Below are 59,782 nucleotides of genomic sequence, written 5' to 3'. Positions count from 1 at the left end.
AGTTGAGAACATGAACAGGTGAGAAATACAAAATAAATGACAGACAGAGTAATGTATTATTGTAGTATTAGTATTCACGCTACTATGATATGTATTTATATGGGCGGGACAAACTCTTCACCCGAGGGCTTGCTGAGAAAGGTGAGTGCCCTAGTAGATATCAGATGTAGTAGTATACTGCATAAAATATTACGGTAGAGGGAAATTACTTGTATGGGCAGGTAAATTTCCTTACTTTCGGGAGCCTTTACTGGTAAACCATTGTATGAACTGTGTGAGTACAAGATTACTTTTTCACTTGAGGGCTTATTGAGTAAGGTAAGTACCCTGATATGCTTTAGTTGTGACCATGCGTTGCCTAAAGTATTAGAGTAGAGGGGTGCTACTTGTATAAATGGGTAATCACCCAAATCCTTAGGTATTATCGTGAGTAAAATACCTTGCATGTGTTTGATCAAGCTCAGGAAAGGATTTTAAAAATTATGATAATGATTTACAAATGATGAATACATATACATATATTATTTACAAACTTCATGTTGACCACACATTGATTTAATATATCGTTTCTTCCCTTACTAAGATGTGTCTTACCCGAATACAAATTTATTTTTTTTAGGACGTTCACATGATCGAGCTTAGAGAGCTCAGGGCTATTATAGCATTTTTTGATGTAAAAAAGAAAGGGTATAAACTTTGATGATACTTTTTAGATGTATAAGTTTTATGTTTTATGTTTTAACTCTTATGAATTGTGAATACTGGAAGTTGTAGATTATGTCTTTGGAGATATGTATATAAGTGGATACATGTGGATAAATGGTTTATTTTGGAATTTATATAGATGTAGAAAACTCTGGTATTATATTGGTTGATAATTGTAGTTATGTTTTTCGTTGCGTAATTGTTAATGGAATAACAGATACAAGAAAATGGATTACATGGCACCCGGATCCCACCAGACGAGTTTGAGACGTCACGAAGCACGGTTTATTCAGGTTTAATGCACCGCACTGGGTTTTCGGGTTTGGGATGTCACTTCTAAAAATTCACTTAACTAGTTCTAAAAAAAATGATTTTACAAAAACACTATTTACAATAAGTGTTTGTTGCAGTATTAATCAAACACGATTTTTTTTTCATAAATGTACTTATTTTAAGTGATAAGTACTATAAACATTTTTTAAGTGCTTCCAAGCCTTAACATTTCTCATGCCAATGCTATGATTAATAATTGTTTTTTCTCCTACTTTCCCTTTTTCCTTGTTTTATATCTTCTTTACCATGACTTGTAATATGCCACAATTTTTTATTCTTAAAAGTTATTTGTAACTCCCAACAAAAAAAAAATATCGAATCTTAATCAAAAATTTATATGAAGATCAAAATCATCATCGCTCGTATTCAAAGTATGTAATTGCATTGCATGTTTGGTTACAAACGCAACCACTTCCATCTCCAATTTTTGCACATGGTATTAATCATGAGCCAATCTTCTCAATCATCCCTTTCAACATTACAATCATACAACACAAAACATTTTGTTAGGAGTAGTGGTGAGCATCGAGTAAGTTTTGTAGAGGATTGTGAGTTCGAATCCTAGTTGATGTGTTTTGAAGGGCGACTTCTTTACACGGGTTTGCTAATGGTTGACCACAATGGCGAAAAAGCTGTAATCGCATCCAGCTTAATTATGAGGGGCGCATTGTTGGGGGTGAGGCATCATTTCAGGGGAGGGTTACTGTCATATTAGGGGGTCCGAAAGATTCGTGGGTGACCGCGTTATCCGAAAAAATAAAAGAATTTGGTAAAGTTAAGAATTTTTTACCTTAAAAAAAAAAAAAAAAACAAAAAGAAAATAAAGGACCCATCCCATATCATATCCAGGTATCCTCTTCCCGTCGAGCAATTTGCCGTGTTAAACCCTATAAACCCCTCGCGGAGCCGTCCGTCATTTGACTCATTTCCGTTGCTTCCGAGGGGCCATGTCTTCTTCCATTCTCATCTCTTCTTCTCCCCATCGATCCCTTCTTTTCTCTCCACTCCTCAACCCTAATCCTCTCTCCACTATTTCTTCTCACAATCACCTTGTACGCCTCTCTCACATCAATTTCACCCCTCTCAGAACCTGGACACACACCCGCTTAAACTCGCTCTCTACTCGGCGCCGTTTTCGAATCTCCATCGTCCGTAGCTCGGCCGCCGGTTCGGACCAACCCAGTACTTCGGTAGGTACCGACGTGTTCGGAGGCGCGAAGGAGCTCTCCGGGTTCCAGTTGCTTGTAAACGGCTTGTCACCGCCCCTCAGGTTAGCGACCTCGGTCCTTGTATTTGCTGGCGCTGTCGCCGCTGGATATGGATTGGGGTTTCGTCTCGGCGAGACTCGGAATGCGGCGGTGGCCGGTGCCGTCGTGCTCGGTGCCGCCGGCGGTGGTGTTGCTTATGCATTGAATTCTTGCGCCCCAGAGGTTGCTGCTGTGAATTTGCATAATTACGTGGCGAGTTGCGATGACCCAAATTTGTTGAAGAAGGAAGATGTCGAAGGAATTGCCAAAAAGTTAGTTCTGTTATGCCGAGATTCATATTCTTTGATAATAACTGGGATTAGATGCAGTTTTGGATTTAGGTTACAATTTGTGTTGCATTTGGTCCAAATTACCACAAATCTAAATTGAACATCTAAATTCTAATAAATTCTAAGCTCCCAGCAGAGGCTGACATTCTGTTTGGATTTGGAATTGTATGATTTAGCCAAAATGCAACGCGAAACTTAAATTGAATGAACTCAATGCTTCCAAGTGCAACATTGAGGAATTGTAGGTTGTTAACAAAACTTCAATTGTGCTTTCTCCACTTGAACATTACTAATTGGAGTGCTATAACTGTCTAGATGCACATACGATGATGCTTTTTTTTGCGTAAAATCACAAATTACTCCATATACTATTGAGCAGTCCCTTTACTTTTAATTAGATCAGTTCAGGACTTGTACTCACTGATTTTATGTTGTTGTTTTTGTCATTCTTTATATCTAAAAATATTATTGAATCCCCCTTTATAATATTTTGAATTGATATTATACATGAGCTTGGCATTAAAAAAAATCTCAAGAAGTTTTATTTGTGATGAAGTGATTATGGCTTCATGTTAAAGTGAGAAGAAAATGCAAGAAAGGTATATGATAAAAGAGCTAAAGAAGATACTGAACAACAAGTTCATCTCTATTATTCATCTCATATCTACATGATGTACACAGTGAAGGATCTGAATATATAGGCAATTACAGATAATGGCAGAGCAGAAAAATACAAAATTATCTTGCCGGCTTAGCCATTCTGGTTAGCTTGAGATTCCACTAGAATATGAGGCCGTTGGGTGGTTTCCTTACTGTGCGCTGAAAGCTTCATGTTGGTGTGCTGAGGTGGAGATGAAGCTGTATCTCCAACATCCCCCCGCGATCCAGAAGGTACTGGTGTTACAGTAAGATTGGATCAGAGCAAAGCAAAGCGGGCAGTGGTGAGAGGCTTGGTCAGAATGTCGGCAATCTGGTCTTTAGTAGAAATGAAAGAGACTTGGAGAGACTTGGCAACAACGCGCTCTCGGACAAAGTGATAATCCAAGTTTACATGCTTTGTTCGTGAATGCATTACTGGGTTTAGAGAAAGATATGTGGCGCCAATGTTATCACACCAGAGAGTTGGTGGGTGAGTGAGCGAGATACCAAGTTCAGATAGGAGAGACTACAACTAAAGGAGCTCACAGGTGGTGTTAGCAACAGATTTATATTCAGCTTTTGTGGATGATCGAGCAACGGTCGGTTGCTTCTTGGAGCCCCATGAGATGAGATGAGAACCAAAGTAGACACAGAAACCACCCGTGGATCAACGATCATCAGGACACCCAGCCCAGTCAACATCTGAAAAAGCAGATAGGATAGGAGAGGAGGAAGTAGAGAAGAACAAACCATGGTGACGGGTGTGATTGAGATAGTGAAGGATCCCCTTAACAGCAGTCTAGTGGGGAATGCGAGGAGAGTGCATGTACCGACAGACACGATTGACAGCAAACGAAATGTCTGGCCTAGTGAAAGGCTAAGTATTGAAGGCTTCCGACAACACTTCTATACCAATGAGGATCATCAAACATGCAGCCATCCACTGCAGTGAGTTTGTCAGAAGTGGACATTGGAGTGGACACAGGTTTGGATATGTGCATATTGGTACGTGAAAGCAAATCAGTGATATATTTTTGTTGAGACACACAGGTGCGGTGAACTTCAATGCCGAGGAAGTAACTTAGCGAACTGAGATCTTTGAGGGGAAATTGAGAGTTTAAAAACTGAATCAGATTGGAAATGAGGGAAGAATTGGAGCTCGTAATCACCAAACCATCAACATATACTAAAACAAATAAAGTGGCAGAAGCGGTTCGCATGGTAAAGAGAGAAGAGTCAAAACGAGGGCATGTGAAACCAAATGAAAGGAGTTTATCACACTGCTTTGCAAACCAGGCCCGAGGAGCCTGTTTAAGACCATAGAGAATTTTTTTAACTTACAAACATGTGAGGGAAAGTCAGAATTCATGAATCTTGGGGTTTGCTTCATGGACAGCTTCCTCAAGGTCCTCGTGCAGGAAGGCGTTCTGAATGTCAAGTTGACGCAACTCCCAATGTGAAGAGACTGCAAGGGAGAGAAGAAGGCGGATTGTAGCTGGCTTAACAACCGGACTGAAGGTTTCGTGGTAATCGAAGCTTGGCTGCTGATGAAATCCCTGAGCTACAAGGCGAGCCTTGCGCCATTCAACTGAGCCATCAACTCCGCGCTTAGTTTTGAAAATCCACTTTGAGCCAAGTAGATTGAAACTTGAAGAAAATGGAACAAGATCCCAGGTTTGATTGTGAAGAAGCGCAACAACTTTAGTGGACATAGCAGCACGCCAAGCAGAGTGTTTAGACGCCTCGGTGAAGGATTGGGGTTCTTCAAGAATGGAGGAGGAGGAGGAGGCCGACACAGTAAGGGAGGCAGAGGGTATAGATGGCCACGAAATGGTGCCATCAGTACAGCAAAGTGGTCGAAGAGACTGAGACTTAGATTTGGTCACCATGGAATGAGAAGGAACAACGGAAGTGCGTGAGGAAGGGGGCGATGGTATTGGGTTTGCAGGAGGTGACGATGCGAGAGAGGGAGAGATGGAAGTAGGGTTAGGGCAAGGTTGCACAGACATAGTGGGCGCGGAAGTGAGTAATGGGCCGGGAGAGGCAGGTGGAGTAGATGGGCCGAATACAGGGGCGGGAATGGGAATAGGGATATTGGGTTGAGAATGAACATTAGGTGAAGGTGAGACCGTGGGCTTGGAGAAAGGAAAGTCATGTTCATTGAAGATAACGTCCCGAGACAAATACAACCGACCTGATGGAATATGTAGGCATTTGTAGGCTTTATGATCCGGACTATATCCCAAGAAGACACAGTAAGTGGAACGAAAATCCATTTTGTGCTTATTGTAGGGCCGAAGATTGGGCCAACAAGCTAATCCAAAAACACGAAAGAAAGCATAATCTGGTATCTTGTGCAACAAAATTTCGTAGGGAGATCTATTGTGTAGGAGGGGTGTGGGCATGCAATTGATGAGAAGAGTTGCGGTTTGAAAAGCGTCAACCCAGTATGATTGAGGAACGGATGAATGGGATAATAAAGATAAGCCAGTTTTGACAATGTGACGGTGACGACATTCAACACTTCCATTTTGTTGGTGAGAGCCATGACATGTGACTCGGTGTGAAATGCCACAGGAATGAAAGATAGGATTTAAAGGGCGAAATTCACCACCCGAATCAGTTTGAATTGAAATAATATTGGCATTGAAAGTGTTACGAACAAATTGAAGGAAAGCTACCACAATGGGAGATACATTAGATTTTGATTGCATAGGGAAAAACCAAAGAAATTTAGAAAAATCATTAACAATGGACAAATAATAGCGAGCATTGTTTGTGGAAGGTGTTGGCGCAGGACCCCAGACATCCATGAATAGGAGCTGAAACGGTTGCTGTGATCGGGATGGCGAGGTTGGGTGTGGAAGTGCATGAGCTTTGGCGGAGGAGCAAACTGGACAGTGCCCAAAGTTGATGCTGGAAGAGAACGGGAGATTAAACTGACAAAGAACCAGGGACGTAATGCGAGGGGAGGGATGACCGAGGCGTGAGTGCCATAGATGAGCAGTGGAGCGGAGAGCAAGATGGGCTTGAGGTGGTGAGGGTGAAGGCGCTGCATCTACCGGCAAAACGTACAAGCCATCTTTAACGGGACCCTTGAGGAGCACCTCCTGGGAACGTGAGTCCTTCACCACAAAACAAGATGAGTGAAATTCAAAGAAAACATTATTATCAAAATTGACGAACAGAGAGGAGATTGCGAGTAATAGCTGGAACATGAAGTAAGTTGGTTAGGAGAAAATTGCCAGAGGAGGTGTTCAAGTGAGCAGAGCCAGTATGTTGAATTGGTAAGGAGGATCCATCGCCAATGCTGACTTGATCGGGCCCCTGATACGAAACTGAATCCAGATTGAGATTCCCAAAGTCTGAAGTGAAGTGATGCGAGGCAGCCGTATTGGGAAACCAGGTATTTGCCATAGGCGAAGGCGCAAGGAAAGTGGTATTGTTGGTCACAAGTGAAGGTGGAGGTGGTGACTGATAAGCCTGATCAAAACGGTAATAGCAGGTCCGGGCTGTATGTCCGTACTTGTGACACACCTGACATTGAGGACGAGAGGAATCTGAGGAACTGGGAGAAGAGCGAAAACCTCGTCCAGCGCCACGACCTTGCCGACCCGCACGGTATGAGCTGAAGTGACGACCACGGGAAGACCCCAGGGAGGGAGGTCGAACAGATGTGGAGTTGGCAGCCAACGGTGTGGAAGATAAGAGAGCTTGGGTTTGATGATTTAAGCGGGACTCATGATTTAAGAGGTAACTGTAGATCTGAGGGGGAGAAAGAGACTCTGGATGAGTAGTCAAGGTGGTGACAAGCGACTCATACTCGGTACCAAGCCTAGCGAGAAGGTATATAGAGAACTCAGAGTTGGTGAGGGGATGGCCAGCTGCAGACAGGGTCGAAGCCAAGTTTTTAGTACGACTGAAGTAGTCAGACACAGATTCAGGGCCCTTCTTGATAGTTGCTAACTGGTACCGAGTGTGAACAACATGAGTCGAGGAGTTGGCGGCAAACAGATGTTGCAGAGTCTTCCAAATATCATAGGAAGAGGTACAGTCAATTACCTGAGCCAGAACAGAGTCAGAAAGAGACGCAGTAAGTGTGGACGTCAGCAGCTGATCTTGCTGAACCCATCGCTGGTAATCGGCATTAGGTTTGCCGTGAAGCTGGGAAGGAGGTGGTGGGAAGGAGCCATCAACAAAACCAAAGAGTTGATGGCCCTTCAAGAAGGGAACCATCTGAGTTTTCTAGAGAAGGTAGTTGTCGATGGTAAGTTTAGTTGTAATGAAATGAGAGGAGGTAGGGAAGGATGAGGGGTTAGGGGACGATGGTGGAGGGGGTGGAGGAGGAGAAGGTGGAGCAGTGGAGGAGTCTGAATCGGAGTCAGAAGCCATGAAGACTACTGTATGTTGGATCGGGACGTGAGTCCAGTGAATGGCTCTGATACCATGTTAAAGTGAGAAGAAAATGCAAGAAAGGTATATGATAAAGGGGCTAAAGAAGATACTGAACAACAAGTTCATCTCTATTATTCATCTCTTATCTACATGATGTACACAGTGAAGGATCTGAATATATAGGCAATTACAGATAACGGCATAGCAGAAAAATACAAAATTATCTTGCCAGCTCAGCCATTCTGTTAGCTGGAGATTCCACTGGAATATGAGGCCGTTGGGTGGTTTCTTACTGTGCGCTGAGAGCTTCATGCTGGTGTGCTGAGGTGGAGATGAAGCTGTATCTCCAACACTTCAAGTGTATAATTATCATGAAATAATTAAAAAATAATTTATATATTTTCTGTAACTAATAATGTCAGGTCCTGGATGAGTTGGCTGGTCCAAACGTAGAAGTACCTTCCAATAATTTCAACTTTCCAATTCATAACCATTAAATTAGTTTAGATGGCAACTTTAATTGAATAACATCTTCTTAATTGTACAAATTAAAGGTATGAGGACTAGAATAGACATGGTGGAACTTAAGGTTTGGTTTTATTGTTGTTATTGTTAGGACTAGAATAGATTTTATCTAGTAGCATAAGGACTAACTTATTATTTCACTCCTTTATATTTCTTATGCCCTTCCCTTTGCATTCGGAAAAATGCATTTTGCATGAGAAGACTGTTTTCTTCTGTACAAATTTTCCCTTTCTTTAGGGAAACACTCTTTCATAGGTTTCTTTCCTATTTACTGCCATGTGGCTGATTATGTTTTCTGTTCATCTATTTCCAATGCTTAATCTTTTAGGTATGGTGTGAATAAACAAGATGAGGCATTCAATGCAGAGCTTTGTGATTTATATAGCCGGTGAGTTGATATTAAATGCTTATTTTCAATTTCTTTTTGCTTTTGTCTGGCATATGTTTTTTGTTGACAAAGAAAGTTGCAATGGTTTTCCTTGAAATCATCAGTGTATGTATGAAAGTATGCCTCTAGGCTTGATGGCTATTCCCCCCCCCCCCCCCTCCTTTCATTTTGCCATTTAGATTTGTATCTTCTGTCCTTCCTCCTGGAAATGAAGATCTTAAAGGCAATGAAGTTGAAACTATTATAAAATTCAAGAATGCTATTGGCATTGATGATCCTGATGCGGCTTCTATGCACATGGAGGTACTGTAATATAATTATTTTTTTCGATGCTGAAGGATGTAGTCCTATGATTGTATGTGAATAAAAACCCTGATGTAAAATATTATTTGGTTGCTCTTAGATTGGCCGGAGAATTTTCAGGCAGAGGCTTGAAACTGGAAACCGAGATGCTGACGCCGAGCAACGTCGGGTAGGTTACTTCTGATTATGCTATGTTGTTTATTAGTTTTGAAAATTTCCTGGACTTATTTAGGTGTTCTAAATGGAGAAATGGAGCTTGACCATTTTTAGTGAGTCTCCAGTGCAGGCATTTCAGAAGCTGATTTATGTTTCAAATCTTGTTTTTGGGAAGGCATCAACTTTTCTTTTACCTTGGAAACGCCTTTTCAAGGTTACTGATGCCCAGGTATTTCGGTAATCTCCTGGTTTTATGTTTAATTTGCATGCTATTGTCTCATAATCTTATTCCTGTATTAATAAATGATTTAATCGCTGCCCGTGACCATCCTATTATGCCATTTTATTTTGTTAGAAGTTAACACGGACCTGGTTTCACATCATCGCATGTTCTCCTTACTGTCTTCTTCTGCCATTTTATCTTCTTAGAAGTTAACATGGACCAGGTTTCACATCATCACATGTTCAAATGCAACAGTTGATTTTCCAACTTCCGTAATTTCTTATAAAGTTCAACTTCCAACCTTTTCTGTTTGCTAGATTGAGGTTGCTATCCGTGACAATGCTCGGCGGTTGTACACCCATAGGTTAAAGTCAATTGGCAGAGGTAAATATATGAAGCATTGATGCTTGCAGCATTAGTTGCTGATTTTTTTTAGATAGCTTTGCAATAAGCACATTAGATCCTGTATAAATGGTATTTGAATTGTTCCTTATATATAAATGTGATATGGATCTTATAATGCTTTTTAGCTATCAGCTTATCTGCCATGAGAGATTAAAATGGCCCATAGGTTTGTGTTCTTAGATACACCCTTATTAGCTAGCATTCCTATTTTTGTAAAATTTCTTTTTTCTATATATGATGTCAGCAGTCGCTTGGGAGGGCCTTGATACGGGCCTCAATTATCAGAAACCTTACTGCTGATAGTGTGCAATAGCTAAATTTCTATGCTTTAGTAGGGAACCTGTAGCCTACCTGAATATTGATGATGACAAGTATAACTTGGGTGGTAGGCTAGATTGGCTGAAAAGATACTGTCATTTGGGAAGTCTAGTTGGGGTGGCTAGTAGATGAATAAGTAATGTCGATGTCTGAAATTAATGTGCCAATAATTCACAATTATGATTTTGGGATGGCATATTGCTATATTAAACCCAAGGGTTGGACTGGCATTTAATGGGGCCTTTCTCCAAAAGCATGAAAAATCATGTTTGATCCTTTTCCTCTCCATGAGGGCCATCCTTTCCTATAAAAAAATGATGATAAGATGCTGTAAAGCATATAATTTATGCTTGAGACTTAGGAGTTTTTGTGACTCTTGGAACATAGCATTTGCTGCCAGTGGCAAAGCTAGAAATTTACTAAAATATTTTTTTGCAATTTATTGGGTCTGAGCGTCCCAATGAGTAGTTCATTGCCCATCCAAACCATTTCCTTCCATTCTCCAAGTTTGAACCTGGAATGTCTAATTTAAATATCCGTGATTAGACTGTTGCTTAGCTCCCTAGTGGCCAAGGTAAGAGTTAAATATGATCACAGATTTCATAACCAATTTTTTTTTTTGATAAAATAAGAAATTTATTAAGGTGAAAGAATATACACAGAGGATGATAAATCCTCTAGACAATTTTAAAGGAAAAATAAAATACAACAACAACAGCAACCAAGCCTTAAAAAAATAAAATACAACAAAAACAGGCTAACAAAGCCAATTAGTTGCGAATATCAGAAAATACCGCTGGCTGATCCTCTAGCCACTGTGCCCCAGCCATGTTCATTGCGGTATCTCTATTTCGGCTGGGGTAGCTACTATATTTGACTGTTTGGTGTATTTCTGCATTTGAGACGGCCTTTAGAACACTAATTGCTGGTCTAAGTGGTCTTTGAGCCTCCCAGACTTCTTCAATGCTATTGCAAGAATCATGATCTTTACAAATCTATTGCATGCCTCTCTCTCTGTTCGCCAGGTGTAGGCTTTTCAGGACACTCAGATATACTGAAGCCAAACTTCCATATTTTTAAATGTGACCACAATCTTGAAGCCTCTGCCTTGTCCAGAACTCTTACTGGAAAACTCCTCCCATTAGCTGAAATCTTTTTTTTTTTCCCAATCGAAATGAACTGTTTGACAGCAGCATCATGAGTGAGAGACCCTCAGAAATTGTGAGAATTTTTTCCCATGGTTGAATGGGTTCTGCAGACCAAAATATTTTCAGTTGTTCCCTTACCCAGTCTTGTATTCATGCTGTGATAGCATTAAAAAACAATTTTTTCTTAATAAATTCTGAGTGTCACACGATCAAATCCGGTTTTGCAAACCAAAATATTTTCAGTTGACCACCCAGTTGTATTCATGCTGTGATAATGTAAAAACGACTTTTAAAAAAAAAAAAAAATTAAATTCAACAAAAATAAGATCAAATTACTCATAAAATTTAGCATAAATAGGTTGAGATTTGTACCTGAAAAAAATATTTTTGGTTGAAAAATAAAATAAATATTATAAATGCTAAATAAAATGTCTAACCAGAACATTTTATAAAATTATTATGAAGTGTTTAACATCATTTAGATAAATAATAGCCTAACTTTTAGAAGATACATTATAGGGAAAAAAATTATAGACCTAAAAGTACCATTCAAATAATAAACTTCAAACTTATTTGAAATTAAAAATTAATTAATTGATCATTAAGTAAACTAAAAATAAAAGTTATAAAAAGTTTGGGTAGCAAATCATAATTTTGAAATTGCAACAAACTTGTAGATATTTTCATTGGAAGAAGTCATATATTAAAATTATTTACAAAATAAAAAAAATGAAAAATGTATACGTCATTATTAGATTTTTTACGTACAATGTTTTATAATATTAATATTTAGTATTTTGCATAACTTAGAGCATTCATGTCAAATCATATCCTATATTAAAATAATAAACTTCAAACTTATTTGAAATTAAAAATTAATTAATTAATCATTAAGTAAACTGAAAATAACAGTTATAAAAAATTTAGGTAGCAAATCATAATTTAGAAATTGCAACAAACTTGTAGATATTTTCTTTGGAAGTAGTCATATTAGAATTATTTACAAAATAAAAAAAATAAAAAATGTATACGTATTTATTAGATTTCTTACGTACATTGTTTTATAATGTTAATATTTAGTATTTTGCATAACTTAGAGCATTCATGTCAAGTCATATCCTATATTAAAATGTCTTCCTCTGTCCATGTGGTGTCACAATATTATCTCATCTCTATGTTTGTACTTTATAGTTTTAAACAGACTATAAATTTTTACAAATAACATTGGATATTCATGCTTTAATATTTTTGAAAATTCATGCTTTAATATTTCTAAACTTAATTATGGAAATATATTATTAATTTGCTTAAAAAATATAAATTTTATCAAGAATTATTTAAATATTTTACACAACATTATTCATGTGCATCACATACAATGTATGTGACACATTTACTAGTAATAAGTATGTGCATTAAATTCAAAAGATCAGTCAGTCTCATGATTATTTAAAAGACATGGTATATTTCAGCTATTCCAAATTCAAGGTTGAAATCTCACACAAAATAAAATGAGAATATTGATGATAAAAATAAAATATTCTAAAAGGAAAATCACCCTTTAAAAAACATTTTGCATGGATGCCAAATGCCTCAAAATGTCTAGTAGAGTTTGTGCCTTTGGCGTGCAAAGTTTTTAGATGCACCGTTAGTAGTATAGACTGTATGTCTGAAAAGTGCAAATAAATAAAAACGATGTGTTATGATTGGTTTTTGTCAAATAGTTAGATAATCCTAAATGAGTCTACAGTTTTCAAAAGTATTAATTTAGTTTTGCACCTATTAAAACTTTATCGTTAATATTTGGGAGGGAGAGGTGCTGCATGAGTCAAGTATACTTATAATAAAGAATTTTTCAAGCCTTTGGCCCTCCCTGTAAATGAGGCTCTGCTCCATTCTGCGGTCATGCCTCATGTGAAACGTGGTTTCATGCAGTAATTTTAAAGTACTGCTGGATTTAAATGTTGCCTGATGCTTATGATGTCTGGGCTAAGTAATATTCTTTGATTACACACACACAACTTGAATACTAATTGGCTTGGGACAGTGCTTTCTTTTGCTTTTAACACTTGTAAGACGTGTTAGAGTCTCCTAGTATAGAAAATGGGGATGCTGGTCTTTATATACTCGCAATGAACAAGTATCAAACGATTTTTTGATAACATTTCCTCTGCCTAAAAAATCTTCTCTCTTTGTGGGTTACAATCTCTTTTTTTTTTTCACATGTTTAGAATCCAACATTTTGGACTGTAATTCTATTTGAGTCTTTTGGAGTTTGATGTTTATTGTAATTAATTAATGGCAACTGAACTTGGTTGGCACCTTAGATATTAACTAGGAATTGTATTTTTAGATGTTGATGTTGAACAGCTTGTTGGCTTGAGAGAGGCACAACTTTTGTATCGACTTTCGGATGAGGTGCCTCCTTTAATATGAACAGTTGTTTATAAACTTTATGCATAATTGATGTTTTATAGTTGTTTCTTCATGTGTGAGTTCCTTCATTTTTGCAGCTTGCTGAAGACATGTTTAGGGAGCATACAAGAAAATTGGTTGAGAATAATATCGCAACAGCTCTCAGCATACTGAAGTCTAGGACAAGAACAGTGTATGATGACAATTACTGGATTTAAATACACCTTATGGTTATCTTCAAGGATCAAGACAAAAACTTATTGGATAGTTTTCAGTTAATCACTCGTAAAATTTTCTGTACGATGCATGTATATAATTACCTGCTTGTACTTTTCAGTTACAGTTGTCACTAAAAATAATTAATTGTTGGAAGATGTTCTCTTCCCTCCTTTGCTTTGTGCTGGAAGTTTTCATTCACATCATACATGGTTAATTTGTTATTCATGTTATCTTGTACTTTCTAATGCAATAAGGTGTACAGCAGGGGAGCCACGCAAGCTGTGGAAGAGCTTGATAAGATACTGGTGTTCAATAATATGCTTATCTCCTTGAGGAACCATCCAGATGCTAATAGGTTTGCCCGTGGTCTCGGTCCAGTTTCTTTGCTTGGTAAGATGATTCCTGGAGTTTTGCTGTCTTGTTCCTCATAGAGCTTGCAACTTATTACATCATACATTAATGCGTATCTTTTGCATAGGTGGTGAATATGATGGTGACAGAAAGATGGATGACTTGAAGCTTCTTTATAGAGCATACATTACAGATGCTTTATCAAGTAGTCGTATGGAAGAAAGTAAAGTGAGTATGCCTCAGTGTGCAGTTTCTAGGTTCTTTTTGCACGTACCCTGTCTTTACAACATTAATTTTGAATATGAAGAGATACACTAGGTGAGCTTTCGTTGTTATCTGATATACTGTTTGGATGTTTCCTCTGAAGTAGGCTCTACCTCCACATCACTTAGTGCTTGCATGATATAAACAATATAAAATAAATTGGCAAATCCACACACATTATACCTTCTCCTTTTTCTATCTAATATAACTTCTTTTATTATAAAAAAAAAGGTAAAATGGCAAACCATTTAGCCATTGTATGGAATCTACAATTTTTATGTTGACCATGGGCATGCATAGTTCAGTTAGTGTGCTTTCTTTGGGGACACCCTGTCACACTATGTTCCTGGTGCAGTAGGCTCGGTATTAAAATTTGCTTAGCCTACTATGCTAATGCTAGAAATGCTTATTAATAATTGCTCCATTTTTTTCCGCCTCACTCAACTTTCTCTTTTGTCTATCCATTCATCGATAAATCTATGTCTTTTCCAAAAATTAAGGTCCTGTACCAGTTAAGATAAAATATTCTAAACCTTACCTCGTGTTTTATTGATTAGTAGCTCTAAACCTTACCTCATGGTTTATTGATTAGTAGCTACGAATATAATTGTTTAAAAATTCGAGAAAAAATGACAACAGCTAGCGCAATCCACAAAATTAGACCAATATTAGTTAATTGATGCCTCATCATTTGTTTATTTTTTTATTTATTTGTTTATTTTTGGAGGAGGTGGGACAGTGTTAAGAGTCTCTTTAGCGTGGTTCAGTAAATTGGTTGTTATCTCTTTCAATATACAGCTGGTCCCAAGCGCAGGCAAGGGAGGAGTTGCATTTGGTGCCCATCAGCCAAGTAAAGCCTTTTGGATCTGTATTATGGGTGCCCCTTGTGAGTGACGCGTTGCACTTTCACCACCTAGATGTAGCGAAAAATAGGAAAGATGGGCTAGATTGTCACCTTAAAGTTATGTGGCATGGTGGTTACTAGGTATGGTGTCAAATATGTGGAGTTTGCATCATTTTGGAGGTTAATGGGTAAAAGAAGATGAAAAATACTTAGAAGGAACAGTTTCTTCATGTAGTATTTGAAACCCATCAATCACAAGTTGTTATATTAATGTTTGGGACCACTGAAACATTGTTGGACCCACATTATTGGGACCTCATCTAACAATATTTCTCACTTGTATGGGCCCAAGTGCTAATATGGCATTCTACACTTGGTGGTTCCAAATTCTAGGTGGAGGAACATATAAGAGATTGCGGTTAGATTAGTACCTTGGAACATTGTTTCTCTTTGTTGATTAATTAACATAATTGCCTTCAAGAAGCAAAGTCGGCAGGCCAAAAAGCTAGAGAACTTAAAAATTAGGATTTGAGTGTTGGTATATTGGGAAAGAAAAACATAAGAGTGTGCAAGAATCATTGTAGACCAAGATCTAAATATTGTGTTGAAAATGTTAAAAGAGTAGGGGATGGAACATTAAAATTTTATATGGTCTTTGGGTGAGAGATAATAAATGTCATTAATGCTTAAGCTTTTCAAGGTAGTTCAGCAGAATACCTTGGAACACAATTTCAGGAAGATGTGTATAATATTATAGCACAAATATTCGTACATCCAATAAATATGCATCCAATGAATATGGTACTTGACTTTGGTTAATGTACCTATTATAAATTCAAGACATAACTTAATTCTTAATTAATTAAAGTATATGTATCTATGTATGTATATACATATGCATACACACGCATCCATGTGATCATGAAGATCATATATATATTAGGGGTGTTCATGGGTTGTGTTGGGCCCAAAATTCCAACCAAATTGATGTTGTCAATTTGGAAAAAAATCAATCCTAAGCCAAACCATTGAGGTTAAGGTTTGATTTGATTATCGGGTGGATTTGTTTGGGTTGGCGGTTTAACTTGTTTAAAAATGAAGTAGAAAAGGGAAAAAAACACAAATGAATATATTAGAGAGCTTTTCGAAGCACAATAACATATGTTACTTTGAAAAGTGAAAACACTACTTTCATAGTCTCATTCAAGATAAATATATTAGATTAGAAGATTTCTCATTAACACTAGTATCAATCTAACAATATGATGTGACATAATAAGTACTTTACAATTTTTAATTTTGCATTGATGACATAATTTAAACAAGGTTCTGAAAGTAATCAAAGAAACATTATATTTGTTGCCTAACATACATGGCATCAAGCACATTAAATCATAAAATGCTATATATGTCCATTATCTTCCAAAAGGTCCAAATTGTCATATCCATAAACGACACTACAATAGAAATAAAACCAAAAATATAAAAATTAAAACACTCCAAAATGTGCCAATCCCACGGTCCATCCTATGCATTCTTTCATTGGTTGTAAGTCTATTAATTGTTTTTTTTTTTTAACATATATGCTTTAGAGGTGGTTCAGGTTGGGTCGGGTGGGTTAGACACTAAATCCCCAAACCGACCCATATAGTCGATTTATGCAAAATGGAAAATTGCCAATTGACTCATAAATCATTCAAAATCGATTTTTTGGGTTGGTTCAATTCGGGCTAGATGGATTGGGCGGGTTGTTGAGCACCCCTAATATATATATATATATATATATATGTATTAAAACCCAATAGTCACTCACTTGATTGGATGATCACATCATCAAGAATCGTACACCTTTTATTAGATTGGCATTCTTTGTAGTTTATACACTTAATTAAACATAACCAATGTGGATCATAGCGGTTTTTTTGTCAATTATTTGACATAATTCCTTCCATGTATCAGAAAGTTAGCATTTATTTAGATTAGTAATATTAAGGAATGAACTATTTACTTATGTTCATATTAAAAAATGGTCCCACAATAATGTCAAAAGATCATATATTTATATTATTTTCCATGATTTTTGTTTCAATAATACATGAATTTCAAAATATTAGTTAGGCCCATAAAATTTACATGCTCATTCTGCATTTTAGGGACCAATGCTTTAGTCAATGGGTTTGCTATCATCAAATTAGTACTAATATATTCTATCAGCACCTTTACATCTCGCACCCTTTCTCAAACAACAAGATACCTCATCTTTGAGTTTTAAGTTAAAACACTTGTTTTTAGAGAAGAAAACAACAATTGAATTGTGATGGAAAATTTGATGGGTTTGAAATAAAATCACTCTTCAAAGCCAGTAATGGAATTCCTCAACCAAATTGCTTGGGAGGTTGCATAATGACATTATAAGAATTCTGCTTCCATTGTAGAAAGGCACTGCAAAAGTTTATTTCATACTTTTCCATGAAATGGCACCTCTGCTCGACGTGAACAGTCAGTGAGTCAACACGTCCCTTGAAATTTGAATCTAAATATGCAGTTATTTCAAATGGATCACTGTACGAGCATATAATTTTTTGTTTCTTGAAGATATCACACCACCTTCTTTGCAGCCTTCCAGTGATCCATGACTGGATTAATTTGATGTTTGGTTAGCATTCCAACAACAAAAATATTTTGGCAAATACATATCTGAGCATAATTCATGCTTCCAATGGAAGATGCATATAGAATACTTTTCATTTGCTTTGGTAGGAACTTTGATTTTCACTTAATTTGCTACCTTTAAGGATAGACGGCCGACTTGGTGAATAACTTTGCATGTTAAACCTTGCAAGAATTTTTTAATATAGTTCTTCTAAGATAATTAGATCTATCACGACAAATTTCAACGCCTAACAAAAATGAGGCATTTATCATGTCTTTCATTTCAAAATCGTGTCCCAAACAAGTCTACGCGTTGTCCGGGAGTGTTCAGATGTGTCCATTTGTGCCCAAAAAATAAAAAATAACAAAGTTAATTTTGGACATGCATCAGACATGTATCCGACTGTTTTGGGAGCATATCTGTGTCCTACGTGGTGTTGGATAGCCCTTTTGGAATGTTTGTTTCCGACTATTGTACCATTTCTTATAGAAATCTATTGAAGGACTTAAATTAAAATTATTATTAGATCTCGTTGCTTTAATTTTCCAATCCTGTCACTTCTACTTTAAATATCAAAAAGCATAAAACGCTGGATTTTCCTTTAGTATGTATGTATACTCTTTACTTGGAAATCATCAATAAAGGCAATAGAGTATTTTTCACCACTTATGCAAGAAGGTGTTAGTGATCCACAAATAATTGTGTATGATAAGTAATTCTTGACTTCTTCTGGCACTTCTCTTCGTACTTTTAGTTGGCTTCCCTTCAATGCATTTATACATGTACCTAAAATCTATAAAATCAAGATTTTATAGTACAGTTTTTACTAGCCTTTTAACCCTTTGTTTAGAAATATGGCTCAACCGTTTATGTGACAACACAAAAGAGGCTTTATTATGATGGGAAAGTTTTGAGCAAATGTTACAATTCACATGCAACATAAGTAATGATTGAGAAAAGGAAATGCCAAGATTTATTTGTACAACCAGTCACACAAGACATCAAAACCAACGAAATCACCATTCTTATGTAATTCAATAGTTTGACTTGCAAAATGGAAAACATAACCTTCAACAATATGACAAGAAAGAAAAATTAAATTCAAGAAAAGGTGGGTACATAGAATGCACGAGGCAAGTTCTAGGAAAATTGAGAGGTGTAATACATAGAGTTAAAGTAGGTTAGGTAGAATGGATAATTGCTTCGGGCATCGTGTGTTGTTTTAATACCACTAAAATAAAAAGGAAGATCTATAAGACAACTACTAGACTAGCCATGCTATAGGAATTAGAATGTTAGGCAACTAAGAAGCAACATATCGAAAAAGTATAGTTGCAAAAATGAGAGATGGATCAGCTTTATAACTCTAAACAATGAATTGGGGAATGAAGACTTCCATGTTAAGCTAGTGTACCATGTGAATAAGGGAGGGTGGCTAAGATGGTTTGGACACTCACAAACCAAATAACTCATTTGAGAGGAAGGTTGAGTTGTTAGTGGGAGTAGTAGGACCTATAATTTCTTGGACCAAGAAACTGAGGACAATCCAACTTTTGGAGGATGTTGCCCTAAATTTTGTGGAGAGGTGGAGGAGATAACGTGTATCCAATCCCACCTAGTGGGACTTAAGGCTTGGTGGGAATGGTTGTTGTTATAGGGTGTCTAAATGCTTGTTTATGTGTTGTGGGACATTTAGAATGCTGCTTGAACCTTGAATCATAATTCCCTCGCTATTTTCTTTTGATGTTCAGCCGCTTTTGCTTTTCCCCTTCTCTTTTTCCTCTTTTATTTTCTCTTTCTTCTATCTTTTCTTTAATCTCCTGCTGTTCTACATCATCGTGATCTTTTTTTTTTTAAATAGCCATGCAATGATATCATGGATTGGTGTTGGTGAGCTTGCTCATGATCTTGCGCTGTGTTTATGTTTTAATCTGCTGCCTGAATGCTGTTGCTAGGTTTGCTTGTATGCTATATTTTTCTCTTTGTTTTATTTGACCTCAGCTTATTAATTCTTTTGTAGCTTGCTGCGTTGAACCAATTGAGGAATATATTTGGTTTAGGTAAAAGAGAGGCAGAAGCCATTATGATGGATGTAACATCTAAGGTATATCGTAGGCGGCTCGCACAGTCGTTTTCTGGAGGTGATCTGGAAGCTGCTGATAGCAAAGCAGCTTTCCTTCAAAATCTCTGTGATGAGTTGCACTTTGATCCACAGAAAGCCAGTGAGATCCATGAAGGTAGTCCATGGTGTAATACTTGTTGATATATTCTGTTGCATGATTAAGTAGACATAGTGATTAAGTAGACATAGTTCTGTGTCATTTGATTCTTATATTTAAATTGTTTCATATAATCTGCCACACCTATATATTTATAGATTAAAATGAAAATGGGCCAATTTTTTTTTATTTTAGGTGTTCCACCGGATAATTTTTTTCTCCTTTGCACTCTAATATTTCTGAAATGACCGAGTGAAATAGTGAAATTATGTCACTTCCTGTTGGTGATGATCAGCAGCATAAAACTAAAATGTTTCTTTATGCATTTTTTCCCCAAGAAATTTACCGGCAAAAACTTCAGCAATCTGTAACTGATGGAGAGTTGAGTGAGGAAGATGTTGCTGCTTTGCTGCGGTTACGGATCATGCTTTGTATTCCTCAGCAAACCGTTGAAGCAGCACATGCAGATATCTGTGGCAGCTTGTTTGAAAAGGTTCTCTTTTTTTTTTTTGTTTTTTTTGTTTTTTAATTTAAGATTCTTCCTTGTGATAGAATATAGCCCTTCTACTAAACTATCTTCTCTGTTGCTTAGTTTTTTGGCTTCTACATCAAATTAGGTTTCACCATACTATGAATTACATCAGTAAGCAATATGTCGTTGCTAGCGCAACTGGTTAAACTGGATGGTAATAATTTTAAAAATAAAAAGAGTAAAGTACCTCTAGTCATGTCTATATTTAAAATATGTGGATGGTCTGTGGATGGCCTATATTTTGCCACACGAAGAATCATATTGGTGAAAAATCTGTGTCCTCCTTGCTAGATCTAATTGGACGGTAATAGTTTTTGACATATGAGTAGGTGTGGTCAGGCTGTCAAAGAAGAAGGTGTTGTAGTTGGGCCCATATTTAAATGCTGTGGTGATTCCATTTCTATGTAAGAACAGATCTTGTAACATCTTGCTGGCCAATTTTGTATGTCATAATTCATCTATTGCAAAAATTTTAAAACATGACATGTGAATCAGGCTCAGGTTTTGGGCTGGCCTTGTGGAAGATAATCGAAGAGAAGGGTAGCTAAAGCGTTTTTCCTCATTTGCAATGTAGACCAAATAAGGTCCAGTGAGAGTGATTTAGTTGACGTTTCAGCTTGTAGGAGGTGGAGCTGGAGGCGTATGCCTGAAACTTGAACTGAAGTAGTAAAACTTGATAGGGCTCCGACTTTTGATGATATTGCCCTAGATAATGCAGATAATTGGAAATGGATTCATGTAGCCAACCCTACATAGTAGGACTTAATGCTTGATTGTTCAAATTAATGCCATTTGGTTGCGTTTTCTGGACTATAGTCTTTTGAACTGGGATTGTGTAGGGAGATTCATTTTTTTACTTTGAACTGGCTTGAACCTTGTCCACATCTACTTGAACTCCGAAACATCTTAAATATCAAGGAGCTTTTTCTTGGTTTAAGTGTCCTAAAGTTATTTTGATATGTGGATTTCTTTGTAATCTAGTTTGTTGCTGTTTAACACTTTAACCTTGGTATTTGACAGGAATTATGTTCTTATTAATGTGACAGTCATATTATCTTGGAACTTGCTTGTCGTAATGCTAACAGTTCTGTTCTACCTGGATGACTCTTCTAGGTTGTGAAGGATGCAATTGCTTCTGGCGTTGATGGATATGATGCTGATGTAAAGAAATCTGTAAGAAAGGCTGCACATGGTCTACGGTTGACAAGGGAGGCTGCCATGTCTATTGCTAGTAAGGCGGTGAGTATCCAGTCTGACTCATATCCTGTTCTGGTTGCTTTATTTATTTTGGGAATGGGAATTATCTGTTTTATTTTAATTGTTTTCTTATCAATGGACGCTTGGCTAGGATGAGCTCAGTCACTCAGCCTGAGGAAGAAGCTCAGCTTGGCCTGATTATTTGTTCAAAGCCTTGAGCTCAAAAATGATATCCTCTGTTTTGGGTTTTGGAATGTTCATATCTAGGAATAGGCCACCAATGTCCAATAAAATTTTTCCTACAATTGCAAAGAAGTTGAACTCAACGAACTCAACCTTACTAAATAGAGAATTGTTATTGGACCTTTTTACTCTTAGTTTGTATTCTAGTATGTGCCATAGCCTCGTGGTGGGGCAAAGGGGTGTAGACCTCACAACACTTAACAAGTAATTAGGCATAAAAATTTAATATATGTTTAAATCTTTGAACCGGATTAGGCTGGAGTTTATGCCTACTCCATCAGTCCAGTTCCTATTCGAATTTGACTTCTTGCTTGAAGTTGGAGCCAAACACTTGTAATTATGATGGCTTTCTTTCAAGAGATTTGGGAGATCTTGAAAGATGACCTCCTCAAGTTGTTTGAAAATTTTCATCACAATGGGGTGGTGAATACTAGTGCCAACACTACCTTTATCACCCTTGTCCCCAAGAAGGAGAGACCCTTGAGAGTGAGGGACTTAAGACCTATCAATCTTGTCATAGTCCTTATAAAATTCTCTCCTACGTCCTAGCTAAAAGATTTTGTGAAGTCTTGGGGGTCACAATTACGTTGTCACGATCCATGTTTATTTGTCACAGACAAATTTGATGCAATGCTTGTGTCCAAGAGGTGGTGGAGGATGTTGGGAGGGATTGGAGAGAGATATGTATATATATCAAAACTTGGACTTCAAGAAAGCATATGACATGGTGAATTGGGGTCTTGCATAAGGTGATGAGTAGGAAAGGTTTTGGAGAGGTGTGGAGGAAATGGATCAGAGGCTGTCTTCCTGTGCGTTAGTTATTGTTAATGGGCACCCGAGAGAGTGGTTCAGGCAGTCCCAGAGGCTGATTCAAGGGATTCATTGTCTCCTTTGACCTTTCTTGCTAATCTTGGTGCTGGATATCTTGAGTAAGTTGATCTCACATGCACAGGGTTTGGGGGTGATTAATAGCCTTCATGTGGGGAGGGAGGAAGTGGAGATATCTCATCTTCAGTTTGCTGATGATACCATGTTTTTTCTTAAAGACAATGTTGTGAAAATTCCTTTATGTCATTATCTTTCCTAAAATCTTTGAGAAGGTATTGAGATTAAAGATCAACTGATCAGGGAGTGGGGTAGCCAGCCTCAATGTGGGCATTAGGGACTTAGAGAGGTTGGGAACCTTGGCAGGCTGGTTGTGTATCATTTGAGTGGCCACCATCTTAACTTGGACTCCCATTTAGGGGCAACTCAAATTATGTAGCCATTTGGAACCCAACGATTGGTGAAGGTAGAGGTAGGAGGCTGGAGGGCTGGAAAAGGGCACACTTAACTTTGGGGTTGCATCACCCTTATTACTGCCTCCCTTTCCAAGCATACGTATTTACTTCCTCTCCCTCTATAGTGTGTTCCTTGAGAGTAGGTAGGACTTTGGAGAGGTGGATGCATGATTTCCTTTTGCTGGGCTTTGGGGAGTAGGAGAGGCCACTTAGTTGGGAGGTTGTTAGTAGGTCCAAATTTGAAAGGGTTTTAGGTCTTGACAATGTGGGTTTTCATAAACATCTCCCTAATTGGTAAATGGTTGTTGGAGGTTTCCTATAACCCCTATGGCACAAGGTGATTAAAAGTAAATATGGCCCCATTGTAATAGATGGGAGATGAGAGGTATTGGTATTGTTTCCCACGCATGCCCTTGAAAATTTGTTTCCAAGGTGCCGAGTTTGTACTTCCCTTAACTTCTCCTTAGTGGGAAGCAGGAATAGGGTTTGCTTCTAGAAGGGATGTTTGGGTGGGGGAATACTTCTTTTGAAGGGGGAGGGAGGGGGCTCTTGTTTGTGGGATTCCCGCTTTTCAGGAATCTTAATGAAGGAGAGGTCAATGAGCTTACCAATTTACTTTCCATTGTGGGCCACTTTGTTCCTTCTAATAGGTAGGGTGTGAGTGTGTGGGAGGGTGACCATTCGGGGCTGTTCACTTCAAAATCCTCCTTCATGCATACTTCACAATCTCCTTCTCCCATCCTTTTTCCCTTGGAGCCATATCATTTGGAAGGCCAAGGTTCCTTGGAAGACTCAAACCTTTGTTTGGAATGTGATTCTAAATAAAGCATTAACATGCATAACTTGCTTTTGAAAAGAAGACCCAACATGTCTCTTAATGCCAATATGTGTGCTTATGTGCTGTGAGCTTAATGGAATGAATGCTGACCTTTTTGTGCATTGTGAGGTGGCAGCACATCTATGGAATAGTCTCTTTTCTCAGTTGGTAAAGACTAGGTAGCATTGCTTATATGGGTGATCTTGTGCTAGTGAAGTTTAGGGGTTTTAGCCCAAGCTGAGATGGCAGCATTCTTTGGAGTGGAGTGGTATTCACTGTCTTGTGGATTCTTTCAATGGAGGGGAATGTGAGAAATTTTAAGAGCCGCATAAACTGTTCGAACTTCTCATGGTATATAGTGATGTTCTTGGCTTCTTTTTAGGTCCACTCTTTTGGTTTTTTCTAGTGTTTATCACTCTCTAACCTTCAAGGGATTGGAAGGTAGCTCTATTTTAATCTTTCTATTAATTGTTTTATGGTTGTACGGTTGTTGAGGATGTCTTGCTCTCTTCTCTTGTACTTTTTGAGTGTTTTAAAAGGCCTTGTTGAGGCGTGCCTTGTGGTGATTTGGGCCTAAAATGCCCTAAGGTGCAAGTAGAAATGTGTAATTCTAAAAAAGTGCACGCCTCAGGGGAGAGGGCGTATGCCTCAGGTGTAAAGGCTCGCCTTTTTATGCCTCAAATGTCAAGGCGTACGCCTTTGGGCTTCTTGGTTTAAAACATAAATTAAAAAAGACAGAACTCAGAATGCATCGAAAACCCTTTCCTCCCTCTCTCTTATGAAGCTTCTTCTCTTATGCTCTCTAGACGAAGCCTCTGGCTAGTCTTCTCCTCGAGGATAGCCTCTGCTCTCTCTCTGACAATTCCTCCAGCACCTCCTCTCTCCTCGACGACTTGACGGCCGCTTCCAACGATTCCTCCAAGCTTCTTGTCTCTCACCGACGAGTCAACGTTCCCTTCCAAACTCTGATCTGCCTCCAACGACTCCTTCTGACGCATCCTTTCCCTTCGAAGAACCCTTCGGAGCTCTCGCCTCTCTGCAGCGACCCTCTCAGCCTCTCGCTTCTCTTCGCGACCCTCTCGTACTCTATGCCACTGTTGGCTGCAGCTGGCATTTAGAAATTAGAATCTTGAGACATTTTTAATTTGGCTTTTTCTTTTGGCTCATGCTTATTTTTTTAACATATATTGTTTGTGTTTGTTAGTTAAAACTTAAAATTGGCCTATGTGATATTTTGAAAATTCTTTTTTTATATTTTCCTCCATTATTCTAAAATTTTTCACATTTTTTTATTATATATAAATTGATTTTATTTATTAATTATCTAGAAAAATACAATCCCAAAATGAATTTAAGGCTTACGCCTCGCCTCGTGGAGGGTAAAACGCCTCGCCTTACGCCTTCGCCTTTTAAAACATTGATACTAATAAAAGAATGAGAAGAGTGTTAACATAACACTAACACACTAACAATGCTAACAAATAATATTAGCACCCCAAGGATCTAGTAAATAATCAGCAAGCTGCAAATCCTTCAACATGAGCACCCCAAGGCTTTATTAAATAATCAGCAAGCTGCAAATCCATCTTCACATGAGTGGTGGTAATGAGCTTTTGCACAAGTTTCTCTCAGACAAAGTGGTAATCAACTATAATGTGTTTTATTTGCTTATGAAAGACTGGAAGAAGAAGAAGATGTTGACATAACACTAACACACTAACAATGCTAAATGACTAAGACAACCATTAAAATTTCCCCTTTAGCTAGAGCATTTATATCATATGCTCCTAGCTTTTTACAAATGAATTTAACATGAGCACCCCAATGCTTTATTAGATAATCAACGAGCTGAAAATCTTTCTTTGCATGAGTGGTGGTAATGAGCTTTTGCACAAGTTTCTCTCAAACAAAGTTGCAATCAACTTCAATGTGTTTTGTTTGCTTATGAAAGACTGGGTTGGAGGCAATATAGATGGTAGCTTGATACATTAGCTCCACAAACTGAGAATGTAGAAAACCCGGTTCTTCCAAAATGTTCTTCAGCTAAAAAAGCTCACATGTAGTGTGTGTCATGACCCTATACTCGGACTCAGCACTTGTTTTGGCCACCATAGTTTGTTTCTTACTCTAGAAAACCAAATTTACCAACAAAGATATAGTTCTGCGCCTCGCGCCTGAGGTGCGCTTTTAACAACTATGCATTGAATACAACGAAGTCATTCTAGAGTAGTCATTGACAAATGTAACAAAGTATTAAAACCCTAACTTTGATGTGACACAACTAGGATCCCAAACATCGGAATGGACTAACATAAAAGGGCTAACGACTCTTTTATTGACTTGGGAAGCAAAGGGAACACTATGATGCTTTCTTAATTGACAAGACTTCTAGTCAAGGTTAGATGTAGAACTCAAAGTAGGAACTAGCTTTTTTAATTTGTCCACTAATGGATGACCAGGCAACAATGGATTTGATGTGGTGTGGTAGCAGCGCTAAAGGCAATAGAAGAAGGAGCGATTCAAAGTATTAAAGTCCATCAGCCTCACGTCCTTTTTCAATCGTAGGGGTGAGCATAATTTAGTTAAAACTGAATTAACCGAATTAACCGAGTAAATTCAGTTGATTTGGTTTGGTTTAAAGTTTATTCAGTCCGGTTCGGTTTTCATTTTCATTGAATTTCAGTTTTCGATTTTCGTTCAATTTTTGAGTTCGGTTAATTTGGTTGACCGAATTAACCAAATAGTATAAATTAATAATAAATAATTATACATACTTTATATATTAAAATATTTTTTATATTATATATATTAAATTATATATTATATATATATTATATATATTATTTATATTTTATATTTCTTAAAATATTAAATCAGTTTAAATTGGTTAATCGATTTAACCAAAATTCAGTTTGATCGGTTTTGAGTTCGGTTAATATGGAATTTCGGTTCGATTCAGTTAATGAGACTTTTTAACTGAATTTTTTTGGTTAATTAACCGAATTATCTGAACCAACCGAATGCTCGCCCTTAGTCAATCATGTTCCTTGTCTTTAGATCTTGAATAAGAAAAGGATCAGGGGAGAAGGTTATAAAGCAATTTAGTGACTTTGTCATTTCACTAACAAACATGAGATTGAAGGGGGATTTCAGAATGTAGAGAACAGAAGAAAGGGTGATGGAGGGAGTAGGATTAATAGTTCCTATTCCCTTAATAGTAGTAGTGGACCTACTAGTAAGGGTAACTTGAGGTAAATTTGTAGAAAATTGAAGAGTAGAAAAGAAGTTGGTGACAACTGTCATATGGTCAGTAGCAGCAGAGTTGATAACCCAGGAACTAGTGGGAAAGATACCAGATGACATACAGGCGGTGTGTTACTTTTTTGAGTACTGCATGTGATGAGATGCTCGTTGGGATGTTTGATACTGCAGGAACCTTGAATACTCCTTTGAAACAGCTATAGTACGTTGTTCACTCAAACAAGAAGTCACGAGGGAGACAGACTTATGGGATTCCATCCCAACGCACATACAACCTCGATAGAGCACTAGATAAAAAATACACAGCAGATAACTTGTGTTTTAAATTAACCAAATTGATCCCAACATACATAACCTTTGATAACTGATGCAAACCACAAGCTCAGAACATACGAATAAAAAACACTGCAAATACCACTGTTTCAGGCCCAATAAACTTTATAAACATTGACAAACAGCTTCGAGAATCATCAAACAACTGTTCTTCTGATGTCATACATGAACAACTGAAATATGTGAGATCTTTGGACAAAAAACATCACAAAAAACTTCAATAAAATGTTTATAGAGGGTTTGAGCTTTGCTGGAAGAATTCAGGCCAGAAACATGCCTGAAATTGGCTTCAAGCGCCAGCACATGGGGTTGGGCTTGGCAGCCTTCGACTGGTGCGTGAGGGCGTGTGTGGAGGGTGTCTTGACATGGGATTTTAGTGGGGCAGATTTGCAGTCTCTGGGTGACCATGGTGTTGTTTTTGCAATATCTATAGTGGATTTTTTGTTCCTGGACTGGTAGTGTCACCCAGGAATTTTCTGGTGACTGCTCTGGCTTCTGGCAGCTGCTGGCTGTTTTTTTGGGGCTATAATGTTGCTGGAAATTCTTCTTTGATGGTAGAGATACAGCAGATTTAGCGATTTAGGGTTTTAGGCTTTGGTTTTGATGGTGGATATAACAATTTGGGTCTGGGTCTTAGAATCATGCTCTGATACCACTCCGAATGATTGGGTAAAATGGAAGACCTAATCACAATGAAAGGTCTCTCCATCTATTTATAACATATGTCAAAAGTACATGCCAATGGCCATAATACCCTTACTGTCTCTCACTTGTTAAAATAACACTAACACACTAACAATGCTAAATGACTAAGATAACCATCAACAATTATTATTATTATTATTATTATTATTATTATTATTATTATTATTATTATTATCCATTTTTGCCTGTATTTCTATTCATGTGGTTGGGAGGAGAGGTGGGTAGTGGGGGGTGACCTGGACTTGGATCATCGGGAATATTTTGCCCATGGCAACTACTGGTGGAAGCTTTACACAGATCATCAATGTGTGAGGGAGGACACCATAGATGTTAGGTGGTCAAACAATGGATGTAATTGTTAGAAAACGGCCGAGATGGCAGTGACAAAGGATGGTGGACTTCAACTGCCGGTAGGAGTTGGTGGAGAGTTGGGCGAGTAAACTTGCTGTGATTTTGAGGGCTGAGGTGGATAGATAGTGACGAACAGAGAGGGCAAGTAGAAGATTGTGCAAGGCAGATGGTTTATTGTGGAACTTTTTAGTCCATGATTTTTTGTGACACTGGCATCAGTGAATTGCACAACCAGCATGACCAAGGTCACCATTGGAGGGGTATTACTTTGTGGCTGGTGCTTCAGCTAATGGCCGTCAGCAAGAGGGAAAAGCTCACGTGCTGTGTTTTGTTTGAAGATCCCTTTACAGTAATGTTTTTTTGGGGTGTTTTGGATGACTTTTATCCACTTTCATAAGCCAACTGAGGGGTATTCCTGTAGTTTGATCTTTTTTACATGCAAATGCAATATTTGAGCATACCCTATGGGCCCAATGTATGTACATTATAGAGATGATTGTAGTCATTTTGTCATTATTATTATTATTTTTATTTGTTATTATTTCCCCCTTTTCCTTGCTCTCCCTCAGATTCCCCTTGGCCCCTTCCCCTCTTCTATCTATTCTTTTTCAAGTACAACAAATTTTCTGTTATACCTCAGATCTTGCAGCATGCATGCAGTAATGATATATGTGTAATATGCACCTGCTCAAAATGGTGGAACATCTCAAATGTCCTAAATAAAATAAAATTATTGATGATGCTTTTGACAAGTGTGTGTGGGTGTGATAATGTGCTTTTGCCATTTGTAGGCTTATAATCATTTCAATTTTTTGTTGCTATCTGGTACAAAATTATCTAGCATTTTATTCGCTATTCTATATTTGCATGGTCCTCTGCTATCTGAGACTGGAGGCACTATAAGATTTTTTTTTTCCAATCTACATTATTATGTTCTTCTTGTGTCTTATGCAATGCTATAATCTTTCAGGTTAGGAATATTTTCATGAACTATATAAAAAGATCACGTGCAGTTGGAGGCCGTACTGAGGCTGCCAAAGAACTGAAGAAGATGATAGCATTCAACACGTTGGTAGTGACTGAATTAGTAGCAGATATAAAAGGGGAATCGTCTGATACATCATCAAAAGTGCTTACAGAGGAGGAAAAACAAATTGAGGACAATGATGAATGGGAATCCCTTCAAACACTTCGAAAAATAAAACCAGGCAAGGAACTTGCTGCAAAGTTGGGAAAGCCAGGCCAGACAGAGATAACTCTCAAAGATGATCTGTCAGAGAGAGATAGGACAGACCTTTACAAGACATACCTGTTGTTTTGTCTAACTGGAGAAGTAACCAAAATGCCACTGGGTACAAGAATTCCCACAAAGAAGGATGATTCTGAGTTTGTTTTGCTAACTCAGCTTGGAGGAATCCTAGGTCTGACCAGTAAGGAGATTGTGGAAGTCCACAGGGGCTTGGCAGAGCAAGCTTTCAGGCAACAAGCCGAGGTGATTTTGGCTGATGGACAGTTGACAAAAGCCAGGATTGAGCAGCTCAATGAGGTACAGAAGCAAGTTGGCTTGCCTCAGGAGTATGCAAAAAAGGTAATAAAGAGCATAACAACCACAAAAATGGCAGCCGCAATTGAAACTGCTGTTAGTCAAGGCAAGCTTAATGTGAATCAGATAAGAGAACTTAAAGAAGCAGGCGTCGATTTGGACAGCATGATATCTGAGAGGTTACGAGAAAACCTCTTCAAGAAGACTGTGAATGACATTTTCTCTTCAGGAACTGGAGAGTTTGATGAAGAAGAAGTTTACCAGAAAATCCCGACTGATCTCCACATTGATGCTGAGAAGGCTAAAGGGGTTGTTCATGAGCTTGCACGAATTAGGTTGTCAAACTCACTGGTTCAGGCAGTGGCAGAGCTTAGGCGGAAGAACCGTTCAGGAGTGGTATATATAGTTTTTTTTGGCTTGGTTTAATTTTTAGATTTAGTAGAACAACTAGGTTTTAATTCTTAATATACTTTAATTTCTGCTCTTCCAGGTTTCTTCTCTCAATGACTTGCTATCATGTGACAAGGCTGTGCCTTCGGAGTCATTATCATGGGAGGTGCCAGAGGAGCTCTCTGATCTTTTCGCCATTTACCTAAGGAGTGATCCTGCACCGGAAAAACTGTCTCGCTTGCAGTATCTTCTGGGCATAAGTGATACAATGGTAGCTACTCTTCAAGAGATGGGAGATAGTGCATTGCCAGTTGGAGCCGAGGAGGAGAAGTTTGTATTTTGATGATCCAGTGTTAGGCACATTGATTCTGTGGTCTAATATCGAGGTAACCTGATGATCAAATTTTAGATTCAGTCACTTATCATGGCATGATAAAAATTATAAAATGTCGATTTTGCAACAATACACTGCTTTCAATGAACAGAAAATCCAAAGCCCAAAGGTTCGCGGTTCTGTCAAGTAGTCTAAACTTTGTACTATTGAGATTGCCTTGTCATGGCTTTTGTACTATTGTGATTGCCATTGTCGTAAATATTATCCGAGGAAAATAGCATTACTCTTTAGTTGGCAATAAGAGGAAGAGTTGAAACTGTAATTTCACCTTCCCTGGAAGGCCTTTTTGTTCCTGATTCCCATAGCATACATGTTCCAGGAGTACTTGATTGTAAGAATGCCTAGAGATCTTAAAACCCAAGAGGTCCAAATTGTGGAGAAAATATTTTTAACCTAAAGATAAGCAGTGCACCAACCTTTATACCTTATGCGGGCAATCTTCACAATGCCAGCGCAAACCTACGTGTAAGGCTGTAACTCGCTTTAGAGCTACTCACTTGATTAGTTCTATATCTCCTTCAAACTCTTTTAGTAGCTCGAGGGAGTGTTGTCTCGATTGAAAACTAGCCAAGTCACTTATATGTGGTTCAGAAGTTGGCTTGATAAGAGCTCGTTTAGGCTCATTTATTATATAAACGGGCAATTTTTCAGGTTCAATTTTGTGGATGGTTTAATAAATGAGTTAGGCTTGAACCTGAATGGACTTGACTTGTTTTGATTTGTGAACAGCTCGATATAGGCTCGGTTTGGATTCGTTCAATAGGCCTGCATTATAATTATTTATGGGCAAATTTAATAACGATGAGTTGGGCTTAATAGATTATAGTGAGCTTAAAAGTAAGGATTATTTGTGCATATGATTATTTAGCTCAAGACTCCATAATCTTAATTTATTGATAAGACTAATTCTCATGGCTAATAGGCTAGTTTCTTGGGGCAAAAAATACACTAAAGCGGTATCAGGAAGGACTCTTTTTCATCATTTTGCCTAACAAGGCCTCTCATCTCTCAAGATGAGAGGTTCCAAAAGAATTAAATTATTTGTGTGTATTTCGGTATCTCAACTCAGTAAAGAGCTTGTGAGGTCATTTATTTGCAAAATAAATAAGCTTGAGCTAGTATATATATTAAAGCTTGGTCTGAGCTTGGCCCAAGCTCTCAGACCAAGCTGGAGCGCAGTTGAAATTTTAAGTTTCGGTAAAGCAAAACTTGGTTCGGCTCGACTTGTTTATGGCCCAATGTCATCACATTATTCACAAATGTAATTCAACTTAAATTGATTTATTTTTTTCATTTTTTTAAAATTTTAATATTATATAAATTATGCATCAGGTTTAATCTAATCAGTTTGACTTTTGAGAACTAAGTTGAGTAGAGTTCAACAATTTTAAAATGAATCAAATTGATTTATTTTGAGTTGAATTTTGAACTTCAATATTTTTAATTGAGTAGACTTTCAGTATACTACAGCATTTATTTAATTAATTACAGCTCAATGACACATCCATCTTTTTCTTTTAAACTAAAATTTGGCTTGGTACACCCCTTGAGAGTTTGGCTGATGGTACAAGACATCTAGCCTGTGTATATATTTTTTTTAACTGGGTGTCTTCTATTTCAAACTCAAATCTAAAATTTCACTTGACCCCACCATGCAAAGACCTTTGTTTGCCATATGTGTAATTTTATTTTTAAATTTATGCTTTTAAATGCATGCGAGCACAAGCATGCAATTTTGACAGCTCAATTAGCTTTAAGACTATGCTATCTCTTTTGCTTTAATGTATTGAAAGGTGAAGGGTAGGTTTCATCGAATGTAGAAGGAGTTACATGTGGATGTATAAATATCAATGTAACAATAGACAAACACCTTTTTTTCTTTTTACCCTTTTGCTAGAGAATTCAAACACTAAGGAACACCCTTTAATTTGTTGACCTTGACGTATCCTCTATGGTTTATGTTTATTGCTCTTTGTTTCCCTTTAGCTAGCTTATCCCCATTTGTCAAACATCTTGTTGACATATCCAAAAAGAGAGAATTTCTTAATGAATACACCTCCATCCTCCCTCAAAGATTACTAGATTCACCTTTTATCATATCAATTCTAGAGACTTTCATCACATTAGTTTATTTTCAATGAAAATTTATAATATTTGACAGCCGACCCGATCCATTCACTAGCTACTTAACTTTTCTAAGTGAAAGTACAGTCTATATGAATGTAATGTCAAAATCTTGTTCATTAAATATTTACTTAATAGATGTCAATAATTTCTTTGAGAAGGTTAATTGGTTAAGTGCGTAACGGTAGAAGATATTTTCATTTTTCACTTTTATTTTTTTTTTTCAAAAATTTACGAAAATGTCATATTATTTTAATTTTCAATTTTGAGGATTTGTAAAAGAAACTAGAAAGATGTTGAAGATAAACACTACTAAAAAACTTTCTTAGCTGTTAGCTATGGAGAAACTATCTTGTTCTTAATTTCAAATTCTAACATCTGTAGTGTGTATATGCATGATTTAAAAGTGTAATGGAATAGGTGAGAGTAGTCCCTCCTTAAGCTCTGCTCATTCGCCTCATCAATTTGGTCCATCTGCAAGAACCTCTTTTCCCTGAATTGCATTCTGCTACAATGTGTTGAAAAATTTCACTACAACGAGATATGTCTTTTGCAACAATTATATTGCTGACCTCAATCGCCACAATATATTATACTTTTAACGGCAGTTATTTGTGCTTTACTGGCAATGGATATAGTTGCCGCTAAAACTTATACCGATGCAGGTGAGAGAATTTACAAGTAGTATAATCGTCACTAAAGAATAAAATAGTCACTGGACAAGACATGTTTTCTTGTCATGTTTTTGCTAGCCCTGGAGCTGCAGTAGGGCAATGTCAAGTGAATGCCCTAGTCCACTCTAGTAGCCTTTAGTGGGAAATTTGGCATGAAAGAAAATGTGGGTGATTTTCTGAGTTAGGATTTGAATTCGGTTAGTTTGGAAGAGATTTAATATAATTTTATGTTACACTTTACTTGAAACTCCATATTTCATGGTTCTAATCACAGGGAGAGTTCCAAAATACTTACTTGCAAGGACGCATCCTTCATCTCCTTCGCATCTTGAGCAAATTTAAAGCTACACTTTGAACAATTAAAATTTGCCTCCACAAGCTGGATTAACGATTTTCTTGCCTTCCTCCCCAATCTGGTTGCGTCCTTATATTTCTTTACATCTTGTTAGCTTTCACTTGTACATTTTTCCCTTTCCCATGCATTCTTTTTTCTTTAATAAAGTTCATCCTTTCGTTTAGGCTCCATTTGAAACTCAAAAAACATTGAGAAGAGGAAAGGAAAATATCAAGGAATTTATATTTTTATGTTTAGTTGTCAAAAAAAAAAAAAAAAAACACCAAATCTATAAATAATATTTAGATGCTATACATCATTAATATTTGACGTTTTCATATTTTTAATCATATTAAAATAAATTTTCATTTTAAGGAAAATACAATAGAAAATGAGTTTCCTCCTCTTCCTTTCCTTTCCTTTTTCCAAGTAAAATTTTTTGTCCAAAGACATCCTTAGGGTCCATTTGGATCAAAAATTTTGCATGGGTAAAGAAAAGGAAAGGAAAATAAGGAGGAAATTCATTTTCTGTTGTATTTTCCTTCCATATTAAATTCTATTAAAAATAAAAAAAAATGTTTGTTATATAATTAAAAATTAAGAAAAATTTAATATTAATAAAGTATAAAATCAAATTTTTGTTCATGAATTGACATGTTTTTCATTTTCTTTTTTACTTTCCTCGATAACTAAACATGAAAATGTGGATTCCTTAATATTTTCCTCTCATTTTCTTAATATTTTCTAAATTCCAAACAAGGCCTTAAAGAAAAAATAAAAAAACATTTCCTTTTTATAAGTTTTTTCCCACACAGTCCCTGTACATGTCTCTTTTTCTTGCAAATAAATAAACTTTATTTATGTCTTTCTCTTGCAAATAAACTTTATTTTTTACTTCTTATTAGCATTCACTTGTACATATTTTCTCCTTTTTTCTTTACTCTTCTTTCTCTTAATTAATAAGTCTCTCAGCCTTAGCTTTCAAGAAAAAGAAAAAAAGAAAAAAATTTCCTTTGCGCACACACACATATTAGCAAAAGAAGAAGATTTCATTAATAGATCAAGAATATTGTACAAAGAGGAGAACCTTTTGGTAGGTTTTTCCCACTCATTTTCTGTACATATCTTTATGTTGCAAATAAAATTGATTTAACTCTTTCTCTTGCAAATAAGTATTTGTCTTTTAAAAAATTTGTCTCTCTCCGTCTAAGCATTTGAAATGCAGGCCAAACAATGCATCTGTGAGGAAGAGCGAGTTGTTATTGTTTCTGGTATTAAAAGGAGTTGAGGTAAATCTAAAATAATTTGAAATGATTAGATAGTGAGAAAAAAACTTAATAAATCATAAAATAAAGTAAGAAAATGCTCTCGATTGGGTGAATTGGTAGAAAAAGATTTATATAATTGACCCTCTTAAAGCCTCTTCTTCTTGTTGTTCTCTCTCTCTCTCTCTCTCTCTCTCTCTAAATCCAAGCTTAAGATGTCCCCATTAATGTTGACTCTATGAGGTACCTGACATAACTAACTAGGTTATGAGTGACAAAAAAAAATAATTTAATTAGGAGCATTTTCCACAATAATATACTGAAATGTACACAATAAAATTCATGTAGAAATATAGAAAGCAACCAAGACTGCTACTATTATTATTTTTTTATGATAAACCACATGCACTTCATTAGTTTTACAAAAAAGTAGAAGCAAGCATAATATTAATGCTCCCCCCCACCAGCTGACATTGCGAGACACACCACCTAGAACAGTACCCCACAAAGCACAAACTTATAAGAAGTAGACAGGCCTTAGCTTAGCCTACTCCTACACAAACAACATATCCCTTTTGATCCAAACAACAAAAGCTAGCTACCTTATTATGTAGGTCAACAAGCTGGACCAACTTAAACTTCACGTACAGTCAATCATATCTCCTGTTACATGACTACTGATGCGTGAAACATCGACTTACTAGCACTGCTACGTACCTGCATGCATGCATACGTACATGCTCAGCTAATTAACTCTCCTGCAGTTCTTTCTGATTTCTCCTCGAGATCCAGTGAGAGGCTGGATTTTCCCCATCTTGATCATGGAGTCTGCAAAGTCTGCTCTAAATTGATCTGAGTTCATTCGGTAGAACATCACCAGGTGAGTCACAAAATTACTGAAGTTTCCGTCGTAGAGCTGCTGATCTGAAGTGAGGAGGCCCCTGTACTCCATCAAGTTCTCGAAGTACTTTGTGTCGAACTTGTCAGGAGTTTCATCCAGACCGTGAAGGTTGTTGTCTCCCGAGCCGTCTTTCGGGCAGTTTTGAGCCAATTGTGCCGCGAAGTCTGGGGCTATGTTGGTGTCGTTTTGAATGCGGTTCTTGAAAGAAACGCATCGGGCGAAACCGAGGGTGTGGGCGGCCGAGAGGACGACCAGGTCTTTGGAGTTCAGCCCCTTGGCTGCGAAGGATGAGAGAAGTCTTGAGAGGTTAAAAGTTGGGGCAGGGAGGTTGTTGTTTGCATCCTTGAAACTTGCAGTTTGGGCATCTCTTCTACCTAAAGGCACTGGGTAGTATAGACCTCCCAGCTGATTCAAAACACAAACAACCAAAAGCTTAATTGTATTATGTAGTAAGCTTTGATTTGGTAATCATATACAAAATTGCGTTGGTAGATATTTAGTTGTGCTACACAGTGTTTTGTTATGTTAGAACCAATTTGCTTTAACTGAAGGTAAGTGGTAACTTAATTTGTTAATTTTGTAAGAAAAAAATTAGTTGCTGTGGGAGGACCAGCGCGGTCCTCCTATCCGGCCTTTCTATTTAATAAAAACACTTTAAATAATGAATTGCACAGGATAGGCTCAACTACAATTTAGTGCGAGCCATTATTTGAGTGTTTTAAGGGGATGTGAAAGTCTGATGATCTCCAAGGACGAAATTTTTTCTCATTAGGCGAGGTCTTATCTCTCCAGTAGTGTGAAATTAATACTCACCATCTCGATGGAATCACGAGCTGCAACAGCCAAAATATCTGCACACGAAACAACACCTTTGCACTCTGATTCAACGGCTCCTTTTATCTCGTCCATCACCTCAAAACCTCTAGCAGATTTAGCATTAGGCCCAGCATTCTTCTCTCCCTTATTACCAGGGGTATCGTCCAACAAAATTGATCCATCACAACCCTAGCAATGCAAGCGTAAACATGTAAACACATATAAATAAATATATAAACAACCAAACAAACGACAAATAAACAAGCGACCAAAAAACCACACGCTCGTGCTCATGAACTTACGTTGACAAAGCAGTCATGGAAGTGCAATCGGACAAGGGAAGCTCCCATGCGATTTTCGATTCCAATTGCCTGCTGTACCTTGCTCTTTATGATTGTCAGGGCAGTAGGGCAAGTTTTTTCATAGAAACTAGGGTTGAGCTGCGCATATGTGCTAGGTATCACAATAGCTGTAACTATCACTAAACACATGAAGAAGAAGATTTGTGAAGCAGCCATGAGGGCCCTTAATTTTTTTGTTCTTCGATCCAAATTTTCTATCGGAATATGCCATGAATTAAATTTGCAAGAGTTTATATAGAGGAAAAATTAACATGAAGAATCTGCGTCCACACATACCAAAAAATTAAAGTTTCTTTTTCCTTCAAAAGAAATGAGGAGTGCGACAAGTTGATTTTTTTTTTTTTTTTGGGGGTCATCTTGCTATCATTTCATTTGTTGTGAAAAGGCTTTTTTATTACCTTATCGGTAGTTGTTCATTGAATTGTTTATCACTTGTTGATTTCTCGGTACTACTTTATATATTTGTACTGTGTACATAGCATAATATGTACAAAGTTGTGGGTAAATAAAATCTTGATAAGGGTGACTCGTGATTTTGGTGATTCCAAGATCACATATTTGTTTCTTCCTTAAGAGTTTATTCCGGTGAATTATCAGGGGTGCGCTAATGGGCAGACGACTTTCACCCCCGAGTTTGGCGCCGTATCATAGTGTCCAAAGTGGCGCGATGGTGATTGGAGTTTTCGGATTATTAAAAATAAAAAAATAAAATAAAAAATAAAATTGTGATGTTTAGAAGATAAGTGTAGCATTTCCGTTTTTGATTTTGGTGTATGCCTTTTATTTCCTAAAATATCATTGTAAAATTATTAGTTAAATAAAAAAAAATTAATGGGTACATGGGAAAATAGTATATATCGAACAACTAATTTATTACTACTATACTACAAATTAATTAACTTATATCTAATGCTAATGCATAAATTTTGCATAACTTAATAATAATAATAATAATAATAATAATAATAATAATAATAATAATAATTAAATCACAACTAACTATCACTCGATCTAATTTCTTTGTACCTATTTTTCACTGAAACACAACTTTTTCAAAATTCAAAAGAATAGAAAATGACAAAATTAATTAGTCACGGACAAATTAAACGAAAACACATTAAACACACTGATTACTAATTACTAGATAATAAAAAAAATTTGTAAAAATTAATGATGAGGTTGGTTTTTCAATATAATATTTAGACTTTTTTGACCCAAAGATCACAATGAAGTATCAGCATTTGGGAAGTGGTGTTTGGTCCAGCATTTTTAATTAGTTTATTAGCTATCCCGAAGAGGCTTGCCCCTTGATCAGGGAATGTTCTATATATGATAAAATATATTCTTGGACTTTCACTTAATGATTTTGTAGGTTGAGTGTTTTGCAATTATATTTTGCTTTAATTTTTCTTTTCAATAACGCTATTTTTTTTTTTGAAAATAAGATATTTTCTCTCTACTTTTCCACCGTAAAGTTCTATGATTTCGAAAAGCTTTGCATCTCATCCCTAATTAATTTGTGGCATAATTTTTTTTTTTTTCAAAAAATATGATTTTACTTTTTTTATACTTATCGGGTAGATATTAAAATCATTTGTGAGGTCTCTTCATTAACAAATTTAAGCTTTTAAATATACCAATAATCAATTTTTTTTGATAACTCAGGGACTCTAGCCACCATCACGCCACTTTAGACACTATGGTGCGACATCAAATTCAAAGGGTGAAAGCCGCCCGCCTATTGACGCACCCCTGATAATTCATCGGGGTGCGTTAGGATCTAAATCTCATCGTTCTCATTATTCTCGTTAACATTAAAATCATAGAATATTGTATAATACATGCTTTATATAAATTCATTTTTCAAGCGCAATGAGTGTCAAGTGAAAGAGCGTGTTGAAGAAATACTAAAAACATTTAGTGTCGAGGTTTCGCCTAACAGACTTAAACTTTTAGGTGAATAGGTTATTTGACATTATTTCATTTAAATTTTTAAAAATACATTGCATCATTGTTGCTCATATAACTCATAGTATCCAATTTTTTTTTTTTTTTTTTTTCACTCGTTTTCCTCGTAGAAAAGTTAAAATTGTCTTCCATTTCAATTCTGAAATATAAATACATTAAGTCAAGCACATAGGTAATTGATGATATCTTAATGGTCAAAGAACTAGGGGATGAATTTTTTTAGAGAAACAAAATTAGGTTGTTTAGATTATCCATCCGACCAAATTAAATGGAGAAAAGGATTTCAAGCATTAAGTAATGGATAAATAAATAATAAACCAATTCAACACCTATAAAACTTTATAATGACAGTCTATATATATATCCACAAGAACAATTTATGATACTATTGAGTTAATATCTTCCATTAAAGCTGAAGTTGAAAAAAAAAATTGCTATATAGCTGTATTAGCACCTAAAAGTAATGTGACAAAATTGATTGACTTCGTAGCTGACAAGGCATTTAAAAGCTATCTTAGAATTTTACATGAATTCATGCACTAAAAAATTAGATGGAAAGTAAATTAAGCAGTATGTTCTTGCTTTCGAATATTGATAATTAAGAAAAAAAAATGATGGAAAAATAAAAATCATTCTTTTTTTTTTTAGATGTGTCTTTCATAAATTAATTTTAGGGGAAAAGATACCGACCTTCTTCTAAGGTTTGAAAACAAAATTTCTTTGAGATTTTAAAAATCCCATGCATCTTTTTTTGGATTTGACGAAAAGGCGTTGATCTCTCCGATATTTCGAGAACTTTATAGACTTTTCCTAAAATTGGATATTTGAAAAACTTTTTCTTCCCTTTGGACTTGTCTTTTTACTGAATATAAAGCGAAGTTTGCATCTTGTTGACAAAATGGACTGGAGGTTGCGAAAATTTTATAACTTTAGAAAAAGTCCATGCCATTTTTGTTTTGTTTTGTTTTGTTTTGTTTTTTTTGTTTTTTTGTTTTTTTTTGTGAATTTCAAAGGAGGATTTTAAATTTTTAAAACTTAAGATGGGATACATGTGTTTTTCCCAAAGCTTAAGAAAAGTCAAAGGGTCTTTTATTATTGCGCTACATTTGGAAGTATGGATTAATTTCGAGTTTAGAATTTGAACAAAACTTGATCAACATGAATTTGGTAATACATTTTATTCAAATCGACACAAATTCAAATTGGAGGCCTCTTTTAAACATGGAGTTAATTTTATTGATATGCCTTCAATGTTAATTTTCCTCTTACTATATTCAAGAACGTCAACAATTTGATAAGATCATATAAGCATCCAAATATTATGTGCTGTAAATGTGAGACTTGATTTTAGTTCTCTTGCCTAGAATAGAGTTTGTAAACGTGTATATATGCTGATGCAATAAAGTGAAAAAGTGTGGAAGATTTCTCCATTGATAGCAATAAGAATCTTTGTTCATATTGATGGGTGGAGAGGAACACTCAGTCACTAATTGTGACTGAAACTCAGTAAAAATAAATACAACAACAATGTATTTCAATCTCAAAATGGATACAGAGAACTTCAAAAATAAAACTCTCTCACACGCTCACTGGTTTTTCACTCTCAACACACCACACAATACATTACATACACACACCTATTTATAGCAGATATAAAAACACAATAATCAACATAAGCTGCTGGCAGGTGAGGATGGTGACCGTCGTTCAACAGAAGCGGCTGGTCGACAGCCGTTGTCAACCATTGCTCCCACCGTCCACCGTCAAGTTTACTATTTCAACATCCCCCTTTAAACTTGACTCTCCTAACTTTGTCATTCCGAGTATTGTCTTTAGTCTCGAAAAAATATTATGCCTGAGTGGTTTCGAGAAAATGTCAGCAATCTGATCATATGTTCTGCAAGATATCAATTCCACATCTTTATTCTTTGCCATTTGAACTCGAGTAACAAGCTTTCCTTGAGCATCTATTATCACCATCTGTTTATCACTAAGGCTAATTCGGTAGCCTCTCTCTAGGAGCTGTCCGAGACTAAGTATATTAGTCTTTATGGCTGGCACATAGTAGATGTTGGAGATGTAAGCATGATCTCTGGACTTCTATTTGATCAGAACATCTCCTCTCCCTCGGACTGGGATTATAGAGTTATCGCCAAAAGAGATCTCCCACTGAACTTTCTCATCAAGTTCAAAGAATAGGTTGTCATATGGTTGCTGGCTCCAGAATCAAGGTACCAAACACTTTGGTCATGGGGATTTGAATTGTGTGCCATCAGCATCAACGACTCTCCATTTGCATGTTCAGTTTCAGCAAGGTTAGCCTCCTCGCTAACCTTTTCTTGTTGTCGCCCCCAACACTCATTGCTATAGTGTCCATACTTATGACAGTTGTAACATTGAATGTTTCTTTTGTCTACATTCAAGCGGTTATTGTATCCTCCTCTTCTTCCTTGTCCTCTGCCTCGTGGGATATAGTTCTGTTGATTTCTTCCTCCTCTAGTGGAACCTCTTCCGCCTCTACTACCTCATCTGAAGTCAAAGTTTCTAGAATTTCTTCCACGAGATCCTCGGCCTCGTCCTCTACCTTGATGTGACGTCCCCCCTTTGTCGTATCTATCTGCAGTGAGGGACTACTTCATTTGGAGAGCTTGCTCCAGTGCTTTATCATCACTCCTTCTGTTGACTTTCAGCTCATGGGCTTAAAGTGAGCCCACAAGTTCTTCTACGGACATTGTTTCCAAATCTTTTGTTTCTTCTAGGGTCACAACTATATAATCATATTTTGGATCTAAAGATCACAAAATTTTCTCACAAATTCTCTCGTCATTGAGAGTCTCTCCATTTCTTCTCAATTGATTTGATACTACCATTACTCGTGTATAGTAGTCAGCAATAGATTCAGTAGACTTCATTTTTAGAGATTCGAACTTACATTGCAATGTTTGAAGATGAATCTTTTTCACTTTATCTGCACCTTTGTGTGTTCGATGGAGAGAGTCCCAAAATTCTTTGGATGTCTTGGCGGAGGCGATGATTTCGAACGTGGTCTCATCAAGGCCTTGTTAGATTATGGATTTCGCCTTGTAATCTTTCTTTCGATCGGCTCGCAAGGTTGTTCTTTGAGCATCCGACATAGTTGCTTCAGCTTCTTTTGATGGGATTTCTCTGTACCCATCTTCAACGATGTCTATGACATCCTGAGCACCTAGAAGGGCTCTCATTTGAATCAACCAGTTATCATAATTCTCCCGAGTCAATTTTGGAATGACCGCTTGGGTAGTACCGTTAGCCATCGAATTTAATATATAAAAACAGAGAAATAGGGACTGATTTTGGCAAATCTGATGCCACCAATGTGTTTAAAAGGTCAAAAACCTTAGGAACTAGTTTTGGGTTGCAAAGAACCAGTTCAAAAGTCACTGAACCAGCTACAGGAATTTTCAAGTGGTTTTTAAACTAACCGGTTTAACTTAACGGCCGGTTAACGGCGTTAAGCTTACCGTTAGGACACGTGGTAGCGTCTGCGCGTGTTGGCGGCTGGGACGCGGGTTGGAAGTAGGTTAGGGCTCACATACGGATCCCGATTGCAGATCCGGGTGCGAGTTGCTGGCTGGGTCGCATCTCACCAACCGGACGAGGAAGCCGCGTGCGGAGCACGTGTCGCCGGCGGCCGGAGTCTTCATCGGTGCGTGCGGCGCGTGGGAAAGGTGCTGAAATCGTTTGAGGCGCGTGTGAGCGTGTGCGAAGCCTCCTGAAGTCCGTTTGCGATATGGTTTCCACCGTTGGAATCGTCTCGAGTCGAATTGCACAATGCTGGCGTACCTGAATGCTCTAATACCACTGATGGGTGGAGAGGAACGCTCAGTCACTGGTTGTGACTGAAACTTAGTGAAAATAAATACAACAACAATGTATTTCAATCTCAAAATGGATACAGAGAACTTCAAAAATAAAACTCTCTCATACGCTCACTGGTTTTTCACTCTCAACACACCACACAATACATTACATACACACACCTATTTATAGCAGATCTAAAAACACAATAATCAACATAAGCTGCTGGCAGGTGAGGTTGGTGACCGTCGTTCAACAAAAGCGGCTAGTCGGCAGCTGTCGTCAACCATTGCTGCCACCGTCCACCGTCAGTTTTACTATTTCAACACATATTTCTCAAAACTTCATCACCCCTCAAATCAAGAGATTTGACGAGCTTTGGAGGTCTCTCTCTCTCTCTCTCTCTCTCTCTCTCTCTCTCTCTCTCTCTCTCTCTCTCTCTCTCTCTCTCTCTCTCTCTCTTTCTCCTCATAGTTAGCACGTGTAAATTGCATAGTGTTAGCGCCAAAGAAGTCCATGGGTAGGCTTAATATACATGGGTGAGCACCAACTTAACCCAAAAGTTTAAGCCTTTTTAGTCTTGAGCCTAACAATGTATATAAGCACCCTTTGTCCACTCAAATTTTCCAATATGGAACAAACTTACAAGTGAAATTCTCAACAATATCCCCATTACTTGTGAGTTCCAACAACTCCCCCTTAAATGGAAATCGTGGTGTTAGCCTTAAATCAAGCCTAAAATTGGTTTCATTTGTTAGCTTAATTTCTTATTGACTGATCGTAATTTGGGTAATATGGGATTGCCAGCACTAGATAACTTCCCTAGGTTAAAACTTAGGTGTGTGTGTATATATATTTATTGATATATTGCTACCATAAATTTTGAATAGTGAGAATAGAAGGGCTGCTGAGCTTGTGTCTTCTCCTTGCACTTTTTATTCTTTGTTTTTTTTTTCTTTCTCTTTGATCTTGATTAAACAATATTTTATTGAGTTTTTTTTTTCTACAATTGGTATCAGAGCCTGCGATTCGAGATGGGAACTGTCCAATGAAGAATAAGAGGAGAGCAAGGTGCTAATGTTGAGCGAAGCGCATGTGGAACGGGCACGGAGAAAAATCAGTGTGGAGGGATTCAATCAACGATCCCATGGTTATGTGGTAAATCGAATTTTGAATATTGATAGATTCACGTATAGGTGTTCTCTGAGTTCCAAAATCTTTGGGATATTTGATCAAGGTTATGAAGAACCAAAAGACGAAGCAACTTTACTGGCAGCAGAGAAAGCGAAGTTAGTTACTTTTAGACATAAAAACATCAAGGCTCGACACTATATTTTTTACGCCATGGATGTGACGATTTTTAAGAAGGTTGTGCACATCAAAATAGTAAAGCAAGCATGAGATGTGTTGTATTTTTATGGTTCATATACTTGATGGATTGCATAAACAAGGAATAAGACATAGTGGAAAATCACATGTGTTGGGGAGTAGTAGGCAAACATTCGACTATTGGCCCTAACAGTCAACTATTTGACTCCAGAATTCAGACAAGTTACATTCTGTCTGAAACATTTGACTATTTGACTAAAATAATCAACTATTTGGCTGAAACAGTCAACTATTTGGTAGAAACAGCTAGGGATGCCCAACATAGATTTCAAATTTTAAATAAATGGACGTTAATGCGGTTGTGTTTCGGGGGAAACCTCTGAGGAGGCTTATATATACATGGTATATGTTGTATATGGTAAGCCAAGTGTGGTTGATAGAGAATTGAGATGATTCTTGTATTGCTATTGTAATTTATACAAGAATATAGTGAATCCTTGTCGTTTGCTCCCGTGGATGTAGGCATTGCCGAACCACGTAATTCTCTGTGTCTTTGTGATTGTTATTACTGAGAAGTAAGATGTACTCCCAAGAGGGGGGTGAATTGGGTTTAATTTTTTTTTTTTTGTAAACTCTTTAGTTAAGTATAACCCTTTTTAATTTTGATTTCATTTATACAATCCCTTTTTAATTTACCAACCAACATTCTAATGTAAATATTATATTATGAATTCCAAATACTTTACAAAACAAACAAAAACAAAACCAAGTCTTAGTCCCACTAAGTGGGGTCAACTATATGAATTCTTTTCCGCCAATTTATGCGATCATGAACCATTTCTTTTGATAGATTCAAGGATATTAAATCCTTACTCACTATCTCCTCCCAAGTTATTTTAGGTCTACCCCTACCCTTTCTATTGCCCCCCACAGTAACTAAGTCACTCTTCCTCACAGGTGCACTATAAGGCCTATGTTGCAAGTGTCCATACCATCTGAGTCGTCCCTCCCTTATCTTATCTTCTATAGGAGCTACACCTAACTTACCGCGAATATGTTCATTCCTTAATTTATCTTTCAATGTTATACCACTCATCCATCTAAGCATTCTCATCTCGACAACTTTTACTTTTTGGATATTATGTTTTTTGTCACCCAACATTCCGATCCATATAGCATAGCTGGTCTTATAGCTGTCCTATAAAACTTCCCTTTCAATTTTAAGGGTATTCTACAATCATATAGCACACTTGAAGCACTTCTCCAATTTACCCAACCTACTTTAACTCTATGCATTACATTATCTTCAATTTCTCCTTCAACTTGCATAATAGATCCAAGGTATCGAAATCTACAAGTACTATTTATTTTTTCATCATCAAGTTTAACTTTGTCTCCAATATTCCTCCTATTATTCCTAAAATTACATTTTGTAAATTCTATTTTATTTCTACTTATCCTAAAGCCTCTAGATTCCAAAGCTTCTCTCCATAATTTTAACTTAGCCTCTACTCCGTCCCTAGTTTCGTCAATTAATACAATATCATCTGCAAACAACATACATTATGGAACTTCCTTTTGAACACTCTTAGTCAATTGGTCTATCACTAAAGTAAAAAGATAAGGACTCAAAGCAGATCCTTGATGTACGCCTATGGTAATTGGAAATTCTCTAGTTTCTCCATCTATAGGCCTTACACTAGTCACTACTCCATCGTACATATCCTTAATGGCATCAGTATACCTACAACATACACCATTTTTTTTTAAAACCCACCGTAGAAGTTCCCTAGGTATCCTATCATATGCTTTCTCAAGGTCAATAAATATCATATGCAAGTCCCTATTCTTTTCCGTAAACTTTTCGATTAATCTTCTTAATTCAAAATACTTTAACAAATAATAATTCAAATCATATTTTCTTTTTAGAACATATCAAAGATAAAATTTCATAAGATTGATCTCAGCTATGTTTCCAAAAACTCAGTATTTAGAATTTTTTAAATCACACAATCAATTAGTTTCTTGATTTTTATATTGATAAAAATCAGTATTTTAAAGAGCTGCAATATTCAGTAGTTCAATGTTCAAGTGTAATATGATCAACCAATCAATATAGTTACTTTGATCAAAGTTTCAACAATTCCCAATAGCCAATCAGTTCTCAGCAATCAATTTAAACATACACGCAATTGATGTAAATTAAAAAGAGTAAGGAGGAAGAGCTGTAGACTAGACTTTTTACAAGGTTCGGCCAACCGCCTACGTCCTTGCTGCAAGCAACCGCTATGAGGATTATCCTTTCCAACATTTTACAAGGTAAAGTTACAACCTCTCTCCTTATCAGGTGGAGACCTCTCTCTAACAAGAATACTCCTTCTTGCTAGGCAACGATCCAATCAACCCTGAATCATCAAGAAAATAAGAAACAAGAACACTTTGGTTTGTACAAGAGAAACTCTTAGTTAGAGTAGATTTGTATAAGTGAAAATCAATATACTTCTGCAATTAATTAATATAAATGAGTGAAGCTTAAGTAAATATCATCAGGGTTTTGATTTGATTTGAAAATCTCAGTAGAAACAATCAGAAACCGCGAGTTGTATCAGCACAAGCACAATAAGAACTTTAGAAAATACTTCGGCAATAGAGCTTTGAGTTTGCAAGATGTGTATGCTTGATTGTTGTGATTGTTATATTTGATTTGTGAAAAATAACATGTATTTATAGAGTAATGAAGTATGTATTTGTGTTCCCCAAGTTTGTTGCAGTGTTTCACCCCACAACTAACATTTTGGCTAGTCTCGAGCAAATAATGTGAATGCATTCAACCCAAGGAAGAAGCAACCATAATTCCAATACCTTTGAAAATCACATGCCATGAAATATGCTTAATGAGTTTAGGAACACATGAAGCCGATTAACCCAAGTTAAGTATCAACTGAGAGATTTATACACCAATTAGTAAACCAACCAAGGTATTGGAATGTAACAAAGCTCACGTGTCATGAGAATAAGTGTAGGGACCCGAACCTGGAAAAGAAAAGAAAATAAATAAAATAATAGAGAAATAAGGGAAAAGAAAAGAAAAGAAAAGAGGAAATTGGTTTGGCAGGACCCCAAATCGTTGACGATTTCAGGAACCCTAAGAAAACCGTCAATGGTTTTCCTCTGGGCAAGCTTACTTAAATAGTAAGCAATGTATTTTTAATTCATTAATTTCATTTCTTTCTCTCTCTCTCTCTCTCTCTCTCTCTCTAAATTAGGTTTTTGAGACTCTCTCTCTACTCTCACTTTCTTATGTGGCTCTCTCTCTCTCTAAGTTCATTCAAAGTCCATCATCGGTCCTTGATCATTTTTCTCTCCTCTCTCGATTTTCCGGTTCATTTTTGGCAGCGAGTTCAAAAGGCTAGGGTTTTCGTTTCTAAAACATAATCAACTTATTTTTTAGGAACAGGTAAGGGGATTAAGTTACGTCAGGTTGTTATTGAAATTGAACCGATTAAACTACGTTATATGTATGTATATTCATGATTTTAGTTGAAGTTTCGAAATCCAACTGTTCAAAAATGGACTTTATAAATATGGGTATATCATACGGTATTTTGAATAGGATGAATGGTGGAAAACTTGGTTTTCATCATATGAACTAAATATGCTATGGGGTATTTTCTTGGTTGTTTATTTGATTAAGTTTTAATACTAAAATCATGTGGCATGAGAATAATCTATATGGTTTATTATATAACCGAACCTAAGTATGGTTGTGAGAATATATTGTGAAATTGTGATCTATACTAGTTTATGAAAAAATATGGGGTTTTGATATGACATCTTATGAGTTGACGGCTGCATGCCAGGGTGTTGATATGACGGTTATAAGCTGAGTTTTGATATGATGGTAGGTTTTATATGAAATGACAAGAATGAGTATATATTACAGTTTTTATTACTTAAATTGCATGATATAGTTTAAGAACCCCGAGGACTGGTTGTATTGAGAGCACGGTACCATTGCTAGTGAGTTGTTTGGCTAGGTGCAACTACACTGTAGTGGAAGTGTAGGGGGTCTTAGCCAATTAGCCTATGAAATGTTGTTGTACCTTCCCTGGGGTCCGAACCAGGAAATGGTAAGGCAATTGAACCTGCAGCTGAGCTTGCAAATGCCAGCAGACATACTTGCAAATGGTTACTTTGACTTTGTTTGGGTTGATCACCCAGACTAAGTCCAGCCTTTGGGCCGCACAACCTCTCATGGGGGTTAATCATGTCATTTGTCCCAAGGGGTGTCTTCTACGCATATATGTGAATTTATGTAAATGGGGTTAGCAATTCATCGATCTAGTTTATACTATGGAAATAAATGTGTATTTTCAACTATATAGGTGTGAATAAAATTTACAAATACTATTTTGGTTAAAGGGAGAATGGATGTTTTCTTACTTCTACTAAAACTCATGTGGGCCACACCCTGATAATAACTTAATCCGTCTTACTGAGAGGTGTCTCACCCCAATGATTCTTTGACTTTTTAGGAGGTGTCAGGGATCATGCTTAGCAGGCTAAAGAGGGCCGAGTTTAGATTATCTAGTAATAGCAAGTGGTTTGTATGGACTGAAATAGTTTTCTTTCATTTTCTGGTTTGTAATATGGATATTTAGGAAATCTCTGTGTATGATGGTAGTTTAGAACTCTTGTAATGTATTTGAGGATGTTTAAATTATTTTCACTGCTTTTATGTGAATATGGTATCAGGAATACATATATTATTAAAGTAGTACCCTGGGCCCCACGTGGCAAGTCAGGGCATTACAATAAGGCTAGAATTCTAAGATTGACTACCAATAGATCGACATTAACGGTTTCAATCACAACAATTACTCTGAGACAACCGCATAGTCTTACTTTAATTCAAAAACCTTTGTATTGGCAGCTTTCACACTATTACACTTTAAAAGACACCCACTTTCTTGTTTAGATAGGACCCCAGTAGCAGGTGGCCGTTTCCAATGCATAAATGTACAATGGTGGCTTTTACGCTATTACACTTTAAAAGGTACCCTCTTTTTTTGTTTAGTTAGGGCCCCAGTAATAGGTAGCCCTTTCCAATACACAATTGTTTCTCTCTTTTTGATTTTTTTTCTTTTCTCTCTTTTTCTTATTTTATTTTTGCAATTGATCCCTGGCTTGTTTCTTGTTTTCATTTGCTTCAAGCTTTTTCTTTTTCTTTCTTCTTCTCTTTTTCTAAGCCATTAGGACATGGTTCCTTCGAGTCGCAAACAATTGAAGTAAACATCAAACAAAATGACCTAAGGTAGTTTTTCTAAGTCTTCAGACCTGTGTAGTGCGTGTAGCAAGACTTTCAACATCATTCCCTTGGTTGAAACTAAGTGAAATGGATAAAATTCTCCTTTGATTTAAACTCTGATTGCATTACATCCTACATGTTCCATATCCTCAATTTTTTTTTAGCATGTAATGTTCCCAAATAAGGAATTTAGCATGCTCTAAGCTCAATAATAGTACTTTTCCAAGATAGACCAACACATGTTTAAAGTGTGCAAACAGCAAAGTAAATTCTCTTCCACCCCCTAATTAGAATGTAGCATTATCTTCAATGATGCAAGAGAAATGAAATAATTTACCCAAAGAGAGCAGTTAAAAGTAAAGCAAAACAACTATAAGACAAACAAAGAAGTAAAAGAAACATTACAAGAAAGAGGAAAAAGAAGTACCTGAATAGCTTTGAAAAGAGTGCAATCCTAGGAAGTAAAAAAAAAAAACAACTGAAGAACAAAAGAAAACAATGAGAGAAATAGAAAAGTACTTTGGTAAAGAAGTAAAGGAAAAAAAAAAATAAAGCTAAAATAAAATGTACCTACAAACAAAAGAAAACAAAATAATGCAAAATGAAATAAAAAAAGTGAAACATCACGGTATGTCTGGAGGCTCCGGAGGAATTTCATCCGATGGTTGCTGGTTTATGGCTTTAAGTGGCCGGTCTCCAAATTTGAGTCCCCACAACGAGTTTGTTTTGTTACCTGCAATAGGACTTTCTGAATTAGCATTAGATGAGTCAATATTCTCCAAGGTTTCAGACAAACCATGCTCCAATTGACTGTCTTGTTTAAACAAGAAAGGGTCTTTATCCAGTATGACTTTTAAAAAATTCATTTCGTAGAGTTCTTCTAGATTTCGGGGTTACCTGCAAGTGTTAAACACATTTAGGTCTAATGTCATATTCCCAAAACTCAACTTTAAAACACCACCCCTACAATTAATTATGGAATTAGAATTTGCTAAGAATGGTCTTCCCAAAATCACAGGTGGTGAAGAATTTGCGTGGGATGACACTTTCATATCCAATACTACAAAATCCACAGGGTAATAAAATTTATCTACTTGGACCAAGACGTCCTCAACAGTACCCTTAGGAAGTTTTATGGATCTATCAACAAGCTGCAAAGTGATTGAAGTGGCTTTTAAATTCCCCCAACCCTAATTGTTTATACACACTATAAGGTAGCAAATTGACCTCCGCACCTAAGTCTAGCAAGGCCTGCTCAATCTTAGAATTTCCAATGACACATGAAATAGTAGGTGACTCAGTGAGGAAAGCCCTTTTCTGCACATTTAATTTGCGTTTCACAGTGCATAAAATCCTTTAGAAACTTAGCATAAGTAGGAATTTGTTTTATAGCATCAAGAAGTGGAATGTTAATCATAACTTGCTTGAAACTTTCTAGGATTTTAGCATGCTATTTTTCATTGTGCAAAGAAAGCAAATGCTGTGGAAAAGGTGCAGGTATGGGACATGCATCATTATTTGAATTTAAAGTGCTTGACTCACCATTATCTAGAGGAGGGTTAGCCTTTTTACCTAAACTTCCTGCACTATGGGCAGGGTCACCCAAAACCTTACCATTCTTCAAAGTTGTAATAGCTTTCATTGATTTCACATTGCCCCCTTCACTAGTATTCTGAGATGATTGACTTTGCCCTTATGGATTGGGTTGGGATTGAGCTAGGAATTTCCCCTTCTCTTGGCTACTCAGAGTAGTGGTTATTCTAGTGAGGGTCCCTCTAATGTCATTGATGGCTTGGGAGTTTTGGTTGTTGATCGTGCTCTAACTCTGCATAAACTGCTGCAAGCTAACAGTTAGCAGCTATATGAGGCCTTCCATTCCCCTTCTTTGCATTGGAGGAGGCTAATTTGCAAAATGAGAGGGTCACAAACTTTGGCCAGTTGCTGCAGATCTTCATTGAAAAACCTACGTAATCATTATGTATTTTTATCCCAAGAAGAACCTAAGAACATTGAAGAAGCATTAAGTGATGATTCATGGATAGTAACAATGCAAGAAGAATTAAATCAGTTTGAAAAAAATAGAGTATGGAAATTAGTTTCTAGACCCGATAATCATTCAATAATTGGAACAAGATTGGTATTTAGGAATAAAAATGATGAAAATAGTATTGTAGTAAGAAATAAGGCAAGACTCGTCGTTCAAGGATATAATTAAGAAGAAGGAATAGATTATGATGGGACTTTTGCTCTCGTAGCTAGAATGGAAGCTATAAGAATGTTATTAGCCTATGCATCCCACAATGAATTTAAACTATACCAAATGGATGTAAAAAGTGCATTCTTAAATGGATTCATGAATGAAGAAGTCTATGTGGGACAACCTTCAGGATTTGAGGATATCCATAACCCTGATTATGTGTTTAGGTTAACAAAAGCTTTATATGGGTTAAAACAAGCTCTTAGAACTTGGTATGAGAGGTTGAGTGGATCCTCCTACTAGAAAATGGATTTTCAAGAGGAAAGGCGGACAACACTTTATTCATTAAATCTAAAAATAAAGATATACTTATCATACAAATTTATGTTGATGATATTATATTTGGTGCTATAAACGTTGATTTATGTAAGGAATTTGCAAAATGTATGCAAGATGAATTTGAAATGAGTATGATGGGAGAGTTAAATTACTTCCTAAGACTACAAATCAAGTAAGATAAAAATGGAACATTTATAAATCAATCAAAATATATAAGGGACATGCTTAAGAAGTTTGACATGGAAGGTAGCAAGCCTATAGGAACACCAATGAGTACTTCCATAAGTCTTGATAAGGATGAAAAAGGAAAACCAGTTGACATGAAATACTATCAACGTATGATAGGTGGTCTGTTATACTTGGCAGCCAGTAGACTTGATATAATGTTTAGTGTATGCATATGTGCCCTTTTTCAATCCACTCCTAAGGAATCTCACCAGATAGTGGTAAAAAGAATCTTAAGATATTTGATAGGTACCACTGACTTAGGTATATGGTATCCTAAGGACACTGGCTTTGAGATGATTAATTATTCAGATGCAGATTATGCGGGATGTAAAATTGATAGAAAAAGTACAAGTAGAACTTGTCATTTTATAGGACGATCTCTTGTGTCTTGGTTCTCCAAGAAACAACATTCCATAGCCTTATCTACTGCTAAGCTGAGTATGTGGCAGTTGTTGTGCACAAACACTCAATATGAAGCAAAAATTAAAAGACTTTAATTTAGAATACTCAACTATACCTATAAAGTGTGATAATACAAGTGTTCTAATCTTTGGAGGCTTTTGCAAAGTACCCCCTATAGAGGTTTTTTTTCCTTGTATTCTCAACTCCATTGAATCCTATACCTTCTTTATTCAAGGACATTCTTTGTGCGCCAATCATTTTATCAAGATTTTCTTTTCCTCTAGTGAAGTTGTAAATTATTTTATTTTGATCTTCAATTTTTCTCTTAAGATCATAGATTTTTGAGTTTTGTATATTTTTACCCTTTTCTTGCAGCTTTACTTGATCTTGAGACATCTTGCTGATTTTGTTTTCTAGTTCAGAAATATATAGATCTTTCTCATTATCAATGGAAGTTTGGGATCTTAGATCTTCTAATTATTTTATCACCTTTTCATTCTTACTTTCTAATTTCTTGATTTTTAAATCCTTTTCTCTTTTAGCAATATTTTTAGATTCTAATTCTTTCATAACAGTTTCATTCTTATTTTTCAATGAAGTGTATATTGTTTAGTTACTTTAACTAGAATCTTATGAGCTTTGAATAATTCACTTTGTAGTTCTTCATAAGATGACATACTTTCATCATTGGATTCATCAGATGAACAAGATTCATTGTATGTGTCATTTAATGATTTGGATGTGGAACTGTGTTCTTCATCATCGTTCCATGCCATAAAGCAAGTATAAGTAACTTCTTGGTCACTTGATTCACTTTTTGAACTACTTGTACTAATATTATCCAATGTAGTGGCTTTCATTGCCCTTTTCTTTTTCTTTTTGGAATCTTTCTTAAATTGTGGACAATCTGGTTTTATGTGTCCAACTTTCTTGCAATTATAGCATGTAGGAGTTTCTTTCTTTGTTTCTTTATTAGTTTCTTCTTCATCTGATTTTAAGTTCCAGATTTTTCTTTTAAATTTATCCTTCATTCTAAGTATTTTTGCAAGTTTCTTAGATATGAAGACTATTTCATTTACATCCATCTCTTCTTCATCTTCATCACTAGAGCTTTCACTTGAGGCTTTAAATGCAACGAATTCCTTGTTTTTAGATTTTCCACTTCTTTCATTTATTGCCATCTCATAAGTGAGTAGATAACCTATTAATTCATCTAAGGAGATTTTTTTCAAATTTCTTCCTTCAGTTATTGTAGTGGCCGTAGGTTCCCAAATCGGTGGAAGTCATGTAAGAATTTTTCGGATCATTTCATAAATTGAGTAATTCTTCCTAAGGCAATGAAGGAGTTTATTATATGGGTGAACCTAGTGTACATACTAGAGATGGTTTCATCCGGGTTCATCCTAAAGGCCTTATACTCACTTGTGAGCATGTCGATTCTATTATCTCTAAAATCAATTGTTCCTTCATAGGTTACCTCTAGTTTATCCCATATTTATTTAACTGATTTACATGCCGTGACCCTATTGAATTCATTTACATCAAGAGCACAATATAAAGCATTCATAATACTTGAATTTACTTGCAACTTCTTATGGTCATTGTCGGTCATCTCTTTTTCCTCTTTAGGTATTTCTTTGCTGTCGATGTTTTTGGTAGGGACAAGGTCACCATGTGTAACAACTTTCCAAGCTTTCCAATCCTTGGTTCGCATGTATATCCTCATTCTTTGTTTCCAAAAAGTATAGTTGACTCCGAAAAAGAGAGGAGGTGTATATGAGGATTGACCCTCAGCAAAGGGAGCTATGTCTAGGTGTGCCATAAAGATCTTTGTGTAGCTTCTAGGTTAAGATTTGCTACAACCTCGCTCTGATAGCAATTGAAAAGTAAGGTGTAGTCCCAAGAGGGGGGTGAATTAGGTTTTAAAAGTTTCTTTTAACTCCTTTTATAGATTCTCAACTTATTGTAAGTTTAGTACTCAAACAAGGATAATTTGAATTACAATATTAGTTAGAAATCAATATTCACTTTTAAAACTTTAAGAATGAGTAAATCAACTTGATCTTGTAGTAATGTCAATTAACACCCAACCAATAAATTGATTCAATTAACACAAACCAATGATTCACAATGTAAAGCTTTCAACTTTTGAATAATTCAATCCTCTCAACAAGATAACCAAAACAAGATTCACACTAAAGAAAGAATTCAGCAAAGCTTACAAAATTCAGAAATTGAGTAGCTCAAAGTAGAGTTTGATAAAAGCCCTATTTTAATGAAGCACAATTGAAAATTCCAACACTCTTCCAAAAATCAAGTTTTAAATAAACTTTCAATTAATGGGTCTTGGGTGTTAATCAATCAACATACTCCCTTACGGTTTCTGCAAAAAGTATTGATCAACCAATGTACTCCTATTTGGTTTTCGCAATCCCAAAGTCAAATTAATTTTTGGTTTATTTAATATCCAATACACAATTTATAGATTTGAAATTAACAACCACACAGTTATATATGTGCAGAAATTAAAGAGAGTTTAGGGAAAGAGAGTGAGAATGAGTTTTTTACGAGGTTCGGCTTATACCTAGCCTATGTCCTTGCCTTAGGCAAGACCACCTAAGGATTCCACTATAGCTGTAATGCCCCGGATCCGCCACGTGGGGCCCGGAGTGTTATGAGAACGACACGCGTCTCTAATACCATTCATGCAACAGAAAATAATAAAAATAACCTTGAACATAATATACCAGAGTTCTATATTTGTATATCAACAAACTTATATCATATAGCCATGTTTACCATATTACAAACATGGAAGAAATATAAAGAAACATAAAAACTAAAACTTATCTGTTCCAGTTTAACTCAAAAAACTACCCCGCCCTAAAGCTATCTAAGCTCGATCACCTGGATAACCTGAAAAGATTTAACAAATGATGGGGTGAGACACCTCTCAGTAAGGAAGAAATAGTTTATAATAGTGTGTGGTTGAGGTGTTTATTATACAATTAAATTACCCATCCAAAGTGTACCCACAATCCATAAGTAGCCCAAATATCGTGCCCATGATCACACAAGGTCAATGTCTTTATCATCCATTCACATACCCATAACCATCAATATTTTACTGTTAATTCGTGAGAATAAGGAAATCTACACGCCCATACAAGTAGGTTCCCTCTGCTCTAGTGCTAACACCAGGACACTCACCTTTCTCAGTAAGCCCTCAAGTTATGTATACAGGTAAAGTCACCGAGAATGGAGAAGATCACCCACCCACCCATACAAGTGGCTTCCCTCTACTCTGATATCCACATATAATTACCAGAGTACTCGCCTTCCTCAGCAAGCTCTCGGGTGGAGTAATCTACTTTACCCAAAATACTTAATTAATTAATATCACACGTTGCCGACCATATTCATTTCACAGGACTCCACACACATAAACATATCGCAACCAATCCACACAGGATTAAACACATCATATATGCCCACACAGGACTAGCCCACACAGGACTAATCAAACCACAACATAAATATCCACATAGGATACAAAACAATACTCCGTTCATAGTAAATAGGTAAACAACCTTCTCATACCACTGCCAATGTTTACCTCCCAATAATCGTCCATATAATGACCTCCTCATACCACTGCCAACGCTATATCGTAATCTACATGAACCACAACCCAAATCAACAGCAACCAACCATTCAACATATCTATGATTCTACCACAATATACACCACATCAGCATAATAAATCAGCCAGAATTCACAATCAAATAATATTTGAATTCTCAATAATTCCTCATTCCACATTGTCCATAATCATTTAATTATCAAAAATGGTTTCAACCACACGATTTTCCCAATATAATTTATCTATCTAAAAACAACATTTTCAATACCAGCAAGGTTTAGAAAATTATACCTGTATATATATATATATATATATATATATATATATATATAGAAATTCATACGCAAAACTAGTCGTCTAAAATTATTAAAAAGCCATTATAAAATATTTCCCCTTACCTGCTCCTCGAAATACGACCCAAAATCAACCAAACGAGACCCTGTAATCCAAAAATTTCAAATTCCTCAAATCTTAGTAAAACACCCTTACAATACTTCTTAGGCTCCAAATGACAATATTTGCTAAGGAAACTCCAAAATAATTCACTTACCTTGGTTTTGGGATGTTTCCCAAACTTCTCAAATCAAAGATCCACTCCGCCTATATTGCAGAGAATCTTCCCAGAAGTCTCGTGGTAGCTTCCGATCATCGAACCGAGCTAAATCCAGCTCAAAATCAAAGAAAGAAGATGGTAGGACCGAATTTCTGGAGAGAGAGAGTGAACATGCAGGAAATTTCGCCCAAAAATGAAAGAATCCACTATTTATACGTAGGGATTGGTCGACGAGACCCGTGGACTCATCGATGAGTCCTAGTACACAGTTCGGCGATGAGACAGCCAACTCATCAATGAATTTTAGTCATGAAAAATCCCTCTCAGTAATTCCTCATCGATGAGATACGTGCCTTCGTTGACGAGCCAAGACAGAACACTCGTTGACGAGACCAGTTTGTTTGTCGATGAATGCTTGCTGCCACCTTACAACTTATTCTTCCTTCCCTTCTATCCTCCTTATTATTTCAAATTGTTTAAAATTTCCCGGGTTGTTACATTCTCCTCCCCGTAAAAAAATTTCATCCTCGAAATTCATTAATAACCCATTTACACACCAAAAAGCTAACTAATCACATTCACAAATTCCAAACAATTCTAACATATGCAACATCAAATCATGCAAAGTAAAAAAACATTAATACACATAATAACATAAACATATTACCTCGGCCTTTAGTGTTACCCTCTTCAGGCGTACCCAACATATAGACACACGCCAGGCCTTCGCCCCCTCGAGGGACCGGATTGTTCCTTTGGTTCTGATTTTGATTCGGAGTTGGTGCATTATTCGGCGGTTCTCGACATTCCTGGGCTATGTGACCCTATTTACCGCACCTGTAGCATATAACACTCCTACCCCGGCATTCTCCCCAATGCCGCTGATTACATCTAAGCCAATGAGGATGTGACAAATCGCTCTGACGTTCTCGATCAATTCTTTATGACCCCTGGCTTGCTGCGTCTCTGTCTCCCCTCCACGACCTTTGTTTGACATTTTTTTGGGATGGTGGAGACACAAGCCTCTTTCTTCGTTCTGATGCCTCTGTACCCCTCTGTAAACTTGACTCTGCCACCGTAGCTTTCTCCACCAACTCTGTGAAATCATGAATCTGCAAACACGCCATATGCTCGTGGATCCTCTGATTCAGACCCCTCTCAAACGATCTCGACCTCTGATATTCATCTAGAACCACAGAAGGTGCAAAATGAGATAACTCTATAAATTTAGCAGCATACTACTGAACAGTGAGGCGCCCCTTAGTCAAGCTAAAAATTCTTCCGCCTTTACATTTCTTGAGGCGGCGGGAAAATATTGGTCATAGAAGACCTACTTGAAGTGACCCCAAGTCATTTCTATAGGTACCACTCGCTGTTCCTCTAATAGTTTCATTGCATGCCACCGCCGTTCAGCTTCCTTAGCCAGTTTGAAGGTAGCGAAGAGAACCTTATGCTCCTCGGTACAATTCAACATAACAAGAATTTTCTCCGTCTCTTGCATCCACATCTCATCCTTAATCAGATCGGTGCCACCCTCAAAAGAGGAGGGTTTCAGACGAGTAAACTGGTCAATGGTGCAACCCTAGTGCACTGGTGGATAACTTGTTCCCCCAAAATCCCTTCTCATTTCTTCCCTAACCTAACGAGCTATTCCTTGTAACAGCCGAGAGGTGTCAATCTCGTCCCCGCTGGAAGCTCCCATCTCGCTTCCTTCTCCTTAATCCACGTCCTTGCCTCTAGGATCCATCCCTGAATATAAATGTACAATAAAGGCAATTTAGAATCTTCACATCTTTATATATTTGACATAAACACCATAACGTAAAACCAAATTAATATCCATATCCTCAATTAATCATCCAACATTCATTTGTCCATAATCATCTAAAATTTCAAATTTAAATTCTAAATCTCAGTTTCACAACTTGGAAACATCACCGTCGATGGATTTACCGTGGTTTTATGAAATTGTCGACTGATTCAGAAAATTACAGAAGTTCATCAAAGGATTTCTGCCTCCAAGGTATGAAACTACCTCAAACTCCTGTCAATACCCTAATCTACCCATTCCTACCCTTATTCAATTCAAACCTATACTCTGGTATTAATCCTCCTAAAGTCCGCAAGACCGTTGTGCTTTGATACCAACTGTAACGTCCCGGACCCGCCACGTGAGGCCCGAAGTAATATGAGAACGACATGTGTCTCTGATACCATTTACGCAATGGAAAATAATAAAAATAATCTCAAACATAATATATAAAATTTCTATATTTGTACATCAACAAACTTATATCATATAGCCATGTTTACCATATTACAAACTTGGAAGAAATATAGAGAAACATAAAAAGTAAAACATATCCGTTCTAGTTTCAATCACAAAACTACCTCGCCTTGAAGCTATCTAAGCTTG

At 36.7% G+C, this 59,782-nt stretch overlaps 2 protein-coding genes across 2 annotated transcripts; one reads left to right on the top strand and one right to left on the bottom strand.

Annotated features, from left to right (window-relative positions):
• The first annotated feature begins 1,879 nt into the window (after window positions 1–1,879).
• On the top strand, window positions 1,880–31,348 carry LOC131147768 (protein TIC110, chloroplastic). Its single transcript, XM_058097327.1, has 15 exons — window positions 1,880–2,557; window positions 8,463–8,522; window positions 8,702–8,825; window positions 8,926–8,994; window positions 9,112–9,210; window positions 9,522–9,588; window positions 13,429–13,493; window positions 13,589–13,683; window positions 13,972–14,099; window positions 14,188–14,288; window positions 19,842–20,058; window positions 20,379–20,533; window positions 21,686–21,811; window positions 29,730–30,698; window positions 30,793–31,348. Exons 1-15 carry the CDS (start codon window positions 1,986–1,988, stop codon window positions 31,033–31,035), a joined length of 3,090 nt encoding a protein of 1,029 aa, XP_057953310.1. The 5' UTR covers window positions 1,880–1,985; the 3' UTR covers window positions 31,036–31,348.
• Window positions 31,349–36,228: 4,880 nt separating this feature from the next.
• On the bottom strand, window positions 36,229–37,718 carry LOC131147767 (peroxidase P7-like). The gene is made up of 3 exons (XM_058097326.1): window positions 37,503–37,718; window positions 37,198–37,389; window positions 36,229–36,789 (listed from the first exon to the last, which is right to left on the bottom strand). Exons 1-3 carry the CDS (start codon window positions 37,716–37,718, stop codon window positions 36,229–36,231), a joined length of 969 nt encoding a protein of 322 aa, XP_057953309.1.
• Window positions 37,719–59,782: the final 22,064 nt, after the last annotated feature.

This window comes from Malania oleifera, chromosome 2, assembly GCF_029873635.1.
Source record: "Malania oleifera isolate guangnan ecotype guangnan chromosome 2, ASM2987363v1, whole genome shotgun sequence".
Classification (NCBI taxonomy): Eukaryota; Viridiplantae; Streptophyta; class Magnoliopsida; order Santalales; family Ximeniaceae; genus Malania; species Malania oleifera.
Note: the sequence above shows the minus strand (reverse complement) of the source record. Positions and strands in the feature narration are given on the sequence as shown.

Bases quoted from the DNA above. Each gene is read 5' to 3' on its own strand.
- LOC131147768 (XM_058097327.1), top strand. From the start codon at position 1,986: ATGTCTTCTTCCATTCTCATCTCTTCTTCTCCCCATCGATCCCTTCTT. The intron at 8,995-9,111 runs GTAGGTTACTTC...TCTCCAGTGCAG, and splicing joins CTGACGCCGAGCAACGTCGG to GCATTTCAGAAGCTGATTTA. The intron at 9,211-9,521 runs GTATTTCGGTAA...TCTGTTTGCTAG, and splicing joins TCAAGGTTACTGATGCCCAG to ATTGAGGTTGCTATCCGTGA.
- LOC131147767 (XM_058097326.1), bottom strand. From the start codon at position 37,718: ATGGCTGCTTCACAAATCTTCTTCTTCATGTGTTTAGTGATAGTTACA. The intron at 37,390-37,502 runs GTAAGTTCATGA...TTGCATTGCTAG, and splicing joins TCCATGACTGCTTTGTCAAC to GGTTGTGATGGATCAATTTT. The intron at 36,790-37,197 runs GTGAGTATTAAT...GTTTTGAATCAG, and splicing joins CTCGTGATTCCATCGAGATG to CTGGGAGGTCTATACTACCC.